This window comes from Arachis ipaensis, chromosome B5 (assembly GCF_059453495.1).
Source record: "Arachis ipaensis isolate K30076 ecotype BB chromosome B5, ASM5945349v1, whole genome shotgun sequence".
NCBI lineage: Eukaryota > Viridiplantae > Streptophyta > Magnoliopsida > Fabales > Fabaceae > Arachis > Arachis ipaensis.
The window spans coordinates 123259408-123331496 of NC_142440.1; the positions used below are offsets into that span (position 1 = coordinate 123259408).

The following is a 72089-nucleotide window of genomic DNA, read 5'->3' on the forward strand; positions in this document are numbered from 1 at the left end:
TTTCAGAGGCTCTTTCATGTCCTCTGAATCCTCCAAATCAGGCTGAACATCTTTAAAGATGTCTTCCAACTCCGATTCGAGACTCTCAGCCATATTGATCTCTTCTACCAAAGAGTCAATAAGATCAACTTTCATGCAGTCTTTTGATGTGTCTGGATGCTGCATGGCTTTGACAGCATTCAACTTAAACTCATCATCATTGACTCTCAGGGTTATTTCCCCCTGTTGGACGTCAATGAGGGTTCGTCCAGTTGCTATGAAGGGTCTTCCTAGAATGAGAGTGGCACTCTTGTGCTCCTCCATTTCCAGCACAACAAAGTCAGTGGGAAAGGCGAATGGCCCAACTCTGACAATCATGTCTTCAATCACGCCTGATGGGTATTTAGTGGAGCCATCAGCAAGTTGGAGACATATCTTGGTTGGTTTAACTTCTTCTGTTAAGCCAAGCTTTCTGATAGTGGATGCAGGTATTAGGTTGATGCTTGCCCCAAGATCGCATAAGGCTATCTTGGTACAATTACCTTCTAATATGCATGGTATCAGAAAACTCCTAGGGTCTTTAAGCTTTTCAGGAAAGCTCTTCAGAATGACTGCACTGCATTCTTTAGTGAGGAGAACTCTTTCTGTTTCTCTCCAATCCTTTTTATGACTCAAGATCTCTTTCATGAACTTGGCATAAGAAGGTATTTGCTCAAGTGCTTCTGCAAATGGAATCTTTATTTCAAGAGTCTTGAGATAATCTGCAAAACGAGCAAATTGCTTATCCTGCTCCTCTTTCCGGAGTTTTTGAGGATAAGGTATCTTGGCTTTATATTCCTCAACCTTAGTTGCTGCAGGTTTATTGGCTACAAAAGTGGTTGGAGAAGCCTTCTTAGAGGGGTTGTTATCAGCATTTGTGTGTGTCTGATCCCTCACTGGCAATTAAGTGCCAGAGTTAGAAGCTGGAGTGACATTGGACGCCAGTTCCATGTCTGTTCCTGGCGTCTGAATGCCAGAATTGTGCCCATTTTGGGCGTTCAACGCTGGATCCTGCCCATTTTGGGCGTTCAACGCCAGATCCTTGCCTGTTTCTGGCGTTGAACGCCAGTTCTTGCTTGTTTCTGGCGTTGAACGCCAGTCTTGGGCGTGGTCTGGGCGTTCAGCGCCAGCCTTCCACCAAATTTCTGGCGTTTTAGCGCCAGAATTATTTTTTCCTGGGCTCTTACTGTCCTTAGGTGAATCTTGGGTGGTTTGCTCATTTCTTGGCTTTTTGCTGCTTTGAGGTGGGGTATTTAATGTTTTCCCACTTCTTAATTGAACTGCTTGGTATTCTTCTGTTATTTGTCTTGATAGCTGCTGCTTTGTTTGCCTAAACTGTTCTTCCATATGTATATTTTCCATTCTTGTCTCTTGTAGCCTATCTTTAAATTTGGCTAGCTATTTAGTTAGAAAGTCCAATTGCTGATTGAATTCAGCAACTTGTTTTACGGGACTGAGTTCAGCAGTTACTGTCTTAACCTCTTCTTTCATGGAAGGGTCACTGCTTAGGTACAGATGCTGATTCCTGGCAATTGTATCAATGAGCTCTTGAGCTTCTTCAATTGTCTTTCTCATGTGGATAGATCCACCAGCCGAGTAATCTAGAGACATCTGAGCTCCTTCTGCAAGCCCATAGTAGAAGATGTCTAACTGAACCCACTCTGAAAACATTTCAGAGGGGCATTTTCGTAGCATCTCTCTGTATCTCTCCCAGGCGTCATAAAGAGATTCATTATCTCCTTGTTTAAAGCCTTGGATGTCCAGCCTTAGCTGTGTCATCCATTTTGGGGGAAAGTATTGATTCAGGAATTTTTCTGTCAGCTGTTTCCATGTCCTTATGCTAGCTTTAGGTTGGTTATTTAACCACCTCTTAGCTTGATCTTTTACAGCAAATGGAAACAGTAATAATCTGTAGACATCCTGATCTATTTCTTTATCATGTACTGTGTCAGTAATTTGTAAAAACTGTGCCAGAAACTCTGTAGGTTCTTCCTGTGGAAGACCGGAATACTGGCAACTTTGCTGCACCATGATAATGAGCTGAGGATTCAACTCAAAGCTACTGACTCCAATGGAGGGTATGCATATACTACTCCCATATGAAGCCGTAGAGGGGTTAGAATATAACCCCAGAGTCCTCCTGGACTGTTCATTTCCGCTTAGGTCCATGATGGAGAAAGGGAGATGATGTAAAATAGAAAAAATATTTTTATTTATTTATTTAGTTATTTATTTCGAAAACAAAATAAATCAAAATAAAATAAATAAAAATGAGTGAAAGATTTTCAAAAAAGTGAGGAGAGAGAAAGTGATTAGGAGATTTTGAAAAGGATATGATGATTTTTTTAAAAAAAGAGTTTTAAATTTTGAAATAAAAATCTGAATTTTAGAAATAGATTTCAAAAAAGATGCTTTAAAATAAAGAGAAAAGATATTTTTGAATTTTAAGAAGAGAGAGAAAAACAATAAGATAGCACAAGATTTAAAATTTTTAGATCTAATGCTCCTTGTTTTCGAAAATTTTTGGAGGGAAAAACACCAAGGAACACCAAACTTAAAAATTTTAAGATCAAGACACAAGGAAAACTCAAGAACACTTTGAAGACTCACAAGAACACAAGAACATGAAGGAAGAACACCAAACTTAAAATTTTTAGAAAATCAAACTAAAATTTTCGAAAAACACAGAAAAATCAACAAGAAAACACCAAACTTAAAGTTTGGCACAGGATTTAATAGAAAAATTATTTTTTTTTTTTGAAAAAGATTTTAAGAAAAGGAAAATAAGGATTCTAAAATTTTAACACGACAACAATAAGAGACTCTAAACTAAAAAGAGAAATTTTTCCTAATCTAAGCAACAAAATAAACCGTTAGTTGTCCAAACACGAACAATCCCCGGCAACGGCGCCAAAAACTTGGTGCACGAATTTGTATGTTAATGTTAATAAAAGAGTTGCTATCCAAATTCGCACAACTAACCAGCAAGTGCACTGGGTCGTCCAAGTAATACCTTACGTGAGTGAGGGTCGAATCCCACGGAGATTGTTGGTTTGAAGCAATCTATGGTTATCTTGTAAATCTTAGTCAGGAAGTCAATTATGTTTATCAGTTGAATTGCGAATAAACAAGAGAGCATGAATTAAAGGTTACTTGTTATGCAGTAATGGAGAATATGTTGGAGTTTTGGAGATGCTTTGTCTTCTGAATCTCTGCTTTCCTCTGTCTTCTGATTCACGCACGCACGTCCTCCTATGGCAAGCTGTGTGTTGGTGGATCACCGTTGTCAATGGCTACCATCCATCCTTCCAGTGAAAATGGTCCAGGTGCGCTGTCACCGCACGGCTAATCATCTGCAGGTTCTCAGTCATACCGGAATAGGATTTACTATCCTTTTGCGTCTGTCACTACGCCCAGCACTCGCGAGTTTGAAGTTCGTCACAGTCATTCAATCCCAGAATCCTACTCGGAATACCACAGACAAGGTTTAGACTTTCCGGATTCTCATGAATGCCGCCATCAATCTAGCTTATACCACGGAGATTCCGATTAAGAAATCTAAGAGACATTTATTCAATCTGATGTAGAATGGAGGTGATTGTCAGACACACGTTCATGGTTTGAGGAAGGTGATGAGTGTCACTGATCATCACCTTCTCCACAGTTAGGCGCGAATGGATATCTTAGATAGGAGCACGCATGTTTGAAAGGAAAACAGACATACTTGCATTAATTCATCGAGACACAGCAGAGCTCCTCACCCCCAACAATGGAGTTTAGAGACTCATGCCGTCAAAGAGTACAAAGTTCAGATCTAAAAATGTCATGAGATGCAAAATAAGTCTCTAAAAGTTGTTTAAATACTAAACTAGTAGCCTAGATTTACAAAAAATGAGTAAACTATGATAGATGGTGCAGAGATCCACTTCTGGGGCCCACTTGGTGTGTGCTGGGGCTGAGACTTAAACAATTCACGTGCATAAGGCTGTTTTGGGCGTTCAACGCAGGTTTGGATCCATTTTTGGCGTTGAACTCCAACTTGTAATCCTTTTCTGGCGCTGGACACCAGAATTGGGCAGAGAACTGGCGTTGAACGCCAGTTTACGTCGTCTATCCTTGAGCAAAGTATGGACTATTATATATTGCTGGAAAGCCCTGGATGTCTACTTTCCAACGCAATTGAAAGCGCGCCATTTCGAGTTCTGTAGCTCCAGAAAATCCATTTTGAATGCGGGGAGGTCAGAATCCAACAGCATCAGCAGTCCTTTTTCAGCCTGAATCAGATTTTTGCTCAGCTCTCTTAATTTCAGCCAGAAAAATACCTGAAATTACAGAAAAACACACAACTCATAGTAAAGTCCAGAAATATGATTTTTTCATAAAAACTAATGGAAATAAACTAAAAACTCACTAAAACATACTAAAAACTATACGAAATTAACCCCAAAAAGCGTATAAAATATCCGCTCATCAAGGACCAAGTCCGAGATATTAGAATCTTCGTGGTATAAGTTAGAACCCATGGATGGCCATTCCTGAGATCCGAAAAGTCTAAACCTTGTCTGTGGTATTCCGAGTAGGATCTGGGAAGGGATGGCTGTGACGAGCTTCAAACTCGCGAGTGCTGGGCGTAGTGACAGACGCAAAAGGATAGTAAATCCTATTCCAGTATGATCGAGAACCGACAGATGATTAGCCATGCAGTGACAGCGCATTGGACCATTTTCACAGAGAGGATGGGATGTAGCCATTGACAACGGTGATGCCCTACATAAAGCTTGCCATGGAAGGGAGTAGGAATGATTGGATGAAGACAGCAGGAAAGCAGAGGTTCAGGAGGAATGAAAGCATCTCTATACGCTTATTTGAAATTCTCACCAATGAATTACATAAGTATCTCTATCCCAGTTTATATTTTATTTATGTTTTTATTATCAATTCACCATAACCATTTGAATCCGCCTGACTGAGATTTACAAGGTGACCATAGCTTGCTTCAGGCCGACAATCTCCGTGGGATCGACCCTTACTCACGTAAGGTTTATTACTTGGACGACCCAGTACACTTGCTGGTTAGTTGTGCGAAGTTGTGATAAAGAGTTGAGATTACAATTGTGCGTACCAATTTGTTGGCGCCATTGATGATCACAATTTCATGCACCACCTATCAAACACTATTGTTGCTTAATCCATCAATCCTCGTGGGATCGACCCTTACTCACGTAAGGTATTACTTGGTACGACCCGATGCACTTGTCGGTTAGTTTGTGGTTAGAAATTCCGCACCAGTATACCACATATGAGAACCATTCCCAACCCAAGAAAAATGTGAACTTCTAAGTTTAAGTTAAGCAATCATTATTTCAGGCATTCAATAAGCCCAACAACACATGAAGTTAGTATTTTGTATTAACAACTTCTAGAGAGCCAACAACTATGTATGAGCATGAAAATCCATCAACCCAGTTAAATAGTTTTTAGTAAGTAGAAGAACAAGAAAGTTACAAATACAACAAATAGAAAGCCTAAGATCATTATGAAACTATACTTACTTTTAAATCATGTGAAAGTTTTAAATTTTCTTCAAGATCACTTTTTCTTTTGGCCAACTCATTAGATGCAGCTGTGATGGCTTCATTTTGCTTGTCATCAACTGCCTAATAAACAAAAAATATGTGAATTTGGGAATTGTAGTTCAACAAACTGCTGAAAGATAACCATAAATAACAAAGACATCAATAGTGATTTACTGAGTGAAACATAATAGATTAGTGAAAGACACACATATAAGCTGAGTAACTTTACCTTTTTTCCCTGATCAGGTAGCATATTCAAAACTGAGCATAAATGAACTTTTAATTATTTAAACAAAAGCTGCACCAACCAGCCCCTTCTCTCGGGTATAATCCAAATCACTCGAACTCCCACTTCCACTTCAAAATTCCAGAAAAAAAGGAAAACCCCACTTGCACTAGAACTCCCACATCAAGAGGGAATGATCAAAATGCAAAGAAATATCCCTCAAAGCTAATAAATAAATAAAATAAAACAAAAGTAAAAGGAAAAATCTTCACTTCAAATCCCAACAGAGCTCAATTCATATATCAAAGATACTAATATTAGCTAATATGTATTGATTCTGAATATATCTAATTATGATCAAATCAATCATAATGTCAAAATGGCATAATAATAAGCACCACTAGCGGAAAAATTATAAAACATAGAAGTAATAATGATGGTCAAGAAAACCCAACCACAAAAATAATAATACTTATATCTCTAGTCAAATGGAGACATTAAATAATCCGGCAAACAAATACCAACACAAACGTAAACAAAATATAATGTCGTATGTCACTAGACGGTTCATATGCCCACAAGAAAATAATAAAAATAAAAATAATAAAAAATATCCTATGTTGTAAATCTAATCCTGTGGAACCAGCCCTAATTTTTATAAATTGATAGCACAAGCACTTGAAAGGGAGATATAATCAGCAATTTTAACATGCATAAATTAAAAATATAATATATAGATTATAACTCTATGGCTTTTTGTTGTTGATGACATCATTCAAAAGTCCAGCCCATGTATTGCTATTATTGGGTCCACTAGAATACAACGAGACATGAGAAAACTGAGGATATAATGTAATTCCGGCAGTAGAAGGATATTGGTTGAAGTACGTCATGCCATTTGGAACAGGATGAAAAGGAATAGGGAGGACTCCACCATAAGGTTGATAAGGAAGGACCACTGGATAATGATGCATAGGATATTGTGGCAATCCTGGTATCTTGGTTGTGGATGCATCTGGAACTTCAGTCACTTCTATTCCTGATGTGTTAGTCTTATCTTTTAATGTCTCTTGAGTTAGAGTGATTTCTTCGATCTAAACATAAATCATAATTTTTAAATAATTACGATACAGCATTTAAAAAATAAATAAAGAAATTAGTCAGACAAGCTAGAGTCGAGTAAGAATTTTCTCAAAATGTTGGCCTCACTCACCCTTAAACTCTCAGTTGCACTTATGGTATTGGATTAAAATAATTTAAATTCAAATTAAGACTTTAATTTTCCTTCTTGAATTATATAATATAAATTATTAGATATGCGAAATGTTACCTTCTGTCGACTTTTTTTGCTATTTGCTCTAATCTTCGGTGTCTCTGTCAATTTAGATACAGACTTCTTGCTTCCACAACCCTTGAATTTTTTGTAATAGAATAATAAGAAATAATATAAGCACTACGAGAATAATATGTTGCAAATTTGAATTGAAATGACAATAAATTTGATAGATGGTATAACATGGACAAGTGCTTGCTTTAAAATTATTGTTATTGTGCACGGGTGTATTTTCTACTGATTTTGTGTTCTGAGAGGGAGTTTGTTTATCGGCATCACATTCTTCAACCTGCTAAAAAAAATTTTAAAAATTGCTCAAAATATAGCATTATTTAATAGTTCTGTGAAAGACACTAAAATAATAGGTAAGCATAAAGTATATCCTTAAGCAAGGCATTATATTAATACCATTGGTTCATCTTCAGCATTTGAGTATTCGGCGGGGGAGTCCTCCTTGGCGAGTAATGGACATGTCCTAACGAAATGCCTGCTTGACTTACAATGAGAACATCTTCGCCTCTTTTGGCCTTTTGGAACCTTTCTTGGAGCCCCTATTGACTTCACAACAGCTGGATCACCTATTAGCGCTGACGTGGGAGAAAGCCTCGCTTGTGCATCACCTTTATTTTACACCTTCGAAATTAGCTTAAGTAACTCACCTGAGATTTCCCTATAGTCGGCTGAATTTTTGGAAGAAATATCACAAAGCTTCCAACAAATAGATGCCATTGCACCGTATCTAAGTGTGGGCACTATATCATCAGCGGTGTCTTGCTCGCCAATTGAGGATATAAAATCACTCTTTGCATCTCTTGTCCATCTTTTTAGGATAAGAGATGTAGGGACGCATTTTGCATTGTGATGCTTCAAGACCCCAAAGATGTGGGAGCACGGTAATCCACGAGTCTCAAATAGCCTGCACTCACATGCAAACAGGTCCTTGTCTTTATTGTAAGATACTTTAAATTCCCATTGCTGATTAAAATACTCACTCGTGTTGTACTCAACAATGTCTCCACTGTTTGGGCATTCAGTCACATTTAAGGCACCTGCTGCTTCTATCTCATCTTTCACAAGTTTGAAAATATTTCTAGTATAATGTTCAGCAGCTTGTTTCTCAAAACTTTCCAAGCACGTAGTCAAAATAGGAAACTTATAAAAGGTTTCAAAGTCAGCAGTAAGATGGTTGTTTCGGTAATGCCTTAGTACTTCACTAAATTTATTCATGAATTCAAGGAGACTGGTTTTACTGTCAACATAGTTCTTCAATAATGAATGAATTCCCTCACACTGTGATGTAGTTCTTATGCGGCCAAAGAAGTGCTCCCTCAAATATGCGGTAGCCCACTTCATTCTGTCATTATAAATGCCCTGGACCCATTCATTCTCGGCAAGTCCGTATTTGGATATGATCTCGTTCCATCTCTGTTCAAATATTTGTATGGTAAACTGTCCATATAGTAATACACTAAAATTGTCCCAAAAATTCTTGTTTTTATATTATGTACCACATTATGATGGAGATGCCATGCACAAAGACGGTGTGGTATACCAGGAAATACTTCTAGCATAGCCTCTCTCATAGCACGGTCTCCGTCTGTCACAACGCCTCCGGGTAGTTTTTCTAACATGATTTTCGAAAATTCCTTCAGTGCCCACTTGAAAGTTTCGGACCTTTCATCTGAGAGCAGAGCGCATCCAAAGATAGTTGTCTAGCCATGGTGGTTGGTCCCTGAAAATATGACTAAGGGCTTGTTGTATACATTTTTCTTGTAAGTGGTGTCAAAAGCCAGTACATCGCCAAAACATTCGTAATCAACAACGCTTTCTCCATCAGCCCACACCAAATTATCCAACCTTCCATCCTTTAACGGGTCACTGTCTGCCTTAGAAAACAGATAGGCCAACGCAGCAAATGCATCACCGTCTTTCACTTTGCCACGCCTAGTCTTACTAATGTGGTTATGTAAGTCTTTGCTGGTAAAACCCACTTTATCGTATCCACCTTTTTGGGAAACCATGTAACCCATTATGTGGCAAGTTTTAACACCACATGCTCGCAAGTTGTCTGCTTGTGTTTTATCGGCCTCATCAAGCCCACAATTCACAGCAATAAGATGTCTGTACTTAGGTGGACACGGTAGATGATTGTGTTCACTCTCAAAGATACTGACTTTTTACTTACCCATTCTATAGTGACAAATGAACCAAATCCTCGCCCTGCAGTTGACACAAGTAATTGCCCTATGCTCTCTTTGCCGATTGTCCCTTTTAAGGTGCTTCCAATGTCTTTCTCCTGCTTTATTGCAAACCAACTGTCTTGTATTAATGTTGCCATTAGCATCCATCGTCTTCAAGTCTTTTCGGGACATAAATCCATAGCACTTGGCATATTTGGCATAAAATTCACAAACTTGAGATTCTGTATCAAACACCAGTCCCCATATGTCTTCAATGGTCAAATCAGTTATCAACTTTTCATCACCATCAGCATTAATTATATCTGCCTCTGCTTCATCTACAGTTACATCCACCATATCATCACTTTCATTGGAACTGCACTCATACTCAACACTTAAATCCTCTGATTGATCACCATCCTTATCCGACTCTTTGCCATCATTCTCCATGATTGAACTTAAAATTTTAACATGTTAGGTACTAACTAAATGCTAGGAGAATGGAATAGGCATAATGAACTAAACCTTTTTTATTAAAATTATTGGTCAATCAAATTCTATGAAACCTAAGAGCTATTAGTACATAAGAATGTTAAAACAGTTTTTAAAACTTAAAAAAATTATAATAAAGTTTTCCAGAGAGAGAAGACAAGAATTCAACTATTCTCATAATGGCACCACTGAAGGATATCCTTAAATATGTTGGCTAGTTTATAGCTTTAGCAGTTGTATTATTTCTAGGGAATATAATAAAGCGACCAATTTTCTAGATCAGCAACATAATAGATATGTCACAAAATTTGATACCTTCTATCTACCAATATGCCACAATACAAAGGCTATGAGATCAAAGGCATACAGATCACTACGACTTAGTGAGGAATATGAAAAAGAAATTCCTAAAGTGGGTCACAAGATTTACATCTTTAATCATCACAGGACCAACCTCAGAGAGAAGGTCCAAGCATGGTAGTAGAATCTCTTTGGAAGCATGGATTGAGCCATACTAAACCAATAGGAGCAGTTTTAACATGGCAGGAGCAATTTTACCATGGCAAGTTTTCATCTTTCACTCAATGAACAATTTATTAAATCAACCACAGCAAAATACAATATAACAATCAAAAGGTAGAGAACAACACCAAAACAATAATTTATCAAATTAACAAGTTAATAAGATCAATTAAAACTGAAAATCAAAATAACAAGAACAATTAACATTTTAAACCACAGCAAACTAACAACAAAATAAAAACTAGAAAACATACTAACCATGAAAACAACAATAGAAAAAACAATAACTGAATAATTAATAGAAGAAAGAACAAGAAGAAGGAAAAAAAATCATCCTAGGATGGAGCAGTTCTGAAATTCAAACAGTACAGGGAAAGGGAGGAGCTTTAAATCGCGACAGAGATGGCTGAATGGAGGCAGACAATGGTGGAACGGTGGCTGAAAGGCCACAAAATAGAAGCTGAACAAAGGCTCGAACACTCGGCGTAGACGACTGAACAGAGGGCTAAGCAGCTCGAACAAGGGTTGGCCAAAAAGGGCAGAACAAGGGTTGGCCAAAAAACAGACGCAGAAATTTGGCCAAAAAAGAGGCAGATGCGCGGCAAACAAGGGCGACGTTGCGTTGAGGCTGTAGCAGCGGCGGTGGCTGGACGTTGAGGAACGGCGATGAGAGATGGCTGCTTCGGTGCTTCTTCCAAGCTGCATTTGAGTTCTCATCTGTCTTCTCTGCGTTCTTCAGTGTGTTCATTCAGAGGCCAGAGAGAAGGAAGTGAGGGAGTGAGGAGGAGCTCGATGAGAGGAAGGAGGAGAGTGGCTGAGTGAGACTGTGAGAGAGGAGAGGCGAAGAAGGTTGCAAGAATTTGAAAAGTGCCACGTTCAACTCTTAAGTAGCAAGTTTAAAAACAGAGTAATTTCTAGAAATTTGGGCAGCAAGTAGCAGCAAAATATAAGCACATGAATCCAAAAATTGCAATTAACATGAGAAAGGCATGGATTGCATGTACAGAGGCAGCATCAAACTTAATTTCACAAGTACAGTTCAGTAGGACAGCAGGTAGAATCAGGTTACATGAAATAGAAACAGCACAGCAATGATCATACCAATATCATTTAGCAAACAAGCAGTATTAAGCCATGTTGGATAATTAAGAACGGAGCAATTATCAGACCTAGAATCTTCTAACCACAACCTAGCTACCTAACAGCATATATATCTATCTATTCTAACAAACAGAATTAATCAGCAATCTAACTAAAAATAACAACAGAATTAATAAAAAAAAATAAAGAAACAGAGCAGGAAGTAGGGATGAGGCAGGGGACCTGGAATGTAGCAGAGATAGACTGGGAAATAGAAAGGGGAAGAAGAGCAGAAGTAGTGCCGCCTAGAGTTAGTGGTGGCCGGCTGAGCTCGCGGCGGCGCAGAGAGCGGCGCGAGCGGCGGAACGATGCAGGGCAGAGAGATTTAGCTTCTCTCTGTGGCAGTGACGAGAGCTGGGGGGTAGAAGCGTTCGAAGGGAAGAGGAGAGGCGAGAAGAGAAGAGGGAAGGTAAGAATGGTGGTCAGCTTGCCCAACGTTGGGTCGCCGGACGGAGAGCACGGAGAGAGAGGAGCGGTGAGAGGGGGTGAGAAGAGGGAAGAAAAATAGGTAGAGAGGGAGGTGATTAATTTAGGGTTCAGCAGCTTTGTTTAGTTTAACCTTTCTGTCTTTTTTCTTTTTTTTTTAAAGAGACAAAATGACGCAGTTTAGGGGTATTACTTTCAAACCAAAAACTCGCTAAAAAATTGGACGGTTCTACCGTTTCACCGGTTAACTGTCGGTTCGACCAGTTTTTTCACCAGTTTTTTGCCAAGCGGTTTCTGGCCTTATCCAGACCAGCTAGGTGACCGGATTCCGGTTATTCTGGTTGAACCGGCCAGTTTGGTTCGGTTTTCAGAACCATGGTTACTGGTTAGGGTTCCTCTAACCAACGGCACCGTTTTGAGCAAATTTTAGAAAACCGGTCTGGTCCCAGTTCGGTTCGACGGTCCAATGACGGTTTCTGAATCTTTCGGTTTTGATATATGACCGATTCGTTTTTTATACCGGTTCACGGTTCGACCGACCGGTTCGAACCGATTTTCAAAATCTTGGTCCGAACTGCTTTTTCCCTCAGTTCACAATTTGACCGGTTCGACCAATCAGTTCGAACCGTTTTTAGAACTTTGCATTTTTCCCTTATTCCAAAAATCTAGCCAGGTGACGGTTCGATTCGACCAACCAGTTCATAAAGATAAATGCCATTAAATAATAAAAAAATTAAAAATACAATAAATCATATACCTTTTTTAGACCTTCATCAACTTTTCCCATAAATTCTTTTTGATAATATTTCAACAAAACTTCAATTTTGGTATCACATTGTAGTATGAATTGCTGAATTTAATAGTTAGGGGGTAAGTCAGTGACACCAATTAAGTAATAAGATAAAATAAATAAAAACAGTAACAACCCTGAAAAAGACATTGCGTACCGAAAACATAGCTGGTAAATACCAGTGTGTTTGACATCCTATTTCTTTCTCCTGCATGGTTAGCATAGTAGCCACCAAATCCAACATCTATGTGGTAAATAATAAATATATTAGGAATTAAAATATGCTAGAGATAGCAGTTTAATTATGCACTTACATCCCATGTACTCACTCCTTGGGAATTAATGACTTGAAATTGTCACGAGTTCTGCTAAATTTTTTTGTTGTCGCCAATACCTCATCACTACATATACGAATCACATTAATATTGAACTATTTTTTAAATTTTTAGTAGATAGATAATGAGATATTTAACCTTCTTTTATTTGGTGCAAACACATAGGTTGTCATTTTAATATCTAAGTCATCCAAATCCATGTATGCAGGAGGCTTAAATAAAATCGGGATCCACCGGAAAAAAAAAAAAAAAAAAAAAAAAATTGGTAAGATCACTAAGTTATGTAACCGTAGAGGATTCATGTGAATGCTTGTGATATGAGAACTTACAGATGGCCATTCAATTCTCCATTTATTGTGCTCGATTTTTTTATGGTTTAGGGTAGGCATGCTAATAGAATATCCACTTGGTGTACTCTTTTTTAAGAGTGCCTTTTGCTCCTCAGTTAGAGATTTGTGTGAGGTCCCTGGTGGATTTTTTTTTTATTTTTTGAAAAGTTGTCTTTAATGGAGGCAGCATTCACACCAACCTTATTTTCAGACAAATGTGAATTCCAGACAATTCTTCTCTTGGTCGTAGATATCTTCTTATCGCGTACACTTGTCTGTTTTGATGCCTTTTTATTTGTACTAGAGTCAGACTGATGATGTTGTGGAGACTTTAGCAATTTAAGAATTTCATTTGTATCTCTTGGATTAGTAGATTGAAAAGGATATAAGAGAGTAGGAGGCTAAAAATTTGTGACAGTTGGACCTACAATAAATGATGGTGGGAATATGTTGTATAGTGATGGATGCATGGTTGTCGGATATTGGTTAGAATATACTGTAGCAGTATAAAAACCAGGGTACATAGAATACAAAAATTAGGGTATGTGAGGTATATGGTTCAAGTACGAATAATGTAAGAGTTGGTTATCAATAGCATTAATGCTAACATCTCTTGTGTCTCTCTTGTTCTCGTTACGTTGAGGTGATCGGGATGATTCTCGCTTACCCATATCAAAAACTCAAGCATATATGTAACACAATTAGAATTATAATGTGAATATAATTTGCTAATGATCTGCTGAGAAGTGTTTTTATATATAGAATAAAAGTTTGTTTGTTTATTCTTTATTATTGAAAAATATCTTTCAAAAAGATTTTATTGTTATATATATATATATATATCATATAATATAATTATAAAGAATATGTATCTATGATTGTAATTTAACAAGATTTACTATTTAAAGTGGATATTATTTTTATTTACAAATTATTTAAAATAGATATTATTATTCAAATTTCTTATTTTAAATTGATATTATAATGTACATAATAATATAATGTGGAAAGCTTTGCGTATTAATACATAATATTTATTAATAAATATTTAATTTTTTTTAAAAGATCACAACATTACCAAAACATGCTAATTTTAACTTTATTATTCTATGTGATAATAAATACATAATATTTAATAATAAATATATAATATTTTTAAAATTATATATTATTATAAATTTATTATTTTTATGTCGAAATTATTCATAATATATATTATTATTTAAATTTATTATTCAACGTGACAATAAATATGTAATATTTTTAAGTTACTGAAAATTTATTTTGTTTATTAAAACATGATTTATAATAGATATTATTATTTTAGCTTATTTTAACTTATAACTCTACACAATCATAGCATTTAAATTTGTAATATTGATTTAGATATAATATTGATTTTGACGGAATATATGATTTACTTATAAATAATATAATTGATGTGATTTATGTTGATTATAAACTAATTAGATTGTCAATAATTAGAATGATTTTGCATTTAATATAGATTTAGCGTAAATTGATATATAATAACAACTCTCTTTTATCATTGTTATGTATTTTTATTCTCAAACACATAACACTACAAGCTAATTACAATGGTAAGAACGCGAAGAAATAATCGAGCTACTTCTGTTGAGGCAAGTTCTATTCCTAACATGAAGATCTGTCAAGAACCAACTGAAATTCTGAACAAGTACGTACTATTTTTTTGGTTTCTTGTATTATTAATTTATTCTGAATGGTCTTGTATAATTTGATAATAATGAGTATATTTATTCGCATCTTTGATTAAAAGAATAAAATATAAATTATGTTGATTCTTTTTTTTTTAAAAAAAAAGACAAATGTTGCTACTATCCCCTCCCCCTTCTTTCTCAAAAAGGGGACCAAACTCAAACCTAAAAGGTAAAAACCCTATTAGAGTAGAATAGCAGCTAGGCATCCTCACCACTATCGGTTTCAAAAAGTTTGAGTGGTCTGCGCATAACACCTCCTGACGGGACATCTCCTCCATCCCCGTTGGTCCTTCCAAAACAAACCTACTTCTCTTTTATTTTCTTCTTTTTCACTCTGGCGCAGCATTATCCACTGGGGAAAAGTAACTGGCTGATGGGAGACCTGTTCCACGTCTTAGCTTCGACCTCCCAGTTACAGCACAGACATGCCTGACTGACAGCCTTGTTTCGAGAGTCTAAAGAACCCCCAAACAAAGTAGCCTCAAGCTCCTCTCCTCCTTCATTCAATTTCCATTCTTGAACCAAACATTGATTTTTCTTCCAATGCTTATCAGCCTAGTGCAGCACTTTCTACTCCAACGAAACAAAAGGAAAACCAAGTGTTGCTGCAAAGTTGCACTGAGACATCATCTTCAAGCCATAAGAAGAAGCAGTCCCTTTCAAGATTTAGCGGCTCCCACGTTACAAATCTTGTTATCCCCCTGTGCTAAAGCAAGTGAAGAACAAGGGAATGCATGAGAAATACATCAATCCAACTATTTCCTCCTCCTCCTTCATTCGATTTCTTTGAGTATTCTTGTTTTTCTGAGTTAATTTCTTTGATTGTTGATTGTTGTTAACAGGAAGAATTATTGATTGTTGTTTTTGTTGAGTTAATTACTATTGCTTTTTTTCAAATCTCGGAGTTAATTTTTACTTTGATCTGAATTTTTGTGCTATTGATCTGAATCTCGAAATTTTGTTCTCAGTTAGTTGTACATATTCTTCATGTTAATTATATTTTTGTATTCTTTTATGTAAAAGCTAAATGGACTTTGGTTTTTTTCATAGTGAATAAAATGAGATTTTGACCCTGCATGCAATGTTCTAATGTTACAGTGAACCCAATCCATCATTGAAGGACATAGTGACTTTAGACTCATTAGCTAATTCTGTTGAGCAATTGACCCAAATAGTTCAATCTCTTGTTCAACGATTGGAAAATAATGTCAGCTCTCCCTCTAAGGTGTTTAAGGTCTTTGGTTCCAATTCTAAGACTCTTAACAAACAAAATAGTGCGTCGAATAATCCATTGTTGCTATGCTGTATTGAGAAGGCCAAGACAGATCTGTCCATTGCTAAAAAAAGGAGAATAGATTCACTTGCTCTAATCAATATTCCTGGATTAGAGCTACCTAGTGTGAGTACTAAGTAATAAATAGTTTATTATTATTATTATTATTATTATTATTATTATTATTATTATTATTATTATTATTATTATTATTATTATTATTATTATTATTATTATTATTATTATTATTATTTCACTAATAACAGTTTTTTTATATATTTAGTGGGTGCAAGTCTGTTTTAGACCAATAGCTTCAATGGGTTTGGACGAAACTGAACTTGCAATTGCAGCATACTTGTATGGTAATCATTTGATGGATAAGTAAGTAAACTCAATTAGAATTTTATTTGTTAAACGGTGTTGTTGATTTGTTTAGCTATTTTATTTATGTTAAATTATCTTTGGCAGCTACGAGGAGGATATAGTATTTTCAGAGCTTACAGCTCACAGAGATGTATTTAGGAGCTTGATACCAGGAAAGCCAATCATTTCTCTTGTGCTAGACATAGTAGCAGATATGATGAGGATAGAGTTGACCAGAGAAAGTGGTTATTGGTTTTTACCCACAACTTTTGCGGTCATTATATAGGAGTGTATACTAAAATAATATTGGTAGTTGTTATTTGTATTGCGCATATAAACTAGTGGCTGAAATAATGCAGCTGTCAGAGAAGACAAAATTGGATCCCAACCGTCTGCCACTTTGTATCACATATGTTTATTTGGGCAAAGTTGACTGCTTAAAAAGAGTAAGTTTATATCATTTTAAATTCATATTAGCAAATATTGGCATAAAATAATTTTAATAACTAAAATGACTTTCTCTTGATTAGGTCTTTATCCCTGTATCTGAAACTACTAACGAAGGTCATGAACACTGGTACCTCGTAGTGATTGATCGTGTTAAAAGACAAATCATTTTGCTAGACCCATTACCCATTGAGAAACAGTTCAAGCGAAAGAGGACAGCCTTGAAATTAGTAACTATATTTCCCTTTTTTTTGTTAATTATCTACATATATGACTAAAAAGCAAACTCTAACATAGACATAAACAGGCAATTTATTTGGACGAGGTATTGGAAGATCGTTCATTCTATGACTTTGAGACCACTCCAAATCTGATTTCTTCACAATTTGAATTTGAAGAGCCAGAAGACCTTCCGACCCTCAAAGCTGGATCGTAAGATCATATAATTAGAAGTTATTGATATGAAATTTATGCAATTATATAATACTCTAATATAGCTTTCTCGATATGTAGGAGTAACGCGGGTGTGTGGGTTGCAAGTTGGATGATAGCTTGTTTTGAGGATGATCATTTTAACATAAAGGTAATGTTATGCACTAATCTTTTCCTTCGTTCTTTCTTTTATATTTAGGTAAATAAGCCTAATGTGTAATTATTCAAATTTTATTAGGTGGATGATGGGATTCGCATGAAGATTGCAGTCTCACTCGTGTTAAAGAATCATAATATGATCAGCTATAGGGTAAAAAATATACCATTGAAAATCTTAATAAGCTGTATGATAATCACCATCGTGATGATTATGAATTTTCACAAGATTAAATTTACAACATAGGATATTTATTATTATTTTTGTTTTTATTATTTTCTTGTGGGCATATGAACCGTCTAGTGACATACGACATTATATTTTGTTTACGTTTCTGTTGGTATCTGTTTGCCGGATTATTTAATGTCTCCATTTAACTATCTATGAATTTATACTCTTTTGGTGATTGAAATTTAGTTCTTTTATACTCTTTTATACTCTTTTAGTTCAGTGGCATTGTCTTTCTTGAAAGCATGTTTCTCTTGCGGGGATGACCCTACTCTTTTATAATCATGAGAGTCCGTCTATTCTAAAGTTATCCTTGAGGATTCAAGTTCTTTCACTGTGCTGTGCTGGATCTAAGGCTATCAATGATCCAAAAGGTTAGTTAAAGAAAGCTCTATAGCAGTTCTTTTATGAACCCTGCTATGCAATTTGAAGTTCCAATTGAGTTATTTACTTATCAAATTCTCTGCTAGCTTCATGTCAAAGAAAGCTCTATAGCAGTTCTATGCAGTTATTGAGAGAAATAACTGCCAAGAAGTTGGATATTTTGGTTAACAAAGTTAAATTTCATGCCACTTTCTCATATAACTCAAGCTGTTTCATGAGTTGTAAAGATTCTTTAAATGATTAAGGCTCAAATATTTATTTATCATCACATGACTTGTACTGGTTTAGGCTTATAAACAATGCTTGCCTGTTTCTTTGCATATTAAGAAAGTCAAACTTAATTTTTAGCCAAAATATATATATATATTAAGGCACTAATTTTTGTACTAAAATCTCATTAACAACATCAAATATGAGTTTTTTTTGCATTTCTTCAAGATTATTTATCCTAAGAATCTTCCAGCATTGTGCTTCATATTGAACTGCAGCTTGTTTGTCTTCAATAGTTCAAGTGCAAATATCAACTTTGGGTTTATCAGGTGACCTGGTGAATGAACTGCCTGGATTAAGCTGGGGCTACTGAGCAGCCCTGATGCGAGCAATATTTCTGCTATGTATTTACGGTCAGAATCTTTTCTCTCTGCAATTGATGAATTTCTCGCTATTATCTTCATTTTGCCAAAGAACTTTATCCAAATTCTGAGTTTGAAGGTCATCATCACTGGTTCCATTGCTGAAGTTGGCCTTTGTGTTATTGAATGAAAGAGGAAGGTTCAATGCATGCCCTATGTCATCAGGAGTGGCTAAAGCTTCATCTATAGAAATATAAATATGAAAGAGTTAAAATGTAATCCAAACTCCTTTCCTATAGATAATTTTATGTGAATATCACAAAAACTTAAGTGTAGAATATACCTAAATCTTTTGAGGTTTCTATCTTCTTTTTAATTGGAGAAGGTGGGTCTTCACTGTAAAATTACAGATCAAGAACAAAAACTGGACTTCGTTGTTCTGAAGTAGCTGTTATCATGGCCATAGCACTTTCCTTGCTTAGCTCCTTTGTAGCAGTCTGATCAATGAAAGAATATTAAACCTAGTACTTTATGCTTATGGGCAACCATTGTATAATGGGAGGAAGAAATACTTACATTTTGATTCATGTGAGTCACCTGTTGAATGGAAATACTGTTGTTGCTTTCAGAATGATCAGCTTGGGTGCCCTCTATGTCACGGTGAGAATCCATGCTTCTGTTGCTGTCAACATTGGAGGAAATAACATCAACTTGATGCTTAAAGTTCCTCTTTTGACACCGGATCTTGCTGAAGCCTTCATTTCTTTGCTGCAAGGTACAAACTTTTTTCTTAGGGGTGGAACTTAGGGACAATAACTCTGATGATTGCTTGTGTTATCTTCTTTTACTTTTGGACTCTGATGATTAGTTTGTAGGTGATCGCTTCTCAAAACTGAACTTATTTTGTACTCTTGGGCTTCTAGTCTCTGCTGTATGGCTGGAGTTATTGGTGTCCTCTCCATTGATGACCTGAGGGACTTTTGAGGCTTGCATTAATTTTGAAGTTTTCTTTATGTTACTCTTATCTGCAGAATGGAAGCGTTGACTAAAAGGATTTGTTGAACTGGTTCCTTTTGTTGTTTGACTTTGAATATTGTCAAGCAATCTTCCATCTTTGGGATCATTGGTAGAAAACTTGATGCGGCCTGATTTGCCATTAGTCATTTCTTTGGTAGCGACATTGGATTTTCTTGAGATTTGTGCTGGCTTCATGATGATAATTGGAAACTTTTTACCCCGGGGTGAACTTGAAATATCATCAGTGACAAATGTTGGGTTGGTCTGTTGTCTTGGGGTCTGTAGTTTCGAGCTTTCACTCAGACCTCTGTCAGAAGGGTAATTTGTTTCCTGGTCTCTTGTAATATCTAGTGAATCTCTGTATCTCTGCATTGCTTCCAGAATCTGCTTAAGGGCTCTGAGATCTTTTCCTGAATTTTTAAACTGAAGATCTGCAATCCTTTTCTCAATTTCACCATATACAGAGTGGGAGGGTTTTGAAGCTGTTGTCAAAGTCTCACTTCCCTTGGAAACTTGTAAATCAGGATCTTGGCTTGCATCAGGTTGCCTCCATGGGATTGGTTCAAGTGAAAATCGTGAATTTCCGATTAAGGCATTGTCCCTTCTAGAAGTCCCCAAGCACTGGTTTCTTGTTATAGGGGAAACTGGACTTTGGTGTTGGTTATATCCATCACTCATGCAAGACATTTGTGAAGAAGTATCACAAGCTTGTGTGCAATCTGGGAGTTCTTCCAGTCCCATTAACTTTGCTACAACACTCGATGCTCTCTTAGGAGTTTCTTATTCTTGCTGCTGCTGCCTAAGGATTGTGCTCGAACTCTCATATCCTCTCTCTGCACCCTTCATGAGATTTTGAGATCTTGTTGCTTCGCTATAACTCTTGTTGGATCCTTCTCTACTGTCCAACGAAAGCCTTGGGATTTCCTTGTGCTTTAATAATTGTTGCATTTCCCTCTCATCATAAGAGCGTCGAGGCGAATCCCATGGCCTTCCCCAAGACTTAGCAAGATTATGAAGGGGTTCATTGGTGATAATGCCTCTGCTATTGACAGATTTAGGCAACTGCAAAGGCCGGGGAGAGTCGATGTGTTTCAAGATGCGGCCCTTCTTTTTCTCTTTAGTTGCAGTTTTGACTGATAACCCTCGTGGCTCTCTCTATATTGAGTCTTTGATAATATCGTGGAAATTCAGGGACTGATGAACTGGGGTGTCGGGTTGTTTTACTGCTTCTGGATTAGAGTTTTCTTGGATCTTGATTTGGCAGAGAATTGTTCTGTTGAACTCTAAGGATGACATACTAGATGAGCAAGAGGATGATGAGTTAGAAGTTCCCGATGATTCTGTGGAGAATTGTTGATTCTCTCTTGCAACCTTCACATTATTGTTAGCCTGCAATTACATTCAAATATTTAATTGTTTCTGAAATTTTTCTCTGATAACTATTGAAATTTCTGGTATCTACTCACCATTGCATTTAGCATCTTATTATTCAGCTCTTTGGCTTCATTTCTTGTTTCACCTGATAAGGGAAGGACATTTTAGTAGGAAGTATATTTTGCATATATATTAAAAAGGGTCTGAAGAAAGGTTTGCCATTCATGATATAGTCCATAGAAAAGCAAAAGATATCCATAAATATAACTCTATACGAATTTAAGTTGAGCATAAATAGGGAGCACTTTTATTTATCACAAAAATATGGGTTTCTATTGCTCAGAAGCTTTAAAATATTTGTGGAAAATCCCAAATCTTATATTTGATATATTATTGTTATTATTTGTAGAATCATGTATCATTTGGGAATGTATAAATTCTTCTAGGCTTTATAGGCAAACAAATCAGTGAAAACTCAGAAATAGGAGAAACTTTCTTTTTTTTTTGTTTAAATAACACCGGTGAAGGGTGTTGTTCTAAAATTCAGCAATTTTCAAAAATACTTTTTCTAATATCTGAACATTCTCAGGCCACAAAACAGGTTTGAACCTCCAAGAAAACCAATTTGGTTTGGAAGCCAATTGGGGATCTGTTTCAGGTATATACACCTTTATTTTCGTAAAGGAATACAATTTAGTCACATAGAAACATTATTTTATCTAAAAAAACATTGTGTAGATCTTGTCTCTTTTGCATCAATAATATTGACCCATTGTTATACCTGTGTTGGGATCCATGTAGTCATTTTCCTTCATCCTTATGTAAGTCATTTTCCTTCATCCATGTAAGTCATTTTCCTTAGCGCATGTCCAGCTGAAATCGGCTTTGTTCTATGCTGAAGCTTGCTTTAGGTATGGATTGGAGCTACATGAAAAAGAAGAAATAGCAGAGGAGATTGCACGACTCAGGAGTGCCATTAACGTGCTAACTGAGGCGAAGAAAAATTCAAAGGGTGCGGCAGCACAGATTCTCGATGCAATTGGCAAATTAAAGGCCAATATTGGCAATTTTCTGGTATATGTGACAGATTTTTGGCTATATTGGCAATTTCAGTAATATTTTTGTTTTACAGTCCTTCAGTTCATCCTATCTGTGTCATATCGTGGGAAAATGTACTGAGCATTGAATAGCTTTCTTCCAAGTACAGTCGTAATTAAGAAACCTTACTAAAGCTAGAAAATTCAAGAGGAAAATTTGAGATGTGAAATTGAATGGAGTATTGATTAGAGTTAGCAGTAGGAAAAGGGATTTCAGTTTACAAAAGAAATATTAGTAATATATGTTCTAATTGTTTCATAGGGTTATAATTTTAAAAAATGACTACAACATTGGCATTAGATGTGTTTATAATTCTTATCAAATTTTGTGCTTGCTATTTCAGAGGCAACTAGAAACTCTTGGAGCCCAAAGGGCTGGTCTTGAAGACATGCTTAAAGAGATGAAAAGAAAGGTACACCTGATTAGGATGCTTCTTGTGGAATTTTTTCCATCCTATGTAATCCGTGATTCATGAATCTATAACATGTACTATTTATCTTTGCTTATATTTCTAAAAATATCTTCAGCATGATATATTACCAAAGTTGATGACATCCACTGGCTCTCATGAGGATCTCTTTAAGAAGGAAATAGCAAAATATGACCATATTTGTGAAGAAATAGTTCAAAATATTAAGGCACAAGAGAAACTGTTGATGCAGATCCAGGTATTGCATTATGTGCGCTCGCTTAAAAAGAATTGATGCATATTAGAACTTTCTAAGAGAAACATTTCCCAAACTGTCTTGGTGGTTTTTTTTTTTAATACAAAATTTTTTGGGGTTCCTTTTTTACTTACTACATTGATTATTGTGAGCAAGCAACAATCTTTAATCATGTGATTCTAACAACGCTTTGCTTTTATTTACAGGCTCAGAATGATGAATTCTCGGCTCTCTTCAATCTTGAAGACTATAAAGGTATATTGTATTTGGTTGTTCTCCTCAATATTGAATCTGATTTTAATGTACACAAAACTGAATATTAACCAGCAACAGAAAATTGTTTAAACTGATGCATTAATTAATGGACCTTCTTTTCTATTTCAGTGGTAATAGTTGAAATGGCTCTTATTATTTCATACAGAATGCTACCCTTTCTTTTTTTTTTTTTTTGGTGTAGTCACCCTACTTGTCTGATGGTTAATCTTTTCATGGTTTCCTTGTAATATCTCAGCTTCACGTGAAAAATGCTATAAGCAGATTAAAGCTGCCATAGCCAAGTTTTGAGAGATAAAAGACAACATTAATGAAGGGTTAAAATTCTATATTACTCTGCAAGTTAGAACTTATCAACTATGTGTTGATTGAATTCTATTATGCAAGAAATTATTTGAGTATGATTAAATATATGGTTGAAAATAAGTACTTGCTATTTATGTAAATTTTTGTTCAATAGGATGCGATCACAAATGTAAAGCAGCAGAGCAATGACTTCGTAATGACAAGGAACATCCAGTGCAGAGAAATGATTGAAGATGTTCAAAGAAAAGTGGCTAATATGAGTTTCCAAGATAAAAACTCAGGTGCTTTTAGTAGTAGCTACCCACCAGTTGGAAGCCAAAACCAAAGACCCAGTACATAACAAACAGATCCTCGTCCCCAAACACCTTATTATCAACCACCTGAGCAGCCTCTGGTTTCTTCCTACGGACATCCCCTTCCCTCATATAGTTCAGCAGCGCATCAGCCTCACCTCCATACCACATTCCACCAACATCTACCGCTCTATACCAACCCCATCAGGTTCATCAGCGGCACCAGCAGAGTATGGCTGGTGCGCAGAAATCAGGACGGTTCCATTCCTTGGTAACGGCACTAAAAACTCAATACACACGTTCATAATCTTAATTCTTTGTCACAACATCGCACAACTAACCAGCAAGTGCACTGGGTCGTCCAAGTAATAAACCTTACGTGAGTAAGGGTCGATCCCACGGAGATTGTCGGCTTGAAGCAAGTTATGGTCACCTTGTAAATCTCAGTCAGGCAGATTCAATTGATTATAGAGATTTAATAATTAAAAGATAAATAAAATATAAAATAAAGATAGTGATACTTATGTAATTCATTGGTGAGAATTTCAGATAAGCATATAGAGATGCGTTCGTTCCTCCTGAACCTCTGCTTTCCTATTATCTTCATCCAATCATTCATACTCCTTTCTATGGCAAGCTGTATGTTAGGCATCACCGTTGTCAATGGCTACATCCTGTCCTCTCAGTGAAAATGGTCCAATGCGCTGTCACTGCATGGCTAATCATCTGTCGGTTCTCGATCATACTGGAATAGGATCCATTGATCCTTTAGCGTCTGTCACTACGCCCAGCACTCGCGAGTTTGAAGCTCGTCGCAGCCATCCCTTCTCAGATCCTATTCGGAATACCACAAACAAGGTTTAGACTTTTCGGATCTCAAGAATGGTCGTCCATGGATTCTAACTTATACCACGAAGACTCTGATTAAGGAATCCCAGAGATATTCATTCAATCTAAGGTAGAACGGAAGTGGTTGTCAGGCACGCGTTCATAGTTGGGAATGATGATGACTGTCACGATCATCACATTCATATTGAGGTGCGAATGAATATCTTAGAATCGGAATAAGCTTGAATTGAATAGAAAAACAATAGTACTTTGTATTAATTCGTGAGGAACAGCAGAGCTCCACACCTTAATCTATGGTGTGTAGAAACTCTACCGTTGAAAATACATAAGTGATGAAGGTTCAGGCATGGCCAAATGGCCAGCCCCCAAACATGATCCAAGGATCAAAAGACAATCGAAAGATGATCCAAAGATGTTCTGAAGATATAAAAACAATAGTAAAAAGTTCTATTTATACTAAACTAGTTACTAGGGTTTACAGAAATAAGTAAATGATGCAAAAATCTACTTCTGGGGCCCACTTGGTGTGTGCTTGGGCTGAGCATTGAGATTTACACGTGTAGAGGCTTCTCTTGGAGTTGAACGCCAGTTTGTAACCTGTTTCTGGCATTTAACTCCACTTTGCAACCTGTTTCTGGCGTTTAACTCCAGAATGGAGCATGGAACCGGCGTTGAACGCCAGTTTGCGTAATCTAAACTCGGGAAAAGTATGAACTATTATATATTGCTGGAAAGCCCTGGATGTCTACTTTCCAATGCAATTGAGAGTGCGCCATTTGAAGTTCTGTAGCTCCATAAAATCCACTTTGAGTGCAGGGAGGTCAGAATCCAACAGCATCTGCAGTCCTTCTTCAACCTCTGAATCTGATTTTTGCTCAAGTCCCTCAATTTCAGCCAGAAAATACCTGAAATCACAAAAAAACACACAAACTCATAGTAAAGTCCAGAAATGTAAATTTTATTTAAAAACTAATAAAATTATACTAAAAACTAACTAAATCATACTAAAAACTATGTAAAAACAATGCCAAAAAGCGTATAAATTATCCGTTCATCACAACACCAAACTTAAATTGTTGCTTGGCCCCAAGCAACTGAAAATCAAATAGGATAAAAAGTAGAGAATATACTATAAATTCCAAAATATCAATGAAACTTAGCTCCAATCAGATGAGCGGGACTTGTAGCTTTTTGCCTCTTGAATAGTTTTGGCATCTCACTTTATCCATTGAAGTTCAGAATGATTGGCATCTATAGGAACTCAGAGTTCATATAGTATTATTGATTCTCCTAGTTCAGTATGTTGATTCTTGAACATAGCTACTTTATGAGTCTTGGTCGTGGCCCTAAGCACTTTATTTTCCAGTATTACCACCGGATACATAAATGCCACAGACACATAACTGGGTGAACCTTTTCAGATTGTGACTCAGCTTTGCTAAAGTCCCCAATTAGAGGTGTCCTGAGTTCTTAAGCACACTCTCTTTTTTTTGTTTTTTCTTTGGACCTTGACTTTAACCGCTCAGTCTCAAGTTTTCACTTGACACCTTCACGCCACAAGCACATGGTTAGGGACAGCCTGGTTTAGCCGCTTAGGCCAAGATTTTATTCCTTTAGGCCCTCCTATCCACTGATGCTCAAAGCCTTGGATCCTTTTGATTTACCCTTGCCTTTTGGTTTTAAGGGCTATTGGCTTTTTGCTCTTGCCTTTTGGTTTAAAGAGCTTTTGGCTTTTTCTGCTTGCTTTTTCTTTTTCTTTTTCTCTTTTTTTTTCGCAAATTTTTTTTTGCAAGCTTTTGTATTCACTGCTTTTTCTTGTTTCAAGAATCATTTTTATGATTTTTCAGATTATCAAATAGCATTTCTCCTTTTTCCTTATTCTTCAAGAGCCAACATATTTAACATTCATAAACATCAAATTCAAAAGATATATGCACTGTTCAAGCATTCATTCAGAAAACAAAAAGTCTTGTCACCACATCAAAATAATTAAACTAGTTTCAAGGATGAATTTGAAACCCTGTACTTCTTGTTCTTTTGTAATTAAAACATTTTTCATTTAAGAGAGGTGATGGATTCATAGGACATTCATAGCTTTAAGACATAGACACTTAAACACTAATGATCATATAATAAAGACACAAATATCAATAAAACATAAGGCTCAAAAATCGAAAAACAGTAGAATAAATAGACAAGGAGATTAAGGAATGAGTCCACCTTAGTGAGGGTGGCGTCTTCCTCTTCTTGAAGAACCAATGGTGCTTTTGAGCTCCTCTATGTCTCTTCCTTGCCTTTGTTGCTCCTCCCTCATAGCTCTTTGATCTTCTCTAATCTCATGGAGGATGATGGAGTGCTCTTGGTACTCCACCCTTAGTTGTCCCATGTTGGAACTAATTCTCCTAGGGAAGTGTTGATTTGCTCCCAATAGTTTTGTGGAGGAAAGTGCATCTCTTGAGGCATCTTAGGGATTTCATGGTGAGGAATTTCCTCATGCTCATGTTGAGGTCCATGATCTCTTATTTGCTCCATCCTTTTCTTAGTGATGGGCTTGTCCTCTTCAATGAGGATATCTCCCTCTATGTCAATTCTAGCCGAATTGCAGAGGTGGCATATGAGGTGAGGAAAGGCTAACCTTGCCCAAGTGGAGGACTTGTCAGCCACCTTGTAAAGTTCTTGAGGTATAATCTCATGAACTTCCACCTCCTCTCCAATCATGATACTATGGATCATGATGGCCCAGTCTATAGTAACTTCAGACCGGTTACTAGTAGGAATGATTGAGCGTTGAATAAACTCTAACCATCCCCTTGCCACTGGTTTGAGGTCATGCCTTCTTAGTTGAACTGGCTTGCCTCTTGAGTCAATTTTCCATTGAGCTCCTTCCTCACATATGCCTATGAGGACTTGGTCCAACCTTTGATCAAAGTTGACCCTTCTTGTATAGGGGCGTGCGTTCTCTTCCATCATTGGCAAGTTGAACGCCAGTCTTACATTTTTCGGACTAAAATCTAAGTATTTTCCCCAAACTATGGTAATCCAATGCTTTGGATTCAGGTTCATACTTTGATCATGGTTCCTAGTGATCTATGCGTTTGCATAGAACTCTTGAACCATTAGGATCCCGACTTGTTGAATGGGGTTGGTGAGAACTTCCCAACCTCTTCTTCGAATCTCATGTCGGATCTCCAGATACTCATTCTTTTTTAGCTTGAAAGGAACCTCAAGGATCACTTTCTTCTTGGCCACAACTTCATAGAAGTGGTCTTGAGATGAATCTCTCCATCTCCCATGACTCAGAGGTGGAAGCAATTGCCTTTTCTTTCCTCTTTCTAGAGGTTTCTCTGGCCTTAGGTGTCATATATGGTTATGGAAAAATAAAAAGCTATGCTTTTACCACACCAAACTTAAAATGTTTGCTCGTCCCCGAGCAAAAGAAGAAAGAAAGTAGTAGAAGAAGAAGAAAATGGAGGAGATAGGGGAAGAAGATGTACTCGGCCAAGGAGAAGAAGAGAGGGTTGTGTTGTGTGAAAATGAAGAAGGAGTGAGGTGTTTATATAGGAGTGAGGGAGGGTTTAGGGTTCGGCCATTAGGGTTTGGGTTGGGAGGGAAAAGAGTTTGAATTTTGGAGGTAGGTGGGGTTTATGGGGAAGAGAGGATGGATGTGAGTGGTGAAGAGGTGATTGGTGAAGGGTATTTGGGGAAGAGAGTTATGAAAAGGTGTGAAGAGGAGAGAAGAAGATGTGGGGATTCTATGGGGTCCACAGATCCTAAGGGGATCCTGTGGGGTCCACAGATCAAGTGGGGTCAAGGACTTAACATCCCTGCTCCAATTAGGCATGTAAAATGCCCTTGCTGTGCAATTTTGGCGTTTAACGCCAGACTGCTGCCTGTTTCTGGCATTAAACGCCCAAATGTAGCTTGTTTCTGGCATTTAACGCCAGGTAGATGCTTGTTTCTGGCATTAAACGCCAGTTTGGTGCCTGTTTCTGGCGTTAAACGCCAGACAGATGCTTGTTTCTGGCGTTTAAACGCCAGACTGCTCTCCTCCAGGGTGTGCTATTTTCAATGCTGTTTTTCATTCTGTTTTTGATTTTTCAGTAGTTTTTGCGACTTCACATGATCATCAACCTAATAAAACATGAAATAACAAAAAGAAAATAAAATAGATATGCTTAAATAACATTGGGTTGCCTCCCAACAAGCGCTTCTTTAATGTCAATAGCTTGACAGTGAGCTCTCATGGAGCCTCACAGATAATCAGAGCAAGGTTGGAACCTCCCAACACGAAACTTAGAGTTTGAATGTGGGGGTTCAACACCAAACTTAGAGTTTGGTTGTGGCCTCCCAACACCAAACTTAGAGTTTGACTGTGGGGGCTTTGGTTGACTCTGCAGTAAGAGAAGCTTTTCATGCTTCCTCTCCATGGTTACAGAAGGAGATCCTTGAGTTTCAAACACAAGGGTGTCCTCATTCAGTTGGAGGACCAACTCTCCTCTGTCCACATCAATCACAGCTCTTGCTGTGGCTAGGAAGGGTCTTCCAAGGATAATGGATTCATCCTCTTCCTTCCCAGTGTCTAGGATTATGAAATCAGCAGGGATGTAAAGGCCTTCAACCTTTACTAACACGTCCTCTACTTGTCCATAAGCCTGTTTTCTTGAGTTGTCTTGCCATCTCTAATGAGATTCTAGCAGCTTGCACCTCAAAGATCCCAAGTTTCTCCATTACGGAGAGTGGCATTAAGTTTATTCCTGACCCCAGGTCATACAGAGCCTTCTCAAAGGTCATGGTGCCTATGGTACAGGGTATTAAGAATTTGCCTGGGTCCTGTTTCTTTTGAGGTAATTTCTGCCTATCCAATGCATTTAGTTCATTGGTGAGCAAGGGAGGTTCATCTTCCCAAGTCTCATTACCAAATAATTTGGCATTCAGCTTCATGATTGCACCAAGGTATTTAGCAACTTGCTCTTCAGTAATGTCTTCATCTTCTTCAGAGGAAGAATACTCATCAGAGCTCATGAAGGGCAGAAGGAGGTTCAATGGAATCTGTATGGTCTCTAGATGAGCCTCAGATTCCTTTGGTTCCTCAAAGGGAAACTCCTTATTGGTCACTGGACATCCCAGGAGGTCTTCCTCACTAGGATTCACGTCCTCCACTTCCCTTGTAGGTTCGGCCATGATGGTCAAATCAATGGCCTTGCACTCTCTTTTTGGATTTTCTTCCGTATTGCTTGGGAGAGTACTTGGAGGGATTTCAGTGACTCTTTTACTCAGCTGGCCCACTTGTGCCTCTAAATTTCTAATGGAGGACCTTGTTTCATTCATGAAACTTACAGTGGTCTTAGATAGATCAGAGACTATTTTTGCTAAGCTAGATGGATTCTGCTCAGAATTCTCTGTCTGTTACTGAGTGGATGATGGAAAAGGCTTGCTATTGCTAAACCTGTTTCTTTCACCATTATTAAAGCCTTGTTGAGGCTTTTGTTGATCTTTCCATGAGAAATTTGGATGATTTCTCCATGAGAGATTATAGGTGTTTCCATAGGATTCACCCATGTAATTCACCTCTGCTATTGCAGGGTTCTCAGGATCATAAGCTTCTTCTTCAGAAGATGCCTCTTTAGTACTGTTGGATGATTCTTTCAATCCATTCAGACTCTGAGAAATCATATTGACTTGCTAATTCAATACTTTATTCTGAGCCAATATGGCATTCAGAGTATCAATTTCAAGAACTCCCTTCCTCTGAGGTGTCCCATTACTCACATGATTCCTTTCAGAAGTGTACATGAACTGGTTATTTGCAACCATGTCAATGAGTTCTTGAGCTTCTGTAGGCGTTTTCTTTAGGTGAATGGATTCACCTGCAGAATGGTCCAATGACATCTTTGATAATTCAGACAGACCATCATAGAATATATCCAGGATGGTCCATTCTGAAAGCATGTCAGAAGGACACTTTTTGGTCAGTTCCTTGTATCTCTCCCAAGCTTCATAGAGGGATTCACCTTCCTTCTGTCTGAAGGTTTGAACATCCACTCTAAGCTTGCTAAGCTTTTGAGGAGGAAAGAACTTGGCTAAGAAAGCCGTGACTAGCTTATCCCAAGAGTTTAGGTTGTCTTTAGGTTGAGAGTCCAACCATATTCTAGCTCTGTCTCTTACAGCAAATGGGAAAAGCATAAGCCTGTAGACCTCGGGATCAACCCCATTGGTCTTAACAGTATCACAGATCTACAAGAATTCAGTTAAGAACTGAAAGGGATCTTCGGATGGAAGTCCATAAAACTTGCAATTCTGTTGCATCAGAGAAACTAATTGAGGTTTCAGCTCAAAATTGTTTGCTCCAATGGCAGGGATTGAGATGCTTCTTCCATGTAAATTGGAATTAGGTGCAGTAAAGTCACCAAACATCTTCCTTGCATTGTTATTATTTTCGGCTATGTCTCCTTCTTTTTCAAAAATTTCTGTCAGATTTTTCTCCAGAGAGTTGTGCTTTAGCTTCCCTTAGCTTCCTCTTCAGAGTCCTTTCAGGTTCAGGATCGGCTTCAACAAGAATGTTCTTGTCCTTGTTCCTGCTCATATGAAAAAGAAGAGAACAGAAAATATGGAATCCTCTATGTCACAGTATAGAGATTCCTTTATGTGAGTAGAAGAAGATATGAATAGAAGATGGAGAATCCAAACACAAGGGTGAGGAATAGGTTCGAATTCTTAGATGAAGAGGAGTGTTAGTAAATAAATAAATAAATAGAAGGAGGTGAGAGAGAAGAATTTTCGAAAATTAAATAAATTAAAATAAAAATATTTTTGTTTTTATTTTAAATTAAAGTTAAAATTCGAAAATAAGGAGAAGAAATAAAATTAAAATTAAAATTTGAAACAATTAGTTAATTAAAAGAATTTTGAAAAAGAGGGAGTGATTTTCGAAAATTAAAGAGTGGAAATTAGTTAGGTAGTTTCGAAAAAGATAAGAATCAAACAAAAAGATAAGATTAATTGAAAAACATTTGAAAATCAATTTTGAAAAGATAGAAAGTTAGAAAAGAAGTTAGAAAAGATTTTGAGATTAATTTTGAAAAAGATGTGATTGAAATTTATTTTGAAAAGGATTTGAAAAAGAAATTTAAAAAGATTTGATTTTGAAAATTAAAGTTGATTACTTGACTAACAAGAAACAAAAAGATATGATTTTAAATTTTAAAGATTGAACCTTTCTTAATAGGCAAGTAACAAACTTAAAAATTTTTGAATCAATCACATTAATTGTTAGCATTAATTTTGAAAATTATGAAACAAGATAAGAAAAAGATTTTTTGAAAATCAATTTGAAATTTTCGAAAATATGAAAGAAAAAATGAAAAAGATTTGATTTTGAAAAAGATTTGAAAAAGATAGAATTTTTAAATTGAAAATTTGATTTGACTCATAAGAAATAATTAAATTTTAAAAATTTTTGAAAAAGTCAACTCAAATATTCGAATTTTATGAGAAGAAAAAGGGAAAGATATTTTTTTTATTTTTGAATTTTTAATGAAGAAAGAGAAAAACAACAAAAAGACTCGATGCATGAAAATTATAAATCAAAACAAGAAAAATATGCAAGAACACTTTGAATGCAAAGATGAACACCAAGAACACTTTGAAGATCATGATGAACATCAAGTATGTATTTTTGAAAATTTTTCAATAAAAGAAAACATGCAAGACACCAAACTTAGAAATTTTTAATATTTAGACACTAAGAAATTGAAAATGCATATGAAAAACTAAAAAAGACACAAAACAAGAAATTTTAAAGATCAAACAAGAAGACTTGTCAAGAACAACTTGAAGATCATGAAGAACACATGCATGAGTTTTCGAAAAATGCACAAATTTTAAAAACATGCAATTGACACCAAACTTAAAATTTGACACAAGACTCAAACAAGAAACACAATATTTTTGGTTTTATGATTTTATTAATTTTTTTGGTATTTTTTTCGAAAATTATTTTAGGAAGAACAAAAAAAAGAAGAAAATTTTTTTGTATTTTTCGAAAATAAGAAATAAAAGCTTAAAATTAAAATAAAATTACCTAATCTGAGCAACAAGATGAACCGTCAGTTGTCCAAACTCGAACAATCCCCGGCAACGGCGCCAAAAACTTTGTGCGCAGAAATCATGACGGTTCCATTCCTTGGTAACAGCGCTAAAAACTCAATACGCACGTTCATAATCTTAATTCTTTGTCACAACTTCGCACAACTAACCAGCAAGTGCACTGGGTCGTCCAAGTAATAAACCTTACGTGAGTAAGGGTCGATCCCACGGAGATTGTCGGCTTGAAGCAAGCTATGGTCACCTTGTAAATCTCAGTCAGGCGGATTCAATTAATTATAGCGATTTAATAATTAAAAGATAAATAAAATATAAAATAAAGATAGTGATACTTATGTAATTCATTGGTGAGAATTTCAGATAAGCGTATAGAGATGCATTCGTTCCTTCTGAACCTCTGCTTTCCTATTATCTTCATCCAATCATTCATACTCCTTTCTATGGCAAGCTGTATGTTAGGCATCACCGTTGTCAATGGCTACATCCTGTCCTCTCAGTGAAAATGGTCCAATGCGCTGTCACTGCATGGCTAATCATCTGTCGGTTCTCGATCATACTGGAATAGGATCCATTGATCCTTTTGCGTCTGTCACTACGCCCAGCACTCGCGAGTTTGAAGCTCGTCGCAGCCATCCCTTCCCAGATCCTACTCGAAATACCACAGACAAGGTTTAGACTTTTCGGATCTCAAGAACGGCCGTCCATGGATTCTAACTTATACCATGAAGACTCTGATTAAGGAATCCCAGAGATATTCATTCAATCTAAGGTAGAACGGAAGTGGTTGTCAGGCACGCGTTCATAGTTGGGAATGATGATGATTGTCACGATCATCACATTCATATTGAGGTGCGAATGAATATCTTAGAATCGGAATAAGCTTGAATTGAATAGAAAAACAATAGTACTTTGTATTAATTCGTGAGGAACAGCAGAGCTCCACACCTTAATCTATGGTGTGTAGAAACTCTACCGTTGAAAATACATAAGTGATGAAGGTTCAGGCATGGCCGAATGGCCAGCCTCCAAACGTGATCCAAGGATCAAAAGACAATCCAAAGATGATCCAAAGATGTTCCAAAGATATAAAAACAATAGTAAAAAGTTCTATTTATACTAAACTAGTTACTAGGGTTTACAGAAATAAGTAAATGATGCAAAAATCCACTCTGGGGCCCACTTGGTGTGTGCTTGAGCTGAGCATTGAGCTTTACACGTGTAGAGGCTTCTCTTGGAGTTGAACGCTAGTTTGTAACCTGTTTCTGGCGTTTAACTCCAGAATGCAGCATGGAACTCGCGTTGAACGCCAGTTTGCGTCGTATAAACTCGGGCAAAGTATTGACTATTATATATTGCTGGAAAGCCCTAGATGTCTACTTTCCAACGCAATTAAGAGCACGCTATTTGGAGTTATGTAGCTCCAGAAAATCCACTTTGAGTGCATGGAGGTCAGAATCCAACAGCATCTGTAGTCCTTCTTCAACCTCTGAATCTGATTTTTGCTCAAGTCCCTCAATTTCATCCAGAAAATACCTGAAATCACAGAAAAACACAAAAACTCATAGTAAAGTCCAGAAATGTGAATTTTATTTAAAAACTAATAAAATTATACTAAAAACTAACTAAATCATACTAAAAACTATGTAAAAACAATGCCAAAAACGTATAAATTATCCGATCATCAATGGCCAACCTGCATATCCTGGATGGCGTGGTCCATACTATAATGCGCCAGCTCAGCAACCTGGTTCTATTCTCAGGCCTCCATATACCGTTCCATCTCCATACCCTCCACTAGCGGTGGCAAGTGGGGAAGCCCGCCCCACCCCACCCCGCCCCGCCAGAAGCCCGCCCTTTGGCGGGTTGGCCGCCCCGCCCCGCCTAGTGAGGCGGTCCCAAAATTCTAGCCCGCCCCGCCTAACGGCGGGCTGGCGGGCCGGTGGGCCGGCAGGCTAAGCCCGCCAAATATCCTCTTTTTTTTTTTTACTTTTAACTATTATAATTTCTAAAAGTATAAACAAATTATAATTTTTATATTCACAAACATTAAAGTATTTGTAATTATAAATATCTAATAAATATAATTATAAACCAAGTTTTCATCCAAAACATAATTATAAATATTGTTCCCAAAGCAAAATAAATATAATCCAAAACATAATTATAAATATTGTCTCTAAAACAAAATAAACATAATCCAAAACACTCAATTTTCATCTTCATTCCCTTGTAAGTTGGGTTGGAAGAAGTTGGATTTTGGCAAAAAAAAATTATAAAAATATCCCTTGCCAAAAAAATACTAAGCCCGGCGGGGAAGCCTGCCCCGCCCCGCCAAAGCCCGCGGTTTAAGCGGTGCGGGTTAGCGCGGGCTTTTACTATTTGGCGGTCCCAATTTTCCAGCCCAACCCGCCTTTTTCGGCGGGTTACGCGAACCGACCCGGCGGATTTAGGCCCATTTGCCACTCCTACCCTCCACCTCATCAAGGTGGATACTATAAGTAGCAATAGTGTTAATCCAACTGTCTTTTATAATAAGAGAGATTATTCTTTCCGTCAGCTATCTCCTCAACAAATTGGATTTAGATATACCTGTTATCTTGAAGCTTTAGACCAGTGTGGAGAATCGGTATGTACTTTTTGGGTCGTTTCTGGATTTGTATTTTGTTAGTTTGCATTGTCATTAGTTTGTCAATTGTTTATACAAAAACTGTTGTAAGTACAGTTGGTTTATTTCCAATTTTCTACTTTATGCAGAGTGGGGTTCCCCCATCTATACATGCCAACTCGTCAGAAAACATATACTTGTATCACTACATATTCAAAGATTTCTCACCTTCTTTTATGGTGATGAGTAGTATCATGTTCGGGATTATTTGTCTCTAAAAGAATGTACTATGTGGATTGTCCCTTGTGAACTTTTATGTTGTATATTTCCGTAAACTCAACAAAGGAAATTTTTGGATCGTAAAACGCACAAGAAATACAAAGGAATTAAAAAAGAAATTATGTTGTTAAGGCCTAAGGGGAACATCTTATTTTAACTCTGTTTAATAAAAAGTTCATCTGGTTCTTGAGGTTAAAGAAAACTTGTGTGCATCAATCCATGAATATTTTGGTACTTGTGGATAGTCAAATATTTGTTTCGATCCTATTTGTTTCTGAGTGCCAAATTCTTAGCGAAAACGGGGACGAAATTTATGCATGTGTCAAATTTTAAATGGAGACACAATGCAGACATAAGACTTTAATCAAAAGTCCATAGCCAATGGATTGAGATTCTTTGTCCCTATTTTCTATTCCTTTCCATTTTCTCCACTTATAATTTGACACCCCAAGAACACAGTTTAGAAATCTCAAAATTGATGAGAACTATTAGGTGTAACATTTCTTCCAAGAGTAAAAGAAAATATACTATAATGCTAATAGAACCGTGAATCAGTGATGATAATAACATTATATTCCTTGGGCATAGATAAAATTGAGAAGAAAAAGCATCGGAGATATAAGGTTTTAGAAAGTTATGCCAATCTATGCCCATAGCATTAAAACCACTTGTAAAATGTATACAGATACCCGCTAAAAAGCACAACAACAGAGATGATAGTTATCATTCACTTCTCAAGCACCATAACTTCTTCCCTAGACGCAGATCCCATGACTTTGAATAACCATTAATTAATATTATTACACTACAATCGAGCATTCTCTTGGCAAATCGATGCGAAGCCTTGTATAGGAGCTAGTGAAATAAGCAAGCAGATAACATGAAATAACAAAGAGGACTTAAAGATCCGTATCAATGAGATAATCACCCAACCTTTCAACAATCATGTTGCACTACCCTGGAGTCATCGGCTCATCGTAGATTCCGATGATCAACGCCTGATTCGTCTTCTTAATGGTAACACCACCAGGACCCTGCATGACAAGGACAAGCTGAGATTTTAACAACCAATGGCCAAAACCAGCATCAAGGTAACAACGGTATGGACATGGTGCAGCAATGAGTTTTACGCTGATGCTGATTCATTGTGAGCTATGGCCTAAAGCAGTCACATACCACAATTTGAATCCATGATTACATCATAAATTTACTCAATCAAATTAGCAGATTCACATTATCATAGATTGTTGTATTTTCTTTGATGAACTTGTGCAATCAAAATTCAAGCTATAATTAGAAACAGCCAGTACCTTCTTCCCTCAAATGACAGCTCCGGGTTCACCTTGGATAACCATATATTTGGTGCCACCGAGGTACAACCCGGTGGGGGCAAGCGATCAAGGCTCAGCAAAGTCGTTCATGATAGCAGTAATTTCCTCAGGCTTGAACTGCACAACACAAAAGACCAATCAAGAACAGATCAACTAAAACAATTTCAGATTGCAAGGATCACTTGACTTATGCTATGAACCAAACACACTTGAAATCCCCAGCCACATGTTACTTGCACAAGTGATGTGAATATTCGATTTCATATATAACAATAACGAGTGTATGATTGATCTTATGTTGTTACATACTAATAAAAAGGAATGCATCTCATATCAGATAATCACACAGTCCAAACTCCAAGTCATTCCTAATGACTCTCTCCAAGCTTTAATTTACAGCATAAATTGCACTTAACAAGTGAAACATTAAGAATCTGAAAAATTAATCAATTAGCTCCAGTTGATAAAACTAAACAGCTATGGTTAAAGCGCGAATGTATCAAATTAACACCAAAAACATAGGATATGTCAGTATGTCACATGCAAATCAAATCTGATAAATCAGAGGAAAATTAACGGAAAAAAAAGAACAAGATGAATTTGGAAAACAAAGCACTAAGAAAGAAGGAAAGTTTTGGAGAGAGAAATTGAGAAGTATTAAAGATAATCTGAGGAAAATTAGAGCTCTGAGCCCAAACACTGCCGTCTTGGCCGACGATTGCGGTGGAGGAGAGGTGGTTGCCTTCAATTTCGCAGAGAAGGTGGTCATCGACGTATGTTTGCCATGACGGCAACCGGCAAGACGACGGTGAGAGCAAAGACGATGGCAAGCGGTGACCCAACGGCGAGCTACTCCAAGCCACGAACAGAGAAGCCAGCGAGGATGGGGACGATGTACCGAGCTACCTGGGTTTCGGACAGGGGGAAGAGGAAAAAGCGGAAGCGCTGAGAACCTGGGGACAGCGGCGGCAAAAAACCTAGGGCTAGGGTTTTGTCGTTTTGGTTTGGGTCTTTAACTGCTTTTCTTTAGAGGGGCACGAATGATCAGGAGAATTGGAGAAGATGAAGAACAATTTTGATTTTTTTTTTTTAATATGTTTTTGTTTTGTTCTTTCAATTATTTGAAACTATAAAATTAGGATTAATTGAATTCTAAAAATTTGATTAATTAAAAGGGTATTTTTGTCTAATTAAATAAAAGAAGGATGTTTAAATCTTTTTATAAAATTAAATAAATAAATGTTTTTTATTTTTATTTAATTAAAAGGGTGTTTTAGTAAAAGTGGTGATATACTATATATTTAAAAAGAAAAAATTAAATACTGACGTGGAAAATAAATTCCACATATTTTATTGTTATTTGTCCATATTTTAAACGTATCGGTACGTATGAATTTATCATCGTACCGTAGCAAACACCAAAGAAAATAACCTGTATATACTAGGGGTGTTCGCGGTGCGGTTTGGTTCGGTTTTTGAAGGAAAAGCCATCCGATCCGATCGTTTAATTAAATTGCGGTTCGGTTTGGTTCGGTTTTTTTGTCAAGGTCATCCGAACCAAACCAAACCAATTCATATCGGTTTGGTTTGGTTCGGTTTGTTCGGTTTTTTCAATCAAATAAAAAAATCCTACCATACTATTATGCAAAGTCATAACATTGAAATTGACAAACCGAAATACACAATAGCTAACAAAGTCTTGATCTAATGAAATTTAACGACAACAGAATTCAAATACGACAATTAAAGAAGTTTAATAGTTCAACAGTCAACACAACTGATGAGACATACTACTCTTTCCATTTTACAACATATATGTGAAAAGAGAAATCAACCATGTTACTGATGAGACAAAAAATTAAGCATTAGTATGCTACTCGTATAGAAATACGAGAATCACCCGATATTTACTTTTAATAATTAAATTTCATAAACAATATAATTAAACTTAATAATTAAATTATATAATAATATTATTCTAGAGAAAAAATTAAGATTACCTTTCTCATAGTTATATTATATAAATTTATAAAATTGAGACACAATAATAACTCAAATTCACAAATAATTTGCTGGAAATGAAATGTATTTTTGCGATTTATCACTTAGTTATGTGCACTATGAGAGGAGAAGAATGATAATCGACTCTCTAATTTGGAACGATTGCATGGACGATAAGAGGAGAATCTCGATTGACTATGTTGTTCACAACAACATTATACGTATTTGTCACTTAGTCATGTATACAATGAGAGGAAAAGAATGATAATCGAGGAGAATATTGATTGATTCTGTTATTCACAACAACGTTGCACGTATTTGTCACTTAGTCATGTGCACAATGAGAGAAAAAGAAAGAGAATCGATTCTTAATCCGGAATGATTGTATGGATAATAAGAGGAAAATCTTGATTGATTCTGTTGTTCACAACAACGTTACATGTGTGATTGTGAAGAATGAGTATTTATCCGATCAACTCGCATCCTATATATGTAAAATGAGAAACTATTCAAAATTAATTAATTGTCATAACTACTCAAAATTAATTAATTGTCATAACTAATAGGAATCATGATTTGATTCAAATTTTAAATTGGAAACTGCTCAAAATTAATTAATTGTCTCTAATTTAATTCTAATTTTAATTTAACCCTATTGTACACATTGTATAAAGCATACATTGGCTCCTCATATTTTTCCTTTAGATTAATATTTCAGTCAAATTAGTTACACAAAGTTAATATTTTAGTTTATGTTTAATATGTTATGATAGATTTATCCTATTTTGTGATAAATTTATTGAATATGTGTTGAGTTACCACCTTGCAAGCCCAACATTTCATGGCTTCGGCTATAAAAAAATATGTATTCTCTATTGATAATTCGGACCCAAACTGAGTGTAATATACAATATACTTTAATTGGTCACTCTCTAATATCTTATACTCTACAATTTTTCTAATGCTATACATCTTGACTACTATAATAATTTTTTTTTGTTTTTAAACTATTGCCCAATCGCAAATTCGTTGCCCAATCTTAACATACTTCAATCATGATTCATTGCCTTGAGATTTAACGTTGAAAAGTGAGCGAGATAACCGTACCCTCAGAAAATACTATGGTTCTGAAAACCGAATCGGATAGCCACCGCAGCCACCCACAATCACCCAGCCCATAGCCACCGCAGCCCCCAAAGCCCCGCATCGTTTGTCATCGCTGAACCCTTCTCTCCCTTCTCTCTCTGTCGCGCTCTTTGTCTCTCTGTCACTGCTTTGCTGCTCTTCGCCGTGGGTCGTCGTTGCCGCATCTCCATTCCTCGTCGTGGGTCGTCGCTGCTTCTCCCTTCCTCCCCTGCGTCGTTTTTGCTTCTCCCCTCCTCGTCGTTTCTGCTTCTCCCTTCCTCGTCGACGTCGTTTCTGCTTCTCTGCTTCTCTTTTAGGTGTGATATCTCACAGTTTATCTCTATGTCTCTTTTACGTTTCTGCTTCTCTGCTTTTCTGCTTTTCTGAGTTTTGAGATATTAATTTTTGGAATTTTTATTTGATGATTCTGAAATTATTGATGATTCTGAATTTTTAGAATTTTGAGATATTATTGACGATTCTAAAATTTGATTAATTCTGCCGTTGATGAGTTATAAATTCAATTGTTTAATTTATTAATTTTGCTAAGATTGATTTTTAAATCCAATCTGTTGTACTTGTTATTTTGGTGAATTGTTGTTTTGCTGTTATTGATTCAAAATAAAAATATTGCCACAATTCTACATTGAGTTGTTTATGCGGATTTGTTCTGATTTTGGATTGGTGACTCTGGTTGCTGATTGTCTGATTCTAAATTGTTGATAGTCCTATGGTGCATGCTTCATTGCATTGTGCTGAATCGTTGAAATTTTCCTTATTTTGAGATGTTTATGGTTTGACTCTGCTGTATTGTGTTTATGCTGAAATTTTTGTTTATGCTATTTTTTTATATATATTTTGTTGATTATTTATGAATTTTTAATCATAAATTATGAAAAACTGTAAAATTTTAAAACTTATCAGCTAAAAAATTATTAAATTCAAATATTTAAAATTATATATTAAATTTTTTATACTTTTATTATATATTTAATTAAAGCGGTTGAACTCCGGTTGAACTTCTGAACCATTGAACCAGTCACCCTACCGTTTCATTGACCGGTTCAGTTCTCGCAACCTTGGAAAATACAAGGTTGTATCAACGCGAGTTGTGAGGCTATGAAGTAGTTAATCTCTTTCTTCCCCTCACCAGGAATATCCACGGGTTCAATCAAATACATGGTTAACTTGACAGGAATCCATCATTCGGTCTCTAATCGCAGAACCCTCATGACTTTCAAAATCTGCTTGCAACATTCCATCATTAGAATTATCAAATTTGACCCTTCTTGACTGCCCTCAGGTGACATATTTAAGTCAATCATCAATCTCCTAAAATTTGTGTCTAGCTGCCCCACATGAGAGGTATCATCACCAACATCTAGAGAAATCTCTCCACACAAGTAGACCAAAAAATAAATAATTCTAGGAGATGGACATTTGGAAATAATTGTGCCAACCCCTGTTTAGACATATATCCTCATCATCACGTAATCGATACCTAAGTCACATAAAATCTTATAATAATAATAATAAGTTTCATCTACGAAAATAAAATAATAAAAATAACTAAATATACGCTATGAATAACAAGATAATACATTTTGTAAAAAAGGTGTCACCTACCTCCATCGGATATCTATAATAAATTTTTTTCACTCTCTTTGTGTGTTGTTGATCAATGACATACACTATAAAATTCTTAAACGTTATTAGACATCTCACTTCAACTGGCATCTATACAAAGGTTAATTGAGCAAAATTAAATATAACAGATTCATTTTGATCATATATTATTTTTTTAATATAATAAATTGATAACAATAGTATTTGGAACATTTTAAATGGTAAGAATCAGATGAAAAAAGAGTAAAATGATAAGTGAATGTATTTTTTTAATGAGTAAATATTTTTAATGAACATTTAAAGTGGAATCATATTAAATTTATTTAAAATATTTTAAAATTAAATTAAAATGTTTAAAATATTAAATACAAAATTAAGATTTAATCAAACTATTAAAAATTAAAATAATATTTTATTCTTTGTTTTACCTTTTAAGGATAACTTTCTTCTAGTAATAATATAGACTAAAGTATTATCAATATTCATTTTTTTTTCACAACTATGTATTTTGGTTTAATTTCATAATGTTATTTTGAAACGGGAGCATTAATTGCCATCATAACAATAATAACATGGATAAATTTATAGATAGAATTTAATGAATAATTTGGTCATGATGAAAAAACAGATAAATACAAAAGATAATAATAACTTCTTTCAATAAATATCTAAAAATTTTAAAATCATTTATGCATTTGAATTTATATGTTTTAAACTTTAAAGTATTTTTAAATTTTGTTTTATGAAAAAACTTTTGAAGTTTTCTAATATTAAATACATATAAATTTATTTTTATAAAAAATACTTTTTATATTATTAATAAGTATCTTTAGCTGTTAGACACTTGTTAGCAAACCCTTTATAATGTAAACTAGTACTCGTGAGTAACTTTATCCCCACCTCCTCATCATATTAGTCCAAGCCAAACTTGTATGAAACGTTTTATACTTTTATGTCTAGTATTCCTAGTTCTTTCTATGTGATTGTGGGATTGTTTGGGTTCGTTTTTATGAAAAAAAAAAATATTTTAAGTGCTTTTTTTAAAAAAAAAATAGAAAAATAAAAATAACTTTATATTTAATATTTTATATAAAAATATATTTTTATTTAATAATTATATTTGCATATGATAATATAAAATATTTTTTGTTTATTTATAATGTTAAAAATATTTTTTTTTAAAATAAAAAAGTTTTTTAAAAAAATAAATTATAATTTTTAAAAAAGATATTTTTTGTTTTTTAACAAAAATTTTGTCAAACACATTAAAAATTATAAAAAATATCAAAAATTTATTTTTTCTAACAACACAATTAAATATTTTCAGGCTAATTTTTTTTGTTATTGTAAAACCTTTCACGTAATACAGAGTTATTATACAAATTTGGTGTAATAATGCATCGATATGGGATTGGATGGATTCAGAATAAATCGTGAGTGACGATTTGAGTAAGTGACAAAAAAATACACAAAATGAAACTACCGATTAGAAAACAACAAAATTTTCCCCTTAAAGAAAATGAGAGCCACGATTTGCTTGGAATATTTGACAAAGGAAATTAGTAATGCCGATTTCTTTTTTCACAGTTTCGAAGTTTTTTTAATTTGTAAACGGCAGTAATTATTTTACATTTTCTCTCTATATAAAGAGTGTTCATGGTTCTCTGTATGTAATTTTCATCTCCTACAAGTGTCTATTTTTTTTCTCTTATTGCTTTTACTCTTCTATCCGTTTTCTTGTTTTTCTTTTCTTAGTTCTCTGTCTGTAGTTTTTTATTTCTTTTTTTATTCATCTCAATTAAATATTTTATTTCTTTTTATTATGATGATATTTAAATTATTTGTTTTATTATTAAAAAATAATTTTAACTTTTTAATCCAAAAAAATAGTAATATTAATTTAAAAATTTTATATAATGGTCGAATTTTATCAGAAACACCTGAAGGTGTCATATTTATGTGTAATAATCCATGTGCATGTGTTTTTTCTTTTATAGTTTTCTTCGAGGAGTTTAAGAGTTATATTTGTCAAAATATAGATCCTCATATGCCAAAAAGAGTGACAAGTATTTTATATAGATGACTTATTTTAGTATTCGGCAGGTTCGTCCAATTTCAAGTGATGTGCATCACGGATGACGCAAGTTTACAAGAGATGTTCTCAATCTACTATGAAGCTTAATCATAAGTGTTGGTCGCTAAGCTGTATGCGGAATTCGAACAGTTACCTAATACTGTCGAAGAACTTGATATGGATTTCAACTGGCAAAGTTATAACAGTGAAAGCAAAGAGGAATATGAAGGCAATTACAATTTTGTTGATCCCAATGCAGATGAGAAACAAGCGGATTGCACCGTTGAGTCAGATGTGGAGGGTGTGGCTAATGCACTAGCAAATGAGTATCTATTCGAAGTGCCATCTTTCATGCGTGCTTTGGATCTCGATGCGATGAATGAACCAAAGTTTCCAGAGTATGCGAATGCAGGTGTGTAACTGTAAGCATGATATTTTAATTAGTAAGTTACATGTTAAATTTGTGGATTAAGATTTTGCACTGTGTAAATATGTTTTACGGTGTTATTGCAGATCCACCTGTGGTTGCAGATGGTGAGTTTGTCAATGGAATTTAATTCTAGAGAAGCTGTGATAAAGGCAGTAAAAGATTATACAATTCATAGAGGTGTTGATTATCGAGTTTATGAGTCCGAGTCAACGACATTTTATGCAAAATGTGTGCAGTATGGGGCCAGCTGTGATTGGCTTAACAGGTTAAGCATGATACGAAGAAAATATTGTTGGGAGATTAGACGATACAATTGGCAGTCATACCTGTACAAGAGCAACTATTTCTCAGGACCATTCGAAGTTGGACTCAGACACGATTACAGAAGTGATTAAGCCATTGGTAGAGGCTGACCTATCCATAAAGGTGCAATCTGTGATTGCATATGTCCAATCAAAGTTCAACTATACAATTAGCTATCGCAAGGCATGGTTGGCTAAACAGAAGGCAGTGGAAAAAATATTTGGTGGTTGGAAAGCCTCTTATGAAGCGTTGCCCACATGGTTTAAAGTAATGGTTACGAAAGAGCCATCAGCAACTGTCGAGTATGAAACGCTACCTTGTTACCATGGGGATGAGTTGGCTCAAGATGTCAGGGTTCTAAATCAAATTCTCTGAAGCTTCTACCATGCATTAGAGCATTCAGACACTGCAAGCCGATTGTATAAGTAGATGACACACACTTGTATGGAAAATATAAAGGAGCATTGTTGGTTACAATTTCATATGATGGCAACAACAATATTGTGCCTATTGCCTTTGCCGTTGTCGAGGGTGAGACGTCAGATGCATGGTTCTTTTTCCTTCACCATTTGCGAACACATGTAGTAACGAGGGATGGAGTGGGCCTTATCTCTAATCGACACGACTCTATTAGCTCAACCGTTGCTCATTGTAATGGAGCATGGGAGCCTTTGAGGGCGATATACATGTTTTGCATTAGGCACATAGTATCTAACTTTTTACGGAAGTTTAAAGCACCGTTCATGCAAAAGCTTGTGGTGAATATAGGTAATTAACCGTAGTGTTCTATTTAATATGATATAGATCACATGAATCACTTTCCAGATGGGCTAATTAATGGTGTTTATCTTGAATCTTTTTTCCCAAGTTACTCTAAGACAATGGATGAATATTAAATGCGATACGAGCGGTTGCGTGCTTCGGGTGAGGCTTACACTCGGTGGATGGATCGGATTCCTCGCCAGCAGCATGCCTTGGCGTTTGATAGTGGACATCGATGGGGTCATATGACAACAAACTTGGTTGAGTGTATCAATGGAGTGTAGAAGGGGCACGCAATCTTCCTATTACAGCACTTGTGAAGGCAATTTTTTACAGATCGAATGAGCTTCTGTTCACAAGGAAGAGGGCTAAAGCTGAGTCTCGCATTAGAGCTGGACACTTATTTTCCAAGTTAGTTACTGAAAAGATTCAGGAAAATCTTATCGCAGCTGGAAACATCATAGTGAGTTGCTTTGATAGAAAGAATGAGGTATTCGAAGTGCGAGAGATGGCCAGTGGAGTTGAGTATGAAATCGACCTATGTCGTAGACACTGTGACTGTAGTGAATTTTAAGTAGATCATTTTTCATATCGTCATGTCTTTGCCTATTGTGCTAACTAATGTCTTGAGTGGCAAGTATATATAAACAAGGTGTATCGGATGGATGAGATTTGAAAGGTGTATAGAGCGAGGTTTAGGCCGTTGGGCAATCCGACAACATGGCCTGTGTATGGAGGACCAAGGATGATACCTAATCCAAATCTTAAACTAAAGGCCATCCCAAACAAACTGGTTTCTTGAATGAGATGGACACATGATCAATGCGAGGTCCATGACATTGTAGGCTTTGCAGAGGTGGGGGTCATAGCCGTAGTAGATACCCCCACGATGCCGGACCTAGTTCACGCGACTGAGCAACACCGATAGTGTATTACGTAGGACACTTAGTTTGTAATTTATAGAAACAATTGGAGATTATTTTTATTAATGATCGTTATTATCTAAAGTGCCTACTATTTCTATTCAAGTTAATTTGGCATAAAATGGGAAAAAAGAATAAATATCTAAGGCAACATATAATAATTATCAATTCAACATAGTTATTACTTAGTAGAACGATAGGACTTTTTTCTAAAGTCTTACAATTTGTAGTCAAATTACCATTCATACAAGCTAAATTTTTTCTTAACAGTATTCACCACTTTTTTGTATTTATTAGACATAGTCTTCTTAATTGCTGATGATGTATATCTATTTTGGCTTCGACATGGTGGAGCTATTCTCAAATTATAGCCTTTTCCCAATTCTTCTTTTGTTAGTGTACCATGTGCACCTGCTAACAAATACACTATATTTTATTCTAATTGATATAATAATACTATAACAATTTTTTCATAATTAATAACAATGCAACAATAATTAAGCAACATAATTAAGGTTAAAAGTAATATAATTAAGCACAAACTCTAAATATCATGCGATTAATAAAATAGTAAGACCATTATCAACGGTAACAAAGGCTACAATATCATGCAACAATAACTATAACTGAATTACCTCTGGTCCTAGCATACAGTTGCCCATCGTCATCATCAGCCTCATCACCATCATCATCATCCGTCTCATTTTTCTCATCATCTTCGTGAGTAGAGTCTATTTTATCACGGTATGCACCAAATTTGTGAGAGGCAACTTCATTTTCTTCATCTATCTCCTAAATTGATGAATCAATGAGGTTAAGATCGATTCTTGGACTATATGCACTAGTTCCAGAGTTGTACTCATGACCAATACCTCGACCCCATTCACTCCTACTGGAATTAAGTGACATTTTAGCTGCTGAATGAGACAAACTGGATGGACCATATACTCGTGCATCGAAAGACAATCTACTAGGCACCATCCGAGGTGGCTGTTGCACCACCTGAGCTAGATGCCCTGTTGGTATGGGGGTGTTGGGTCGGGTCCATCATATTTGACATCTACGACGTACCTTGGTCTTGCATGAACCCAACTATCTGATCCCAAGCAGTTTCTGCCATTGCATTTGTCAACAATGGAGTGTTATGACTATGTGCTACCTCAAATGATGGGACATACAGAGATTGTGTACACATATTTAGTAGCTCTGTTTGATTATCAGTTGGAGACCATCCCGCCTCAGTTTCCTGCAATTATGGTAACAAGGGACGTGCCTGCGGTGGTTGTGGTGGTGGTGGTTGTAGTGGTGCTAGTAGTGGTGGTGATAGCGGACCTGACTGTGGTGGTGGTGATGGTGGCGGAGGAAATCAAGCGGAAAACTGTAAGTGATCAGCATATTGTCGATGGTGCCAATCAATATACTTATGTGATGGCTCAAAATTTTTAGCAAACTCAGTACCAAGCATATCCCATTGTCTATTTTGCCACAAGGTAATTCATTCGCTCTACTCACTACAAGAAACGACGTTAAAATCGACGGCCAAATCGACGGCTAGGCCGTCGATAATATTAAAATTCGATGGCAAAATAGACGGCAGAGTTGGTCGCTATTAAGCTTGTCGATTTTTCAAAATGCTAATAAAATTGACGGCTTGCCTGGCCGTCGATAATAATTTAATAAAATCGACAGCGCTTCTATCTATAATATGAGTTTGAGAATTTTATATTCTTAATAAAATCGACGACATCGCCGTCGATATTATTATATTAAATCGACGCCCTTTCTGTCGATTTTTGATCCAATAAAATCGACAATATTTTTGTCTATAATATGCTTACTAAAATTGACATTTAAATTGCCATCGATATTTGATTCAATAAAATCGACACAGTTGCCGTCGATTTAATTATTTAGATACCGACAAATTCTGTATCTATATTTTGGCTTTATTTTTGTCTATTTTAAACTTAAAAAGTAACAACTTTGCCGTCGATTTTAATAATTATATGTTTTAATTATTTTTTTTCTATTTAAAAAGTAGTAACCAATTAATGCAAATAAACTTTTAAATATTAGATAATAAGTTTACAAACTTATCAAAATAATAAATAATTCTCTAATAAAATATATTCATTTAAATACAAGACAAGACAAATAACTAAACTTAGACTTATATTCATTTAAATTGCAATTCACTAATAATACAAAATATTCAAAACAGAACAAAATATTTAGCTTTTCAAATTCTTTCTACAGTTTTTCTTTTCCAACCACTGTAGCTATCAATATACATTATCATAACTACTCTTCTCATTTTCTATGCATTATTACAAGAACAAAAAAAATAATAATGATGATTATTTTGACTATATTTTCATCTTCTTTTGGTCATCATAAATATTCTCTGAAAATAATTTAATAATGATGAATAAGAAAATGAAAACGTTGACCTCCCTGCCATCCATATCCATCTTCATTAGAGGCAGTTGGCGAAAACATTGTGTTGGGTGAATCTCCAAGGCCATTATCATCATCAGAGAAACCCCATCTTGAGTAGTCACTTGGTCTGGAATAGTCACTTGTTCTGGAATAGTCACTTTTCCTATAACCCCATCTAAATTCATCAAACAGAGAGGATTTTTCTCTATAGTTTTATCTAGAAACTCTATCAAGCACCTCAAGTAAACATATGCTATACACATTTCTAATTTTAGTAACAATGTTAGCATCATAGAGAAAGGTTAGTAGATGACAAAGAGAATGAATAAATTGAAGTACCTGATCTTTGTTCTCTTGAGGTGGCTGCTGAGGTTCTTCTTTCTTGGGTGGTTCTTGGTGCACGAAATCGTGATCGTTCTTTCCTTGGTAACGGCGCTGAAAACTTAATATGCACGTTCATAATCTTAGTTCTTTGTCACAACTTCGCACAACTAACCAGCAAGTGCACTGGGTCATCCAAGTAATAAACCTTACGTGAGTAAGGGTCGATCCCACAGAGATTGTCGGCTTGAAGCAAGCTATGGTCATCTTGCAAATCTCAGTCAGGCGGATTCAAATGGTTATGGTGAATTGATAGTTAAAATATAATTAAAATATAAAATAGGATAGATATACTTATGCAATTCATTGGTGAGAGTTTCAAATAAGCGTATGGAGATGCTTTTGTTCCTTCTGAACCTCTGCTTTCCTACTGCTTTCATCCAATCACTCATACTCCTTTCCATGGCAAGCTGTATGTTGGGCATCACCGTTGTCAATGGCTACATCCCGTCCTCTCAGTGAAAATGGTCCAAAATACGCTGTCACCGCACGGCTAATCATCTGTCGGTTCTCGATCCTGCTGGAATAGGATTCAGTAATCCTTTTGCGTCTGTCACTACGCCCAGCACTCGCGAGTTTGAAGCTCATCATAGCCACCCCTTCCCAGATCCTACTCGGAATACCACAGACAAGGTTTAGACTTTCTGGATCTTAAGAATGGCCGCCAATAATTCTAGCCTATACCACGAAGACTCTGATCGTGAATCAGGAGGCTAAGAGATATGCATTCAAGCTTGCTTTCATGTAGAACGGAAGTGTTTGTCAGGCACGCGTTCGTAAGTGAGAATGATGATGAGCGTCACATAATCATCACATTCATCATGTTCTTGTGTGTGAATGAATATCTTAGAGAAGAAATAGGCTTGAATTGAATAGAAAAACAATAGTACTTTGCATTAATTCATGAGGAACAGCAAAGCTCCACACCTTAATCTATGGTGTGTAGAAACTCTACCATTAAAATACATAAGAACAAGGTCTAGGCATGGCCGAATGGCCAGCCTCCCTAAAGGTCTAAGATAGCATAAAACTGATCAAAGATCAGATGCTTATCATGATAGTAAAAAGTTCTATTTATACTAAACTAGTTACTAGGATTACAGAAATGAGTAAATGATGCAGAAATCCACTTCCGGGCCCACTTGGTGTATGCTTGGGCTGAGCATTGAAGCTTTCATGTGTAGAGGTCTTCCTTGGAGTTAAACGTCAGTTTGTAACCTGTTTCTGGCGTTTAACTCTGCTTTGCAACCTGTTTCTGGTGTTTAACTCCAGAATAGGGCAGAGAGCTAGCGTTGAATGCCAGTTTGCGTCGTCTAAACTCAGGCAAAGTATGAACTATTATATATTGCTGGAAAGCACTGGATGTCTGCTTTCCAACGCAATTGAGAGCGCGCCATTTGGACTTCTGTAGCTCCAGAAAATCTACAGCATCTGTAGTCCTTCTTCAACCTCTGAATCTGATTTTTGCTCAAGTCTCTCAATTTCAGCCAAAAAATACCTGAAATCACAGAAAAATACACAAACTCATAGTAAAGTCCAAAAATGTGATTTTTATTTAAAAACTAATAAAAATATACTGAAAACTAATTAAATCATACTAAAAACTATGTAAAAATACTGTCAAAAAGCGTATAAATTATCCGCTCATCACAACACCAAACTTAAATTGTTGCTTGTCCCCAAGCAACTGAAAATCAAATATGATAAAAAGAAGAGAATATACTATAAATTCTAAAATATCAATGAAACTTAGCCCCAATCAGATGAGCGGGACTAGTAGCTTTTTGCCTCTTGAATAGTTTTGGTATCTCACTTTATCCATTGAAGTTCAGAATGATTGGCATCTATAGGAACTTAGATTTTAGATAGTGTTATTGATTCTCCAAGTTCAGTATATTGATTCTTGAACATAGCTACTTTATGAGTCTTGGCCGTGGCCCTAAGCACTTTGTTTTCCAGTATTACCATCGGATACATAAATGCCACAGACACATAACTGGGTGAACCTTTTCAGATTGTGACTCAGCTTTGCTAAAGTCCCCAATTAGAGGTGTCCAGGGTTCTTAAGCACACTCTTTTTTTGCTTTGGACCTTGACTTTAACCGCTCAATCTCAAGTTTTCACTTGACACCTTTATGCCACAAGCACATGGTTAGGGACAGCTTGGTTTAGCCGCTTAGGCTAGGATTTTATTCCTTTAGGCCCTCCTATCCACTGATGCTCAAAGCCTTGGATCCTTTTTATTACCCTTGCCTTTTGGTTTTAAGGGCTATTGGCTTTTTGCTCTTGCCTTTTGGTTTAAAGAGCTTTTGGCTTTTTCTGCTTGCTTTTTCTCTTTCTCTCTTTTTTTTCGCCATTTTTCTTTTCTTTTTTTTCTTTTTTTTTCGCAAGCTTTTGTATTCACTGCTTTTTCTTGCTTCAAGAATCAATTTTATGATTTTTCAGATTATCAATAACATTTCTCCTTTTTCATCATTCTTTCAAGAGCCAACATATTTAACATTTATAAACCACAATATCAAAAGACATATGCACTGTTCAAGCATTCATTCAAAAAACAAAAAGTATTGTCACCACATCAAAATAATTAAACTAGTTTCAAGGATGAATTCAAAACCATGTACTTCTTGTTCTTTTGTAATTAAAACAGTTTTCATTTAAGAAAGGTGATGGATTCATAAGACATTCATAGCTTTAAGACATAGACATTTAAACACTAATGATCATATAGTAAAGACACAAACATAAAGCATAGTAAACGAAAAACAGAAAAATAAGAACAAGGAGATTAAGGAACGGGTCCACCTTAGTGAGGGTGGCGTCTTCCTCTTCTTGAAGAACCAATGGTGCTCTTGAGCTCCTCTATGTCTCTTCCTTGTCTTTGTTGCTCCTCCCTCATAGCTCTTTGATCTTCTCTAATCTCATGGAGGATGATGGAGTGCTCTTGGTGCTCCATCCTTAGTTGTCCCATGTTGGAACTCAATTCTCCTAGGGAAGTATTGATTTGCTCCCAATAGTTTTGTGGAGGAAAGTGCATCCCTTGAGGCATCTCAGGGATTTCATGGTGAGGAATTTCCTCATGCTCTTGTTGAGGTCCATGAGTGGGCTCTCTTGTTTGCTCCATCCTCTTCTTAGTGGTGGGCTTATCCTCATCAATGAGGATGTCTCCCTCTATGTCAATTCCAGCCAAATTACAGAGGTGACAAATGAGGTGAGGAAAGGCTAACCTTGCCAAAGTGAAAGACTTATCAGCCACCTTATAGAGTTCTTGAGGTATAATCTCATGAACTTCCACTTCCTCCCCAATCATGATACTATGGATCATGATGGCCCGGTCTATAGTAACTTCAGATCGGTTGCTAGTAGGAATGATTGAGCATTGAATAAACTCCAACCATCCTCTAGCTACAGGCTTAAGGTCCAGTCTTCTCAATTGAACCGGCTTGCCTCTTGAGTCAACTTTCCATTGAGCTCCTTCCACACATATGTCCATGAGGACTTGGTCCAACCTTTGATCAAAGTTGACCCTTCTAGTGCAGGGGTGTGCGTTTTCTTCCATGATTGGCAAGTTGAACGCCAGCGTTACATTTTCCGGACTGAAATCTAAGTATTTCCCCCGAACCATGGTAAGCCAATGCTTTGGATTTGGGTTCACACTTTGATCATGGTTCCTAGTGATCCATGCGTTTGCATAGAACTCTTGAACCATTAAGATCCTGACTTGTTGAATGGGGTTGGTGAGAACTTCCCAACCTCTTCTTCAGATCTCATATCGAATCTTCGGATACTCATTCTTTTTGAGCTTGAAAGGAACCTCAGGGATCACTTTCTTCTTGGCCACAACTTCATAGAAGTGGTCTTGATGGACCTTTGAGATGAATCTCTCCATCTCTCATGACTCAGAGGTGGAAGCAATTGCCTTTCCTTTCCTCTTTCTTGAGGTTTCTCTGGCCTTAGGTGCCATTAATGGTTATGGAAAAACAAAAAGCTATGCTTTTACCACACCAAACTAAAATGTTTGCTCGTTCCTGAGCAAAAGAAGAAAGAAAGAAGGAGAAGAAGAAGAAAAATGGAGGAGAGGGAGAGGGGTGTGTATTCGGCCAAGGGAAAGAAGAAAGGGTTGTGTTATGTGAAAATGAAGAAGGAATGAAGGGTTTATATAGGAGTGGGGGGAGGTTTAGGGTTCGGCCATTAGGGTTGGGTGTGGGAGGGAAAAGAATTTGAATTTTGGAGGTAGGTGGGGTTATGGGGAAGAGTGATTGAGGTGATTGGTGGAGGGTATTTGGGGAAAAGGGTGATAAAAAGGTGTGAAGAGGAGAGAAGAACAGGTGGGGTAGGTGGGGATCCTGTGGGGTTCACAGATCCAATGGGGTCAAGGACTTAACATCCTTGCTCCAATTAGGCGTGTAAAACGCCCTAGTATGCAATACTGGCGTTTAACGCCAGACTGCTGCCTGTTTTTGGCGTTAAACGCCCAAATGTAGCCTGTTTCTGGCATTTAACGCCACTTCCATGCTCTGTTCTGGCGTTAAACACCAGTCTGGTGCTTGTTTCTGGCGTTTAATGCCATCTTGATGCTTCTTTCTGGTGTTAAACGCCACTTTCATGCTTCTTACTGGCGTTTAAATGCCAGTAAGTTCTTCCTCCAGGGTGAGCTGTTTTTCATTCTATTTTTGATTTTTCTGTAGTTTTTGTGACTTCACATGATCATCAACCTAAAAAAACATAAAATAACAATAAAATAAAATAGATATAATTAAATAACATTGGGTTGCCTCCCAATAAGCGCTTCTTTAATGTCAATAGCTTGACAGTGAGCTTTCATGGAGCCTCACAGATGTTCAGAGCATTGTTGGAACCTCCCAACACCAAACTTAGAGTTTGACTGTGGGGGCTTTGGTTGACTCTGCAGTGAGAGAAGCTTTTCATGCTTACTCTCCATGGTTACAGAAGGAGATCCTTGAGTTTTAAACACAAGGTTGTCCTCATTCAGTTGAAGGACTAATTCTCCTCTGTCCACATCAATCATAGCTCTTGCTGTGGCTAGGAAGGATCTTCCAAGGATGATGGATTCATCCTCATCCTTCCCAGTGTCTAGGATTATGAAATCAACAGGGATGTAAAGGCCTTCAACCTTTACCAACATGTCCTCTACTTGTCTATAAGCCTGTTTTCTTGAGTTATCTGCCATCTCTAATGAGATTCTGGCAGCTTACACCTCAAAGATCCCAAGTTTCTCGATTACAGAGAGTGGCATTAAGTTGATTCTTGACCCTAGGTCACACAGAGCCTTCTAAAAGGTCATGGTGCCTATGTTACAGGGAATTAGGAATTTACCAGGATCCTATTTCTTTTGAGGTAATTTCTGCCTATCCAATGCATTTAGTTCATTGGTGAGCAAGGGAGGTTCATCTTTCCAAGTCTCATTACCAAATAATTTGGCATTCAGCTTCATGATTGCTCCTAAATATTGAGCAACTTGCTCTTCAGCAATGTCTTCATCTTCTTTAGAAGATGAATAGTCATCAGAGCTCATGAATGGTAAAAGGAGGTTCAATGGAATCTCTATGGTCTTTAGATGAGCCTCAGATTCCTTTGGTTCCTAAAAGGAAAACTCCTTATTGGTCAGTGAACGTCCCAGGAGGTCTTCCTCACTCGGATTCACGTCCTCCTCCTCCTCTTTGGGTTCGGCCACACCAAGTAAGGTAATGGCCTTGCACTCTCTTTTTGGATTCTCTTCTGTATTGCTTGGGAGAGTACTAGGAGGAGTTTCAGTGACCCTTTTACGCAGCTGGTCCCCTTGTGCCTCCAAATTTCTAATGGAGGACCTTGTTTCATTCATGAAACTTAGAGTGGCCTTAGATAGATCAGAGACTATATTTGCTAAGCTAGATGGACTCTGCTCAAAATTCTCTGTCTGTTGCTGAATGGATGATGGAAAAGGCTTGCTATTGCCAAACCTATTTCTTCCACCATTATTAAAGCCTTGTTGAGGCTTTTGTTGATCCTTCCATGAGAAATTTGGATGATTTCTCCATGAGGAATTATAGGTATTTCCATAGGGTTCCCCCATGTAATTCACCTCTGCTATTGCAGGGTTCTCAGGATCATAAGCTTCTTCTTCAGAAGATGCCTCTTGAGTACTGTTGGATGCAGCTTGCAATCCATTCAGACTCTGAAAAATCATATTGACTTGCTGAGTCAATATTTTGTTCTGAGCCAATATGGCATTCAGAGTATCGATTTCAAGAACTCTCTTCCTCTGAGGCGTTCCATTACTCACAGGATACCTTTCAGAAGTGTACATGAACTGGTTATTTACAACCATGTCAATGAGTTCCTGAGCTTCTGCAGGTGTTTTCTTTAGGTGAATGGATCCACCTGCAGAATGGTCCAATGATATCTTTGATAATTCAGACAGACCATCATAGAATATATCTAGGATGGTCCATTCTGAAAGTATGTCAGAAGGACACTTTTTGGTCAGTTGCTTAATATCTCTCCCAAGCTTCATAGAGGGATTCACCTTCCTTCTGTTTGAAGGTTTGAACATCCACTCTAAGCTTGCTAAGCTTTTGAGGAGGAAAGAACTTGGCTAAGAAAGCCGTGACCAGCTTATCCCAAGAGTTCAGGCTATCTTTAGGTTGAGAGTCCAACCATATTCTAGCTCTGTCTCTTACAGCAAACGGGAAAAGCATAAGCTGTAGACCTCGGAGTCAACCCCATTGGTCTTAACAGTATCACAGATTCGTAAGAATTCAGTTAAGAACTGAAAAGGATCTTCTGATGGAAGTCCATGAAACTTACAGTTCTGTTGTATCAGAGAAACTAATTGAGGCTTTAGCTCAAAATTGTTTGCTCCAATGGCAGGGATTGAGATGCTTCTTCCATGTAAATTGAAATTTGGTGCAGTAAAGTCACCAAGCATCTTCCTTGCATTGTTATTATTTTCGGCCATGTCTCCTTCTTTTTCGAAAATTTTTGTCAGATTTTTTCCAGAGAGTTGTGTTTTAGCTTCCCTTAGCTTCCTCTTCAGAGTCCTTTCAGGTTCAGGATCAGCCTCAACAAGAATGTTCTTATCCTTGTTCCTGCTCATATGAAAAAGAAGAAAACAGAAAAGAAAATATAGAATCCTCTATGTCACAGTATAGAGATTCCTTTATGTGAGTAGAAGAAGAAAGGAATAGAAGAAGAGAAATTCGAACACCATGGGGAAGAGAGGGTTCGAATTTCTTTTGAGATGAAGAGAAGTGTTAGTAAATAAATAAATAATTAGAAGGAGATGAGAGAGAGAAAAATTTTCGAAAATAATTGAAAAAAAAGAAGAATATTTTTGTTTTTAATTTAAATTTAAAGTTGAAATTTGAAAATAAAAAAAAATAAAAATTAAATTAAATTAAATTAAAATTCAAAACAATTAGTTAATTAAAAAGGAATTTTGAAAAAGAGGAAGGTGATTTTCGAAAATTAGAGAGAGAGAATTAGTTAGGTAGTTTTGAAAAAGATAAGAATCAAACAAAAAGATAGGATTAATTTGAAAAAGATTTGAAAATCAATTTGAAAAGATAAGAGGTTAGAAAAGATTTGAAATTGATTTTGAAAAAGAAATTTAAAAAGGTTTAATTTTGAAAATTAAAGTTGATTACTTGACTAACAAGAAACAAAAAGATATGATTTTAAAATTTAAAGATTGAATCTTTCTTAATAGGCAAGTAACAAACTTAAAATTTTTTTTTGAATCAATCACATTAATTGTTAGTAAAGATTTTGAAATTATGAAAAAAAATAAGAAAAAGATTTTTGAAAATCAATTTGAAATTTTCAAAAATATGAAAGAAAAAAATGAAAAAGATTTGATTTTTTTGAAAAAGATTTGAAAAGGATAGGATTTTTAAATTGAAAATTTGATTTGACTCATAAAAGACAACTAGATTTAAAAATTTTTTGAAAAAGTCAACTCAAATTTTCGAATTTTATGAGAAGAAAAAGGGAAATATATTTTTTTGATTTTTGAATTTTTAACGATGAAAGAGAAAAACAATAAAAAGACTTAAAACATGAAAATTATGAATTAAAACACATGATGCATGCAAGAACACTTTGAATGTCAAGATGAACACCAAGAACTTATTTTTGAAAATTTTTAAGAAAAGAAAAACATGCAAGACACCAAACTTAAAAATTTTCAAACTTTAGACACTAACAAATTGAAAATGCATATGAAAAATAAGAAAAGACACAAAACATAAAAATGCAAAGATCAAACAAAGAAATTCATCAAGAACAACTTGAAGATCATGAAGAACATATGTATGAATTTTCGAAAATTAAAGGAAAATATAAAAGCATGCAATTGACACTAAACTTAAGAATTGACACTATACTCAAACAAGAAACACAAAATATTTTTGGTTTTTATGATTTGATTAAATTTTTTTTTATTTTTTTTCGAAAATTAATTTGAAAAAAGAAAAATAAGGATTTCAAGATTTTTAAGAAGAATTCCAGGAATCATGCAATGTTAGTCTAAAGCTCCGGTTCAGAAATTAGACATGGCTTACTAGCCAGCCAAGCTTTCAGTGAAAGCTCCGGTCCAAAACACTAGACATGGCCAATGGCCAGCCAAGCTTCAGCACATACAAATTAGGCATATAACAGCTGATTAGATGAGAGTCCAAGGACTCTTGTCATGATAAGTGGAAGCCTCAGTCCAAAAATTTAGACATGGCTTGACAGCCAGCCTGGCTTCAACAAATCATGAAGAAACTCTAGAATTCATTCTTAAAAATTCTGAAGTCATAGAATAATTTAATTTCTAAATATAAATATTTTTTTGAAATTTTTTTGCAAATTAAAAATAATAAAAACAAAAAGCTTAAAATTAAAATAAAATTACCTAATCTGAGCAACAAGATGAACCGTCAGTTGTCCAAACTCGAACAATCCCCGGCAACGGCGCCAAAAACTTGGTGTTGTTGCCGGACCAAAAACTTGGCACTGATGTTACCGGAAACAAATGTGAAACTGTTATTTGTTCCCTCCCCGGCAACGGCGCCAAAAATATGGTGCGCAGAAATCGTGATCGTTCTTTCCTTGGTAACGGCGCTAAAAACTTAATACGCACGTTCATAATCTTAGTTCTTTGTCACAACTTCACACAACTAACCAGCAAGTGCACTGGGTCGTCCAAGTAATAAACCTTACATGAGTAAGGGTCGATCCCACGGAGATTGTCGGCTTGAAGCAAGCTATGGTCATCTTGCAAATCTCAGTCAGGCGGATTCAAATGGTTATGGTGAATTGATAGTTAAAATATAATTAAAATATAAAATAGGATAGAGATACTTATGCAATTCATTGGTGAGAGTTTCAGATAAGCGTATGGAGATGCTTCTGTTCCTTCTAAACCTCTGCTTTCCTACTGCTTTCATCCAATCACTCATACTCCTTTCCATGACAAGCTGTATGTTAGGCATCACCGTTGTCAATGGCTACATCCCGTCCTCTCAGTGAAAATGGTCCAAAATGCGCTGTCTCCGCACGGCTAATCATCTGTCGGTTCTCGATCCTACTGGAATAGGATTTAGTAATCCTTTTGCGTTTGTCACTACGCCCAACACTCGCGAGTTTGAAGCTCGTCACAGCCACCCCTTCCCAGATCCTACTCGGAATACCACAGACAAGGTTTAGACTTTTCGGATCTCAAGAATGGCCGCCAATAATTCTAGCCTATACCACGAAGACTCTGATCGTGAATCAGGAGGCTAAGAGATATGCATTCAAGATTGCTTTCATGTAGAACGGAAGTGTTTGTCAGGCACGCGTTCGTAAGTGAGAATGATGATGAGCGTCACATAATCATCACATTCATCATGTTCTTGTGTGTGAATGAATATCTTAGAGAAGAAATAGGCTTGAATTGAATTGAAAAATAATAGTACTTTGCATTAATCTATGGTGTGTAGAAACTCTACCGTTGAAAATACATAAGAACAAGGTCTAGGCATGGCCGAATGGCCAGCCTTTCTAAAGGTCTAAGATAGCATAAAACTTATCAAAGATCGGATGCTTAACATGATAGTAAAAAGTTCTATTTATATTAAACTAGTTACTAGGGTTACAAAAATGAGTAAATGATGCAGAAATCCACTTCCGGGCCCACTTGGTGTGTGCTTGGGCTGAGCATTGAAGCTTTCATATGTAGAGGTCTTCCTTGGAGTTGCCAGTTTGTAACCTGTTTCTGGCGTTTAATTCTGCTTTGCAACCTGTTTCTGGTGTTTAACTCCAGAATAGGGCAGAGAACTGGCGTTGATTGCCAGTTTGCATCATCTAAACTCGGGGAAAGTATGGACTATTACATATTGCTGGAAAGCCCTGGATGTCTGCTTTCTAACGCAATTGAGAGCGTGCCATTTGGACCTCTGTAGCTCCAGAAAATCCACTTGAGTGCAGGGAGGTCAGAATCCAACAGCATCTGCAGTCCTTCTTCAACCTCTGAATCTGATTTTTGCTCAAGTCCCTCAATTTTAGCCAGAAAATACCTGAAATCACAGAAAAATACACAAACTCATAGTAAAGTTCAGAAATGTGATTTTTATTTAAAAACTAATAAAAATATACTTAAAACTAATTAAATCATACTAAAAACTATGTAAAAACACTATCAAAAAGCGTATAAATTATCCGCTCATCATTTCTTCCTTTTTCCCTCTTCTTCTTGTTGATGTTTAGGCAAAGGTGAAATGAGGTCTCTTTTTTTAACTATTATTGATCTTTTCCACCACCTTAGCTTAATCTTTAGATATGGACATCCTTTGATCATTCCTTTGATAACCATGAATCTAAATGCAATGATGAACATTGTCTTTATTTGAATGAATAAAACATGTGAAAATTGACCTGTAAATATACTCAATCTTACTTCCACAAAACATACATCTATCCCCACAAACATTATTTAGGTATGGGATGGACTTATTTTTACAGTTCAATTTGACTCTCAGATGTTCTGCTCATTGCTACTTAAAAAAGGTTACTATCTCAATTATGCAAAGGCTCTGGCCAGCATTGTGGCACCTTTGCTGCTTTCCTAAGAACTTTCCTACATGAATTTCCTTTTGTACATTTCCAGTCAGCATCATAACTGCACTTCACCTATCTTCTATTTCATAAAATTGACTTCACTTCCAAATCATAAACTCAAATATTTTGCAATTTAGAAAAACAACTCCAAAATAAAAATAGTCCATACATTTGAAGCTACACATATTAATGCTGGATAGTGAAGCAGGGCATAAAAAGACTATCTTCAGTAGCTTAGATATCAAAAGGTTAGTGCCGTAGCTTATATCTTATCATTCATCAGGCCACTGTCATACGAGGTCAGTTGTATCCTAAAATATAGTAAAGTTTAGACAATAGAGGATTATTTGTACACCTCTAATCCTCTATACATATGCATTCCCTGTTGGGAAGACATTCATTTGAATTAATGAAAGATTGGAAATTCAACCTGTTCTCTCAAATTCTCTCTCTAGTTGTCTCCCTCTTTTCTGAAACTAATGTATGCTGTTATCTACTATCTATCCCCTAACCTCTACCCCCTGCCCCCCCAAGCGGGAAAAACTTGCGATAGTTGGTACGGAAAATTAATCCAGTCGTCATATCACATGACTTTATTATGTTCCACCCCTCCTTTATTTCATCATATTCAAGATTGCAAGAAGCTGTCTTAATTCAGAATCGAGATTTCTCATTTTCTTTTGTTCAATTCCTCATCTAGTCCAAAAACATAAAATGCAGAGGAGTCTACATAATTAATCTGTATACAATGGCTGAACCTATTATATTTTAATAAAGCCAAAGAATTCAAGAATTAACTCACAGTGGAAAGTTCAGCTGATAATTGCTCTTCGTTTGCTGCAGCAGCATCTTTAGCTGAAATTAAATCCTAGAGAGGAAAAGGAAAAAGGATCAATCAGTAAAGGGACATAAAAACAACCACAATTCAAGATGACCCATGGAACATTTGCAACCTCTTGCAAGGATTTAAGTTGTGTTTCTAGTTCCCTCACTCTATCCTTATTCCACTGCAGAGATTTTGAGCATTCACTAAATTGCCTCTCAACTTGAAAGTAAAGACAATAAATCAAATATGCTATTGCCTCTTCATACAGTTCTCCTAACCCTGCACCTTAAGCTACTGAACCTCTCATCACTGAGTATATGTACATAAAACCCTGCAATAATAATGCTTTAATTAGCAACAAGAACAAGTTCTTTTAACTCTTACCAAACTAGAATGTTCGGATTCAAGGCAAGGAATGAAGGCTTCTTACCAGAGATGGTTTCCTTGGGTTATCTTTTAACTCTTCAACACCAAGGTGATGCTCAAAAGTCTTCTCTTTATCATCCGTAGCTCGAGACAATTTATCAACCTCTTTAAGCACAACAAGCCATCTTCTAAGCAACTCCACTCTTTCAGGTCCCCTGTAGGTGATAGCAGCTTCTTCCAATCTCTTAATTGTATGCACAACACTTCTATAATTCCGAGCATCCTATCCATACACACAACGTGAAATCAGTGTCCTCATCATTCTTATCACCTCACATCAGAACACTTCAGTTACAAATTAATTTAGCTCCAAAGCAGTAACTTTACAACAATTCATTCATTTAATTACAAATGAGGAAAAACAAGTACTAGTTTAGAAGATATGTAAAACAAACAGCTGAGACGAATAAAAACGAGGTCAATAAGTCACTAGAAACATGAAGGGGACACAAATTTTAACCTAGTTGGGAATTCGGGTAGCAATCACAGGCAAAATTGAAAGTAATACAGAAAGAGGGGAGAGTGAAGTTACAATGCGATCCTGAAGGATTTTGGCACCCTCGGCGACGGCTTGGCCATCGTGTTGTACGACGGCGTGAGTGAGGTTGGTATTGTTCCCAACCTCCACTGCTTTGGTCATTGCAGATCTCAGTCATGACATCTTCTATCACTGTCACTCCCTTTAATTTCACAGTTCAGATTACGAATGCCAACACTCAAAATAGAAATGCATGCACCAAATTTAGGGTTTGAATAGTTGGTACGTAGTAAAGATAACAAGAATAAGGTAGTTTTGGAATTTGGAATCGATACAGAACCAGCATGTGTCTAAAGCAGCAAATTATGACCAGAATAAATGTAACACCCTAAGTTAAATCCTATCTTTGAAGGTCTTTAAATAAGGTGCCACACTCGATAGAGAAAGAGAATGAACTTAATCGTTATGCAAGGAAGGAGGAAGTGCGCGTGAAGAGGAAAACGAGTAGCACTAAAATGATGGAATTAAAATATAACTTATCCATGAGTACGGTTCAAAATAAAATGCTTAGGGATAATTATAACAAAAGAAAAGAAACTAATACGTCCTAACTAATTTCGTCGAAGAGGCTCCCATACTTGTGTCCTATCCTATCCTTGATCAGGACCCTTCAGTTATTCACGAATCGAGGTACCAGTGGTTTTCCTCCAACACCTTTTTGCGCAGTGAAAATCCGGTTCCGTTGTGTGGGATGAACTAAGACTTGACGGGCAGCTGGGGTTCTCTTTCCACCAACTCTCAACCTAAGTAGATAGTTTGGAGCACGATAGTAGTGGTCGTAACTACCCACGCGTGCTTCGAGGGGTCATACTCAGAAGTTACCTTCGGGGGGCACTGCGTCGTCTCTATCCGCTGTGCCATATTTCTCTGGAGACAGTATGGGAAAAGAAAGGGGATGAGAACTTAAAGTCTCAGTAGGAGTGCTATGCAACACCTCCATATCTATCTCCAGCCCATGTGCGGGATTTTAAAACAGATCGTACGATATGGCATGTAATATGAACCTCTTGTAAAGCGTAAAACATAAAGGTAAAAAGGAAAGAACATAGAAAAAAAATAAAAGGATAACATCTTATGTATCATCAACATAATCATAGATAAATCTTAAAAAAACATAAAATTCAAACTTTCATTCATGCTTTCTCCTTTCTTAGCTTTTATGGAAGGTATTGAGCTCAAACTGGTATAAAATGAGAGTCCCCTTCCCTTACCGAAGGTTCTTATCTCGAATGTCTTGGCGATCACCTTCCCTTACCGAAGGATCATCTCGATTGATCACCCTCCCTTACCGAGGGATCATTTCGATATCTTATCTTTGGAGGTCACCTTCCCTTACCAAAGGATCATTCCCTCAGTTCAATTTACAATCAAGGTTATTTAAACATACGCAAGAAGGGAGTCATATCAACAAAGGTATATTATGATATAAAATTGATGAGATAGTCCCCTTCCCTTACCAAAGGTTCTTATCCCAAAGGTTTGCCGATCACCTTCCCTTACCGAAGGATCATTTCGCTTATCTTGTCTTTGGGAGTCACCTTCCCTTACCGAAGGATCATTCCCTCAGTTTAATTTACAATTAGGGTTGTTTAGGCATACACAAGAAGAGATTTATGCAAGAATAGATCATGCAAGAGGGGGGCATATACCATAAAAAAATGATCATGTTGCATAAGATGTTATAAGAACATAGGTACTCTTGATCCTAGAGAGGTATTCATAATATAATGTATAAAATATCATATAAATGTACATTATATAAAAAAAATAGGATATATTTAAATAGTTGAATAAAATAGTTATAAGAGGGCATGTATTCTTAATTATAAATCCAATGTTATAAAAGTTCATATAATTTCCACATAATAAAATAGGGGATGTTAATTAGTTGAATAAAACAATTATAAGGAAACATGTACTCTTGACCCTAAGAAGATATTAATAATGTATAAGATATAATATAAATGTGCATTATATAAGAAAATAGGATATATTTACATAGTTGAATAAAATAGTTATAAGAGGGCATATACTCTTAACTCTAAGAAATACTATTAATCCAATGGTATAAAAGTTCATATAATTCCACATAATAAAATAGGGGATGTTAATTAGTTGAATAAAATAATTATAAGGAAATATGTACTCTTGACCTTAAATTAAAGGAGTAATAATAACATAATGATATAAGAGGCCATTTAGTTGTACATAATAGAATAGGGTATTTTGAACAAGACATAAAAAAAAGCATGTACTCTCAACATTAAAGGAATAATAATTAAAAGGTCATGTAAATGCACATAGAAAAATATGGGATACATATTAATGGATCAAGAGGGCATAATTGACATAATAGATAATCATGATCAACGTGGATGAGAGATAAGTAAAGGATAATTCATGCCATAAGATACATGAAAGATGGTAGCCATGCATGGATGGAAGAAAATAAAACAGAGCATACTACATGCCAACATAAAAGTAAGAAAAGCATAATTCCCTACTCTTTTTCTAACGCTTCTTTGAGCTTGCCTCTTGTGTTTGCACACAGAATATATTTTTGTAGAGAGAGAAGGGAGAGGATTTGGTATTTGAGAGGAGTGATTTTCTACCTATAAGTGCACTCCTATTTATATACATTTGGGAATAGAGTAGTTGGGATAATTTTAAATTCAAACGGAGGGCGGTTACTAGATTCCTATCCATATTTCAAAATTCTAAGCCTATCTCCTAACTGATTTTCAAATTTCGAATTTAATTTTATTTCTAGAAGGGATGGTTGTTACAATAAACATGACCAGAATTTCTAGATTTAGAAACAAGATATTACAATTAGGTCATAGTTTAGGGGATTTCTAAATGAAACTGAAGTTGGCTTTGAAAAGAGTTTAGTAACATTCAGAAAACGATACCTAGTTCTTGTGAGCTCGATTGAGAGAGAGAGAGAGAGAGAGAGAGAGAGAGAGAGAGAGAGAGAGAGAGAGAGAGAGAGAGAGAGTGGAGAAGGACCAAAGTAAGAGGAGCGATGGCGGTGACTGCAGCAACAGAGCGACAGGCAGTGCCAACAAGAGGAGCGACAGTGGCGGCATGAGCAAGAGGAGCGACAGTGGCAGCGCGAACAAATGGAGTGACGGTGGCGCAACCGTGAAGTGGACTGAAATTGTTTCTGAATGCAGAAAAGAAGTGGAATGCAGAAAAGGAAAGAAAAGGATAAAATTGTGTTTCTAAACTTGGAGCGGGAATTGGGCGCGGACTGGTGTTTTTAGCAATAAAAATCGACGGTGTGTATGTCGATTTTATTTTGAAAAAAAGTCTTTGGTGTCTATTTTATACATTGAATCCACACCATTTATTTGATTTTAAAAAGCAATCTGGACCGTTCAAATTTATCGACGAAAACTTTGTCGATATTTTAAATATAAAAATAGACGCCATGTCTGTCGATTTTGATATAAAAGTATTTTCAACCCCCTCTTCGTCGATAATATGACGATGGTTAAAAGGAGATTTAATGCATCATCAAAAAAATCGACGACCAGACTGTCGATTTTATTACTTTATTTTTAATTTTTTTTTAAATATCGACAGCAAGCCGTCGAAAAATATCGACGGGAGAGATAGCCGTCAATTTTTTGCGTCAATAAATACGCTAATTCTTGTAGTGACTGGTTGGCCCAATTCAAATTTTTTGGACCTGTCAACAACTTGTTGTGTGCATCTCCGAGAATCTTCGGGTTCTTTGGGTTATCTTGTCATCTCCCAAATTGTCGCTTAACCCTATTGGTTAGATACCACTCGATGCACTCAAAAGAAATGAGAGAAGACGGTGAGAACCAGAATTGTGGATCCTCATAGATATCATGTAGCACAAAATCGGGGCATGGGATCTGCGGACTATATGAGTCCCACACAAACTGTGACAACAGAAATTATGCATTTAGGTAAAAATCATGATAATAATAATAATCACTAATAGTGTTAACATGAGAAATTCAGATAATTGTTAATTTACATACGTTATCATTCTGCATATTATCAAGAATGTGCTTGACATATGCAAGTGTCAATCTTTTATACTTCATCGAAGGACAAGCATACTCACTCCACCTGTGATATTAAAATGTTACATTAACAAAATACATACAAGTTATTTAATTACATACATAAATTTGAAAATTTATAATATTTAATAAAAGCTCCTACCGACAAGCTAACGAAAAAGTCGGGGAATAACGAATTGGTACAAGAAAAGGCATCCACTCCCAGGCCCATACATACAACAGTATTAACGGCCCATCTAAATTCTTGCAATCATATTGTATAGCCCTACACAGAGAGCTGTACAAATGGACAAGACAGGCCGATCCCCAATTGTATGTCCTAATTCTGGGAATATCACAGAGTAAATGTAGAAATTTCCAATGCACTCTTGCACCAGACTTGTCCGGAAATAACGTCGTACCAAACAATGACATGATGTGGCACCTAATATAATGCTCCATAGCCTCATGATCAGTTAACATTATATCATGTTTAATTTTACTCGCAACCACGTTAGCTTCATAAAGCTACCTCTACAATCACTCGCTATAGGTGCAACTCCAAAGTTCAACAAGCATTCTTGTTGCATGAGTTCGTTATCACTGGCGGTTGGCCCTATAACTGGTAGACCATTTTTTTGAATTCTGAGAATCAATACTACATATTCTAAAGTGGGAGTACATTTACCTATGGAAAGATGAAATGTATGAGTATATGGATTCCACCTTTCTACTAAAGCATTGACCAGGGTCGTTTTTCCTGCAATTTTTTTAATTTAAAACACATTGTAAAAACCAACAGCTCTTAAATAGGGTTCCACTCTTCCATCGTATAGCTCTAGAGCATATAAGTGTTTCAATCCAATTACTCTAGAACCTTAAAAGACATAATAATAATAATAATAATAATAATAATAATAATAATAATAATAATACCGTAAACCTTCTTTATTTTAATAAATAATTTGAATCAATAATAATAACAATAATAATAATCACAATAACAATACTAATAATAAAATAATAATAATATTATAAACATAAACAATCAGATAATAAAAGTAACAATAATAAAATGTTAATTACAATAACAAATTAACAACTCTATCAAAAAGTAACAGTTGAATAATAATAATAATAATAATAATAATAATAATAATAATAATAATAATAATGTCGGTAATAACAAAATATTAATAACAACACTTAATTAATAATGACACTAATTATAATAAATAGTCATGCTTATAACAATATTTTCATAATAATAAAATATTAATATTATCAAAAAATAATAACAATAGCAACATAATAATAACAATAATTTTATTAACAACAATGATAATAAAAAATTATTATAATAGCAATATAAAATAATTAACAACATAAATAAATAATTACTATAAAAAGTTAACAACAACAATAATAACTAGGATGACCAACAATATGTTAAAATAAAATATACGCAATACCCACTGACCCATATGTTCCAAAATGCAAACTGTCTTTAACTAATTAGCAGATAAGTTTTAGTTTAATGCATTACAAATTATTATTATAAGTAACATGTAAACTATACTAATGCTAAAATAAGTAGATTAAATTATATATAATTAATATTAATATTACAAATACTTTTTTGACATATAAAAAATATTTACGTGTATAAGATATTGAAATCTTCTTCTTTACCATTTAAAAAAAAAAATTGAAGAACAACAATGCTTTATGGAGGAAGGAAATGTAATGTATTTAATGGTGTGTAAGTGGCTTGTGCATAATGAATTTTGTGTGAGTGAGAGACTGAAGAAGTGGGGTGAGAGAGAGTCACGGACCACACTAGGGACCCTCTGCATGCATGATGTGTAAGGTCCCACATCGGTTGGGGAGAGGAACAAAGCATGCCTTATAAGGGTGTGGATACCTCTCCTTAGCATGACGCGTTTTGACGAGTGAGTGTGAGGGGTTTCGGCTATCATTTCTATCGTCAAAGGCAAAACCGTGAGGCCTTGTGTGCCAAAGCGGACAATATCGTGCTAGCGGGTGGTCTGGGCTGTTACATTATGGTATCAGAGCAGTTCGTCCTCATGAGCCTGAAGGATGGAACTGCTTATGCTTCAATGCATACTCTGAGTCTGTGCCTGTGCTAGTTAGGGTATCTAGTCGATACGTCTAGCATGAAGTCCATGAGTGCACCTTTGGTAATTTGAAGTACTTGACTTGAGATATTGAGTCTGATCACCTTGATATCACTTGTTTGGTGTGAACAGGAACCAAATGGCGCCTCGGGGACGCGATCGTGGGAGTAGTCGGGGTCGAGGACGGAGAGTTAACGATGTAACCATACCGGTAAATACCTTGACCGATTTTGTGACCGCGATGGCGAGTGCTGTTGCTGCCATTGGCGCTGTGGCTATTGTGACTAGCCGAGCGAGGGAAAGGATGGAACAACAACTTAGATTTGGAAATGACAGTGGTGATGGACATGAAGGCGGAAATGATTTCCCGAGTGCAGTGATACCCGTGGGAATAGTGAGTTATACGGAGTTAGTTAGCACGGGTCAAGCAACGGGAGAGAGCTCAAGAAGGACTGTGGTGGCAAGGAGTGACCGCCGGGAATCTTTCCCAAGGAAAGAGGGAAAGAAGACAAAGATTGCACCTAAGGGCCAAAGTTTCAAGGGGGGTCATTCTACTATTCCACGTTCTCAATGCCGGATCAACGACTGAAGAAATGACAATTGTCAGGGGCCAAATTCAAAAGGGCAGACTAGTACTCAACCAGAAGATTTGAGGTGCTCGAGATGCAATAAGTATCATCCAAACATACCGTGCAGGGCCGGACTAGGCGTATGGTACAAGTGTGGGAGATCAAGGCATATGTCTTGGAATTGTCCCTACAAAGAAGGCCGGGATGCAACCGAATTCGATTCTCACAACCGAGGTAATTGTAAACTAGTAGTTGAATTTCTAACTTCCCTGCATATCATTAATATGTAATATTCGCTCATGATGCATGACAAATGTTGATAATCGTAAAGTCCAAGTCGATGATTAGTCGAGGACCATTAGTTGCTGAGACGGAGCGATATTTGTTTAACTTAGAGGAGTAGGATAAGAGTGACACAGCAGAAGTGAGTTGGATTATATCTAAGGGATCGGAAGTGTTGAGAACTGTACGGAGTTATTGTTCTAAACCCAGTGATAGTGAACTGTGAGAAAAGAGAATAGAGCAGATTCAACCTTTAGTTGCTCATCGTTTGAAGGGTGAGTGAAGACGAGACTAAATCCCTATACGAGAGATTTTTCAAGACAATTCTTGAAGGAACAACAACAACAATCACCAAGGGAGGAGGTATGGAAAGCAACCTCAGAATGAAATAACCTATAGGCGGTGTGGAAGCTACCATCCGCGAATTCTGTGTCGAGCTGGATTGGAACTTTGCTATAGTTATGGAGGAGTCGGATACATGTCCTGGAACTGTCCTGAGAAGGTTAACCAGAATATTGCCAAGAGCCAACAACAAGGTCGTGTGTTCACTATGACGACGGGGCTACTGCTAGATCCGACGGTTTAGGAAGAGGTAAGTGAAAGATCAGTAACAACGTGTTAAAAGTACGATTAAGTTGGTATTTGGTTTTGGCTATCAGAAATGAAATCTAGTGAATGTCAGTCATGCTAATTTGTGGTTTAGTACTTGAGGAAGTAAGTGATAGGACTAGTACTTGACGAAAAATCAAAGTGACGCAGTAGAAGCCTGCTGGAGCATTAACATAGTATGGTAATAATAAGGGATAGTAGGGCATGATTAGAAATGCCTTATGCTTTGAGTACTTAAACGGTTAGTGAACTTATGCAGATAATGATTCTAGATAATTGGGATAAATTGTGGCTATGAACTTTGATGGTTCTGAAATGGATGAGGAAATGATTGTTGATGCGTAATTGGATTTAGATGATGAGTGAGTGCAATTCGTTGTGTTTGAGAGATGAGTACTATGATATTTGGTCATGGTGGCCTTGGATTTAGATTGAGATTTATAATGGTTGGTTTTGAAAGACAAATTTGAAAACCATTAAATTGAAATGCTGATGTTGTACTGAGATTGGTTTGAGGGAACCCGTGATGGGTGGTAAACTCTAGTTTTTAGGGGAGGTGCTGTCGAAATTTCCCAAGAATTTGAAAGAGTGTTGGTTATGATTTTGAAAATGCTTTTTGATTTGAGTGAATTTAACAAAAGAGATGTGTTTCGAATGCCTTTATAAATTATTAAAGAAAATCATATTCTTATGAATTTGTTAACTTGTTATTTCAAACGCATTTGATTTCTAAAAACGAAGAAAGTTTTGATTAATTAGTCAAGACTTTAAAACAGCAATTTATATATAGATTCGAGGGTTTGGGAATAAGAAAGTAAGTCTGGAGGTTATGCTTGGAGTTGAGCTGTGATTAGTGATAATTAGCTTGATAGAGAGCGAGGATAGTGATGGAGTACGATTAAGGTATGGTGATTATTTTTGGTTGATTATAGTGATGTGGGATGATGACTATGATTAATGATGATAGTGATATTATTGATGATATGATTTAAGATTTGATAAGATGTGAGTTGATGATAGGATGAAAGTAATGAACGAGGCTGGATATAAAGGCAGACTACGCTCACGTACTCGTGGTAGCGGATGAAATTTTCGAGGGCAAAAATTTCTGTTAGGGGAGTAGAATTTAAAATCCGGTCAAACCGTAATTAATTAAATAATAAATTGAATATGAGCGAATATGATTAGAAAATTTAGCAATTGGAATTTGGTAATTTAAATATGATATTTGGACTCGGTGGATTTTTCTGAGTCGGAAAACATAATTTTCTGCGTAAAAACGCGCACTAGAATTTTGACCGGCAGTACCGACTGAGATCTGTCTGGTACAGCAGCTGGAAAAATTAATTATAAGTGAATAAGGTTAAGAAATTAGGATTTATAATTAGGAAAGGTAAAAATATTTAAAATGCAATTTAAAACTCTAATCTTAAAGGTTTTGACCCAAAATTGGGCCAACGGACAAAAATAAGTGAACCGGGCCTAAGTGGGCCCAAGACCCAACATATATAAACATTAGTTATGAGCATTTCAGCTCATTTACCCTAAAGAAAGAGGGTAGGGGCGCTGAAATGGAAGAGAGGTGGGAGGTGAGGTTCCAACTTCAATTTCAATCTTCAAATCACCATAACTTTTGATCCGGAACTCCGATTAACGAGCCATTTGTGACCACGCGTCGCTCTTCTCATCCTCTACAATTCTATCTAAGTTTTGTGGTGAGTAATCTACTCTTCTCTGCCCAGTTTCAGTTTTTCTCTTGTATTTTGAATTTGATTTGGGTTTTGAGAAAATCTTGTGATTTTGGTTGTTTATGGGTGCTTTAGTATGAGCCATTGGTAATATTCATCACAAAATTTTGTGAGTTAAGGTAAGAAACCCGTTAACCTTGTGATTTATCATTTTCATGAATCCTAGGTTAATATATATATGTGAAATTGGTTATGTTAGTGTATTTGGTGATTTTGGTGCACAATTGGGAGGTTGGTGTTACTTGAGGAGCTTTGGTGAGGCTTGCAGCTAAGAGTTGGTGGAGACTTCCAAGAAGAAGCTCAATTATTTTGGCTACAAGAGGTACAGTTTAAGTTTCATTTAAGTACCGTGTGGTGTGATGAGAATTCCTAGGCTAGATGCCCCTAGGATTAAGTTTGGATTGTGCAAATAGTTGGTACTAATATATATAGTTGTTATGTAATGAGAATTGATGATTGAGCTGAGAATTGTGTGAATTTGTATGTTTGGTATGTTGAAAATTTGATGAATTGCATAATGAATATTGGTTTGTGGGATATGCATTTAAATTGTGAATTTGGACTAGAGGCCGTGAATTTTGGGCCGGAGGCCAGAAAAAGGTAAGGAAGGTA

The 72089-nt window shown here is 36.2% G+C and overlaps 1 non-coding gene and 4 pseudogenes across 1 annotated transcript; 2 read left to right on the top strand and 3 right to left on the bottom strand.

The window, feature by feature from the left end:
• Positions 1–16782: 16782 nt before the first annotated feature.
• Positions 16783–21516, bottom strand: LOC148565639 (protein LONGIFOLIA 1-like; annotated as a pseudogene).
• Positions 21517–21677: 161 nt separating this feature from the next.
• Positions 21678–35442, top strand: LOC148565640 (vacuolar-sorting protein BRO1-like; annotated as a pseudogene).
• LOC148565641 (small nucleolar RNA R71) lies at positions 30781–30888 on the top strand. Its single transcript, XR_015885264.1, has one exon. It is a non-coding gene; the product is annotated as a small nucleolar RNA R71 (small nucleolar RNA).
• Positions 35443–36448: 1006 nt separating the features above from the next.
• Positions 36449–41913, bottom strand: LOC107643843 (uncharacterized; annotated as a pseudogene).
• A 5092-nt stretch (positions 41914–47005) lies between these two features.
• LOC148565642 (uncharacterized) lies at positions 47006–47519 on the bottom strand (annotated as a pseudogene).
• Positions 47520–72089: the final 24570 nt, after the last annotated feature.